Below are 72,089 nucleotides of genomic sequence, written 5' to 3'. Positions count from 1 at the left end.
GCTGCCCAGCAAATGGGTTCCTCAGTACCATCTTAGAAAGATCTTAATTTCTTGATAATGCTTGTCACCTGTTTCAGATTCTTTGCTTTTTCTCTTTTTCATCTCAGTATACTGATCTTTCTCTTTCTTCCCAGTTTACTAAACTTGACCACTACGTGTTTCCAGAATCATGTTGCTAGCTTCCAACTTAAATTGGATCTGGTTTGTTACAGGTTTTTTTGTTTGTTTGTTTGTTTTTTGTGGAGTAGGGGCACGCCCCTTTATTATTTCTCGGATATAGCAAGCATTTCTAACTCAACATATATTTCTGATTCAGCTTTTTTAAATATCATTATAATTCAGGATTACTATTGTTGGTTTCCTTTTCAAAAGACATTTCCTGAAATTCTATAACAATACTATTTTCTTCTGCCATTTCCTGAGTATAGGCAAATATACTGAAATCACAAATAGATCGACAGGTCCTGGCAGACCTCTTATGACAAAAGCATTAAAGAGTGTTGAAAATGATATAATACAGATTTGATCAGTTTCTCATTTTTGAGGAAAAGGAATGTTACTAAACTCCGGTAAGCTTCACTTCTCCTCAGAGGGGTTAATAATACCTGCTCTGCCCACCTCACAGGGCCATTATGAGGCTCAAAGGAGATTTAAATAGATGGAATTACTTGGAAACTCACCTCAACATATAAGTGTAAGATAACTTAGTGGTGGTGGTTATTATTTGCCGCTCCCTTATTATTCATCCCTAAGAACGTGGGTCAGGGATTTTCCTGGCAATCCAGTGGTTAAGAATCCGCCTTGCGATGCAAGGGACATGGGTTCAATCCCTGGTCAGAGAACTAAGATCCCACATGCTGAGGAGCAGCTAAGCCCACGTGCCATAACTAGAGACCCCACATGACCCAACAAAGATTCCACCCACTGCAACTAAGACCCAAGGCAGTCAAATTAATCAATTAACTTTTTTAAACGTTAAAAAACAGACAAACAAACAGAAGGTGGACCAGTGGAGCACACCAGTGTATGAAGTGTCTATCTGCCCCCAAACAAAGGAGAGCCCTTTCTGATCCTCCTCCCTTCCTCCCTTAGTTTTTCTGACTGGCAGTGAGAAGATTTTACGTGACGAAACCCTGTATGCTCATTTTGGAGTGACTGAAGGCATTTAGACCTTTTCATTGCTAGATGTTGTGTTTGCAGAGTTATTTACACCACCTAGCAACCTGGCCCAAGACAAACAGTACCTGTTAGCTGCATGATGACTTGCTATCCCTGTCATTGCTCTGTTAATATAACAGCAAACATTTACTGTACCCAGAAGATGGTGTTCCCCTCCCCCTCCTTTCCTGTTGAATTAATTTCATTCTCTGGTTGTCTTATGGTCTCTAGAACTAATTTGTAAAATGACAGACTCTTCTAATTGAGAGACATAAGAGAGGTCATTTGGTTCAATCCTGTACCAAAGCAGGAATATCATAATTTCTCTGATACATTCAGCATTTCCAGTGATGGGAAGAGTGAATCAGTTTTGAGATAAAGCTTTTCCATTGTTGGATTGTTCTGAGTCCTTGTATTCACAGAATACTTTTTCAGTTGCTCAAAGGGACCTTAGAGACCATTCTAGTCCAATTTCTTCAGTTTGCAGATAAGGAAATTGAGGCCTAGATAAGCTAGGTGACTTGCCCATGGCCAGACAACTAATTTAAGACACAGCTGGGACTCCTGACTCCTGGTAACTTCTTTCCAAATCATTAAACTGCAAAATTACCGAAGTCATAAGTGCTGAATAGCATTAAATGCTATTATGCAGTGTATAAATGCTTTAGACACAGCATATTTTAGCATAGCAAATGTTCATATTCTACTATAGGTAAACTTATTTTGATTTTGGTGGAGAATCTTGTCTTAAAGCTTCATGAGAAATTCCCTGCTTTAAATAGGACTTTTTTTTTTTTTTTCTTTCCTTTTTAGAGGAGGGAAAACGAAGTCATCAGTCTGGTTCTTATATCTAAGAAGTCATGTGACCAAAAAGATACAAAAACGCATTTTTCTGCCTGACATGAGGGCTGTGGAGTGGACTGGAGCCAGGGGCTCTTTTATATTCCTGTCAGGCTTTGGTCCCAGGCCTGTCAGTGGCAATGTGGATGAGATGGGAGTAGAGCCTGCCCATATGCCAGGGGACTTTGAAAGATTGCCTGGCCTCTCCCTGCCTTCTGGAAGGACTGCACTTAAAGGGAATCTACAGTCTTTTGTTCTGTGAAAATGTATGCCTTATGTGGGAAAAGGGGGTGGTAATGAAGAGGAGGACTGAACACCGATAGGCTATGATGGGAGAAGCTGATAGATTCCAAGAGGGTTTTGAAGTACAAGGTGGACAGACTGGAAGACAAGGAGCGTTGGAAATGGTGTGATGTAAAGCCTTGACCACCAATGCCATCTATTCCAAAAAATAACCAGCAGCCTTAGAAACAGGGTCTGGCAGCAGCCTTGGGCCTGTGATCCCATGGGCTATTCTTAATATCTTTCCAGGTGTGGATTCAAAAATATTTCTTGAAGGCTTTTCAGATACATCAGTGAGAAGACATCTTTCTAGTTTTCAAACTTTTGGTCTCATAGCCTTATAAAGATAGATGACCAGACTCTTGTTCCTCAAAAGCAGATTAATTTATTATCTTGCAGTACTTTATACCTCTATTTTAGGCGTGTATCATGGCCTGCTTTCATATGTGTTTATGGCTATCTCCCCTATCTGACTTGAGTTCTGAAAAGAAGAGACCATCTTACCATGAAATATGTAAGGCAAGCCAAAAGATAAAGAGGATGCCCTCTTTAGACCTTTATATCCACATGTGGCTCCTAAGAAGCACAGTACAGCACCCGGCATGCACCTGGCACTCAGGAAAGTTTTGTAGAATTGTAGTAACTTCCTTATATTGTGCAGTCATCATTTCTGTTTCTTCCAGATTATGTGGAATCAGTATCATTTTCTCTGGGCGCCTATGTTTTCCAGGTCAAGGCAAAATATACTGTGATACTCATGAAAATAGTAGCTTCTCTAAAAAGCCTTGAAACAGTGTTGCCCACATTAGGCAGCCCTAATTTTTGATGATGATTAAAATTCAGAAGTCGTGTTCTATTCAAATGACTTTAAGTTTAAATAAATGAATGAAACAATAACTGTATAAATAGCTAATGAGGAAATGGATTTAGCCGTAAATAAAACAAGTAGCTTGTTATCTGTGTTCACTGTTACATCCTTTAGCCACCACTGATCTTTTGAGGAGGTCTCAAAAGTGGCTCACGGAAGACAGAGGGTTTTGAAGAAAGGAACATGCTTAGGTTGAGGGACAGACGGCAGGAGATTATTCATGTGTGTATGGGTGTGTGGTGTGGGGGAAGGTAAGGAGCTAGGCGGTAGATTCAAGATGAACGTGAAAGAGACAAACAACAATGATGAAATAACCCTGGAGAAAGAGCTAATACTCGTCAAAGGGCTAAGGATGAAGTTGAGCCCATGAACTGTATAACTCTCCTGAGCTGACTATAATAATTCTATGAAACTTTCCTATCATATTTGTCTCTCCAACAATATTTGTAGCCCTTTGTCCCAGTTTCAGTTTAGCCACTTCCTTCTTTCTTTTCCAACTGCCTTGCCCAGAAGAGTCTGTAAAATATAAACCCTAGCTCGTTCCCTCCTCACTGCAGGTCCCTGACTGGCACTTTTCTACCTGATAGTGACAGAATCTAGTCTGCCCCACTGGAAAACCCTTTCCCCATCACATCCAGCAGTCACTATATCCTATCAATTCTGCCTTCTAAATATCTCTCAGATGCTTTCCATCCTCCCTACAGCAGTTTTATCCCATCCTCCGTCCTTCCCTCTTCACCCTTAAACAGAATCATCTTTCACATCTAATCATGTCACTTCCCTTCACTTCTCCTACTTCTTTGCCCATAGGGGGAAAACAAATTCTCTAATCTATTTTTTCCAGCCCTATCTTCTACATCCCTCATCACTTCCCACCAACCTGGCTGACATTTCTCCCTCTCCCTAAATAATAGCCTGATTTCTTTCATGCCTCCGTATCTGTACGCATGCCTGTTCCTCTGACTCACACAGCTCTTCTTTATTCTTCCTGGACAGCAGTTTTCCCTTCTTTGTATTTCAAAAATTTGTATCCATCTCCTTCGGAGAACTTCTCATATTATATATTAATCATTTATTCCTATGTTTTTCCTCTGTTAAACTGTTAAGTTCCTCCAGAGCAGGAATCTAGTGTGTAGTTCATCATTTTAGTAAAAAAAAATAACATTTTTCTTCCATTTACTTATTTTTTTATTTTTATTTTTGGCTGTACTGGGTCTTTGCTGCTGCTTAGGCTTTTTCTCTAGTTGAAGGGTTAGGGGGGACCTACTCTCTAGTTGCCAGGCATGGGCTTCTCACTGCAGTGGCTTCTCTTATTGTGGAGCATGGGGCTCTAGGCACGTTGGCTTAGCAGTTGTGGCGCTCGATTTCAGTTGCTGGTGGGATCTTCCCAGACCAGGGATAGAACCTTTGTCTTCTACGCTGGCAGGCAGATTCTTTACCACTGAACCACCAGGGAAGCCCCCAGTTCATCTTGTGTTGTCCTTACTGCTTAACACAGACCCAGCACCCGGAGTGATTAAAGCATTTGTTGACTCAGTGAAGGAGCTGAGTAGAAAATATCTAAGTGACCTCTTCCTTACAGATATGGGAGTTTGGGGGTTTAGTTTTGTGATTTTGGTGGCAAATCTAATGAGTGCCTTTCTCAGATCTGTGTGGTGAGAACTGATGTAGGAATATCTATAAAAGTCCTTGAATATCTTAGCAGATGTGACAGGTCTAAGCTTTAGGTGTTCAAGCACCTTACCAAAAAACCCAGTGGCTTTAGCACTTGTAACTTGAATTCAGTAAGGATGAGCTCAGGAGTCCTTTAAGGCTTAATGTAAGGCCTCAGAAAGCATCCTAACTGTACATTTTTCTTTCAACTTGTAATTTTCTGATTATTTTTATAAACGACTTTCTACACTGTTTTCCTTCTTGTTAGGATCATTCCTGACTTCCGTCTTCTTTTCACCTGCTTATATCATCTTTGAAATGATTGGGAGGAAATCGTCCAAAGCAGCTAAGCCCTTAGTTTGCAGTACAAGGCAGAAGAGACTCCTCAGTCACCAGGGCGCCAGGCTTGGGGGCCGTGCGAGTCTATACAGGCACATGCTTGCACAGTCCCGTAGCTGCTTCTTGCTGGGTTAGTATCTCAGTTTTCATTCTGTGGTAAATAGTGTCACCTCTTTCTTTTGGAGACTTATTTGTAAGTTCATTAAAAATAGATGAAGCAGCTCTGAACATCTCGTTTGTTCTGTCTCACTTGAAGACATTTTCCCCCTGAGCGTCTTGAATCCTAAATTCCCCCTCTAATTGCCAGTGTTTAAAGTGTGAGAAATTTCTGTATAATTTTCTTATTTCGGAAATTTGGTTTGAGGGTGGGGGTGTTTAAGGGTTGCCTTTGAAAATCTGACTGTGCTGTATCCTTCTGCCGTAGCCCTTGTCTGGGCTGGAAGCCGCGCTGTCCTTCAGCCCCTCGTCTGGATGGCCATGCTGATAGATAGCTTCTCCTAGGGGAGCTTCACAGATCAGCCCTCTGTCCATTACCGTGCAGCAGGCTTATAATTTATAGCCCCAGATGGTGACTCGCAACCCCACCACTCCCCACTTACTTCAGTAAAGCAGACGAGGTATTAACTATTAAATTGCTTCCCTCTTTATTTAAAATAATTGATACTATTTGCTAAGGGTTCTATGTAAAAAAGTTATTAAAAATATTGCAAAAAGTACAAGTTCATCAGAATGGGAAGAACATTGTGCATTATAATAAAAAATAAATCACCACATGGTCAGGTTTATTTTTCTTGGCCCACCTCCATGTGGAAATGAGGTTTTGAGGCACAATTCTGACCAGATTCCTGAATTTTCTCCTCCTTGGTGGATTCTTAAAGCTTATGGGTTTACACCTCACGTGAAAACTCAGAATGTTCTCGTTCCAGGTTCTTGCCAAAAAATAGAACCTGTAGTTCTTAGCTGTTCAGTGTTTTGAGAAGTTCATGATCAGTAGTGATCAGGGGAAGATTTCCTGAAGGAGTTGGAGTCAATCCTCTTCTCCATTAAATCAGAATTTCAGCTGTTTCCTTGGAATCTCTTAATGTAAGTATTGCTTTTCTGGAATTCTTAGGAATCTTACCTTGAATGGAGAGGTGCTCTAAAAATTGTCTAAGAAATGCTGCTGTAGTTACTTTGAAGATGTTGAGACTGTTCATTGTTTTGTACAAATCTGTGGAAGGAAAACTTCCACAGGTCTTAGTAGTGTAATAACTGCTTATCCTAAACAATTGGTGTGTTTTTCTTTTATAAATATCGTGTCTCTCCTTACTTTGATCCACAGAAAGCTCTTGTCCAAATTTGTGAACCATCTTTACAGTTGTTAAATTATTTTTGCCTACTATTTTTCACCTTGGTGGGGTTTCCTTTTTGACATTGTATTACTGTTTTTCCTTCACCTGTTTACCTATTGTAGTGCGTGCATTTTTGTCAATAGCCTATTTTAACAAAATATTTTGACAATAGCCTATTTTGTCAAATAGTCCTTTTTAGAACAAAATCCATGTGTCTGTTTCCTAATATGTATTTAAGTCTATTTAAGAAGTCAAGCTTACTGTATTATCTCAAATGATATTGTAATATATTATCAATTTTTATAATATCACCATAATATCACTTTTGAATTTTAAGATGTAGCTGTATATATTTTTGAACTCTTACACTCTTTCACAGCTCCACAGTGTGTGAGCCATGGACAGCATTTATTAGACAGGTTGTAGAGGCCAGATGATGCCTGGAAGTCTTACTGTGTAATTTAATCCTGGGTGCTGTGTTGTTTGGCTTCACTAGACTCCGAATGTGCATATGTAATTATGTGCGCATGTGTAAAAAGCCCAGCCCTGATAAGAAAGAGAGGGAGGAACATCATTAGCAGAGATTAGATTTGTCTCTCCAGCTGGGCAATGTGCCTCTGAATTCCAAGGGCTTTCCCCAGTGTAAATTATTAGACTGACTCAGCTGCTGTTCAATTCCCCTCTGGCTGAACTGCTTTTGCTAATGCTGTTAAGCTGTGGCTCAGGAGGCAGAATGTCCTGAGGTACTAAATAGATGTTCTGCATGTAAAAAGAAAGACCTTCCTTCTCATATGTACCAGATGAAGGTATATGGTCTCCTCAAATCAAAGATAAAAAGGCAAAAAGGGAGAAAAAGATAAACCATGTCCCAAACTTCAGCTCCATATACAGAGCTTTTGAAATTGTTAGTAGACTGAAATAATTCCAATTGAGCTAAAGCAAATAGGAATAATCTAATCCAAAGAGTTTATTTCAAATCAGTTCAGAGTATCTGACTTTACGTCTGCTGCAGTTGTAAAATTGGTGAAGTCTAAACAAATTAACCCCACTCAGACAGTACTGAACCAAATTCAGGTTCAGAGCCACAGGAGGGTCTTGTCTGAAACTCTATGAAAACCATGCACAAAACACAGGCTCAGCATAATATACATGTCAACCTGTTGAGAAGAATTCACAGCTACAGTAAATGATCTGTTTCAATTTTTCCTATTGACAGCGAAGTCTTGTGTTTGTACGAATGCAATTAAAAAAAAATGCTGTCTTCTCTGATTTTATTGACTAAGATAACTGATTTATTGATTATAGATAAACCTAATGGTCAATTTATCCATTGAATGTCAGGGACAATAAGCAAAATGCACAGATAATATGGGAGCTGTAATTAAGTGATTGTTTTAAATCCTTGTGTTTTGTCATTAACAATGTTTTCTTTCCAGCCCTATTGACAAGTAGCAAAATTGTCTGACCTGGGTGATTTTTGCCCCTTCCTCCCTTTGTTTTTTCTTTGGGGAGGTGTTAATACGCTGATGAATAGGAGTAAAATTTAAAAAAACAAGGAAATCAGATAGCAACAGGATCATCCACTGATTAATTTTCAGGACTTAAAGTGCCCAGCACCATACACACGCAGTCAACCACATCATCAGTATTGGCAGCAGCAGTGGCAGCTACACTTAATACTCTGCGTAAATAGTAGCCTAAACAATACATCAATTCAGTGCTAGATGTGGTTGAGAAGTTACTACCTCACCTCCTTTATGGTAGAAGACTTTATGAAGAAGGTAAATTTTCAGCATAAAAGATTATGAAGAGAAAGCCTGAGTTTTCAGTGAGCAGAACAGCATTATAAAACCAGATGAAGAAGTTAGCACATCTATGAGAAGAGCTCTCTTGTAGCCACCATTGCTAGGGAAGGTGGAGAGGAAAGCAGATTGGTGGGGATGGGATAAATTCTGGGTGGTAAATTGGTGCTGAAAGTTCACACTTGAATATGAGAGCTGTTATACACATATCAGGCTGTGGAAACTAATTGGATTATCATATTGGATTATCATTAAAAGTTAGAATTGGCAGTCAGGCCAGCTTCATGGGGCACTTGGCCTGGTCCTTGCTTTTGGTTTTATGCTCTACTGTCTCTATCTTGAAATTCTTACTAGTTCTTGAACAGAGGTCTTCCGTTTTCATTTTGCACTAGCTCTGAAAATTTTGTAGCTGGTTTTATTATAAATAGCAATATATGAAATCATCATAAGCCCTTAGATGATGTTCTCAGTACATTTCAGTACGTTGATTTCCTGTGGTATGCCCCTTTTTGCTAAAAGGCCAGGATGTTTATTTCTTTCTATCTACTGTCAGATTTCTGGAAGTGGCTCTGAAAAATGTGTTTGTGCCAGTGAATGACTTAAGGAAAACTCTGCCTCAATTTTATTCCCCCAAAGAATGTTCTTTTGCTAATAAGATATATCAGTTCAGTCGCTCAGTTGTGTCCGACTCTTTGTGACCCCATGAATCACAGCACGCCAGGCCTCCCTGTCCATCACCAACTCCCGGAATTCACCCAAACTCATGTCCATCAAGTCAGTGATGCCATCCAGCCATCTCATCCTCTGTTGTCCCCTTCTCCTCCTGCCCCCAATCCCTCCCAGCATCAGGGTCTTTCCCAATGAGTCAGCTCTTCACATGAGGTGACCAAAGTATTGGAGTTTCAGCTTTAGCATCAGTCCTTCCAAAGAACACCCAGGACTGATCTCCTTTAGAATGGACTGGTTGGATCTCCTTGCAGTCCAAGGGACTCTCAAGAGTCTTCTCCAGCACCACAGTTCAAAAGCATCAATTCTTCGGTGCTCAGCTTTCTTCACAGTCCGACTCATATCCATCCGTGACCACTGGAAAAACCATAGCCTTGACTAGACAGACCCTTGTTGGCAAAGTAATGTCTCTGCTTTTGAATATACTATCTAGGTTGGTCATAACTTTCCTTCCAAGGAGTAAGCATCTTTTAATTTCATGGCTGCAGTCACCATCTGCAGTGATTTTGGAGCCCCAAACAATAAAGTCTGCCACTCTTTCCACTGTTTCCCCATCTATTTCCCATGAAGTGATGGGACTGGATGCCATGATCTTCGTTTTCTGAATGTTGAGCTTTAAGCCAACTTTTTCACTCTCCTCTTTCACTTTCATCAAGAGGCTTTTTGGTTCCTCTTCACTTTCTGCCATAAGGGTGGTGTCATCTGCATATCTGAGGTTATTGAGATTTCTCCCGGCAGTCTTGATTCCAGCTTGTGCTTCTTCCAGCCCCGCATTTCTCATGATGTACTCTGCATATACGTTAAATAAGTAGGGTGACAATATACAGCCTTGCCGTACTCCTTTTCCTATTTGGAACCAGTCTGTTGTTCCATGTCCAGTTCTAACTGTTGCTTCCTGACCTGCATATCAGTTTATCAAGAGACAGGTCAGGTGGTCTGGTATTCCCATCTTTTTCAGAATTTTCCACAGTTTATTGTGATCCACACAGTCAAAGGCTTTGGCATAGTCAATCAAGCAGAAATAGATGTTTTTCTGGAACTCTCTTGCTTTTTCGATGATCCAGCGGATGTTGCCAATTTGATCTCTGGTTCCTCTGCCTTTTCTAAGACCAGCTTGAACATCTGGAAGTTCACGGTTCACGTATTGCTGAAGCCCAGCTTGGAGAATTTTGAGCATTACTTTACTAGTGTGTGAGATGAGTGCAATTGTGCGGTAGTTTGAGCATTCTTTGGCATTGGAATGAAAATTGACCTTTTCCAGGCCTGTGGCCACTGCTGAGTTTTCCAAATTTGCTGACATATTGAGTGTAGCACTTTCACAGCATCAACTTCCAGGATTTGAAATAGCTCAACTGGAATTCTATCACCTCCACTAGCTTTGTTCGTAGTAATACTTTCTAAGGCCCACTTGACTTCTACACATTATTTAATGTGATAGCATAATTTCAAAAGCTATATATTTTTCTCATTTTAATTCTCATGGTTTTTGCATAGGAAGTTTTCTTACCATTGACAAGTAATTAGTAATTTTTTAAGAAGCCAAATTATTCTGATGAGAGAAAGGAGACTTGTTAGTCCAGCATTCAAAACCTTTCATGGTTTGACACCACTCTATGGTTATAGCTATATTAAAAGCAAAGACATGACTTTGCTGACAAAGTTCCTTATAATCAAAGCTATGGTTTTTCCAGTAGTCATGTACCCATGTGAGAGTTGGACCATGAAGAAAGCTGAGTACCGAAGAACTGATGCTTTCAAACTGTGTTGCTGGAGAAGACTCTTGAGAGTCCCCTGGACTACAAGCAGATCAAACCTGTCAATCCTAAAGGCAATCAACCCTGAGTTTTCACTGGAAGGACTACTGCTAAAGCTCTAATACTTCGGCCACCTGATGTGAAGAGCTGACTCATTGGAAAAGACCCTGATGCTGGAAAAGATTAAAGGCAAAGGCAGAAGGAGATGGCAGAGCATAAGATGGTTAGATAGCATCACCCACTCAGTGGACATAAATTTGAGCCAACTCCAGGAGATAGTGGAGGACAGAGGAGCCTGGCGTGTTACAGTCTGTGGGGTCGTGAAGAATCAGACACAACTTAGAGACTGAACAACAACCTTGTTATAGCTGTGCTGATTACTGCCCTCCATGTACCTTTTGCTCCAATTACTCCAAACTGCTTACTATTCCTGGAAAATGTCATTTATATTCTTACCTTCCATTATTCTCTTTATGAAATTCTCTTTGATAAGGCTGTATGCCTTCTTCCAAGTGGCACTTCTGCCTCCCTCATCCCCCGCCCTTTTCCCACTGGTATGACTCTTGCTCTTCTTTCAAGATTGCACTTTGTTGGATGAGTGTCTCTCCTCTGATATTCTCCATCAGAGTCAGCTATTGCACCCACTGTTGTGTCATAGCTCACACTGCTCTTAACCCCTTTCTGAATTCTGCCTCACTTTCTAGTTACTTGTTTACTTGCCTGTCTGACACATTAGGTTGTATATTCCGTGAAGGCAGGACTTTCTAAATTGTCTCTATTCCATCATCCATGGCATGGTAACACAGTGTCTGGAACACGCTCAGTGTATGTTTCCTGAGTGAGTGTCTTAATCTTTACCAGCTGCTGTAACAAAATGCTACAGACTGGGTGCCTTTTAACAACAGAAATTTATTTCTCACAATTCGGGAGTCTGGGGATCTGAGATCAGGTGCCAGCGTGGTTGGATGAAGGCCCTCTTCTGAGTGGCAGACTTCTCATTTTATTCTCATATGGTGGAAGGGGCTAAGGAGCTCTCTGGAGCCTCTATTTTAAGGGCACTGATCTCATTCATGAGGACTCCAACTGCATGAACTGAGCACCTCCCAGAGGCTCCACTTACTAATAGCATCACCTTTGGGGGTTAGGATTTCAGCATATGAATTTGAGGGGGGACATATTTAGACCATAGCAATGACTTAATTGGAAGGATAACTCTAGTTCCTTAACAATATTATCTCATATGTTTAAAGCACTTGGTGGTAATTCCCTAAAGTGAAATAATCCATTGACCTTGATAAGAATAGTTTCTACTTTGAGAATCATTTGTGAGAAGAAAGAAATAATAAAAACAGGGCTGTCATTGGGAATTTAGCCCCTTACAACTGTATGATGTAGCTACCGTAGGTGGAAAAGTAGTGAGAGTCCAATAGTGGAAAAGTTAAAAGAGACTAGAGGGCCCCACAGTAGTCAGGAAAAATTACCTAAAACATTTTGAAGTCAGAAAAACAGGAAGCCTAGGGTACCACTTGGCTCTCAATTTAGCCATCCCTAGCCTGCAATTTAGTTTTCAACTTTACTTTTTGTAGCGCCTTCCCTTAATTAAATTATACTGCCATGTTGAGAAAAGACTTTAAATAAAGCCAGTAAAGTGGCAGGCCTATTTAGGAGTATGCTAAATACATTTTTTGAAGCCCAAATAAAGCAGTGATCATATTTATTTTAATTGAAACATGTACAAAATAATAAAGACAATCTGAGCTGATGTAGGATGATTTTTCAGGATATATTCTTTTTAAATTTATTTTGTATTGCTGTACAGTTGATTCACAACACTGTGTTAGTTTCAGGTGTGCATCAAAGTGATTCAGTTTTGTTTTTTTTTCAGAAACTTTTCCATTATAGACTATTATAAGATATTGAGTATAGTTCCCTGTGCTATATAGTAAATCCTTATTATTTATCTATTTTATATATATTGGTATATATCTGTTAATCCTGTAGTCCTAATTTATCCTTCCTCTCCCCAAATACATTTTTATTCTACTCTTTGACTCTCAGACCAAATCCTAGCAATTGTGAAATTTGAGTCTTTTCTCTTGATTCTGCCTAGGTTCTAAGTAAGGAGAGAGAGAAAAAGAGAATAAATCAGAATCAGAACCTGAATCTACTGGGGTTAAAAAATAATCAGACACTTTGAGTTTCCCTGTGACCACAGCCAATCATGCCTTTAGTTTTGTACCATGGGATGAAACGTGTAGGCTAACAGAATGTATCATTAATCCAAAATCTGGATTGTCCAAGGCGTTGTAAATGGGTTAATTTCCAAGGTACTGATATAGTTGGTGGACCATCCTCACTCTACTGTCATTTCAGTGGTTATGAGAAGAAGGCTGTTTTGTTCACTAGGCAAAAGAACTGATTTCTCATAGGTATTTATTTTCATATTTTAAATTTTGGTGCTCAGTTTATTTCAGTCTAGTGAGGTTGAATTCATGCCCCGTTGCAAAATCCATTCTTGCTAAAGAAACTGCTTGTTTTTTTTGGACGCTGTGGAAAAATTCTTCAAATGAAAGTCAAACTATAGAGTGGAGTGGGATCTTCCCTGAGGAGATGTGGGGTGTATTCCCACAAAATTTTGATCCAGTAAAATAATGTTTAAAAATGAATATTGATCGCATGCCTAGAAAGGAAAGAAAATAAAAAAAGGACAATAGAAACCCTAAAGATTTAATGGGAAGGGCACTTTGATTTGCCTCAGTAAGTGAGGGAAAGGATACATGAGTTTATTATGTGTCTGTGAACCCTTAGGATATAACTAACGTCTCCTTCCTCAACCGTTTTCTGCCACCTGACCCTAGATCTTTACCTCTGCCTTCAATCAGCACTGATTCTGGGGCTTTGGAAAAACTCTAGGAATGGCTTTTAGATTCCAAAGACATGTAACTTTGACTGTGTTAAACTCTTAACTTATTTAATTCTATGGACTGATGCTTATTAACTTTCATTTGGGAACACCCAGAGGTATCTCTATCTTAAAGATTGTTAGAGGATTCTGAATATAAAATTAATCCTAATATATGCTTAATTGGAAAGCTGTAACTCTAAAGCCGTGTGATTGCATCTTAACAAAGCTTGCCACATCTTACACAACTAGCTGGGCTTTGTCTTTGTCCGAGGCCTTCTAGCAAAAGTGTCAGGAAAAGTGTCTGTGTCCTTAGAACACTGATAGTCGCCAAGGAGCCTGTTGGAAGGTTATTGATGTGTTCTGGTAATTCTGCTGTTATTCATGACATCTTGGATCTTTGCCTTTAGGAATGCTTTATGCAGATCTCAGTCCTGGAATTAAGGGGAAGAAAAGCCCAACTATGACCCCTCTCCCCTATCCCTTCCCTGTTGGCCATTTTTCTGTTTTCTTTATGGTTATGTCTTTTCTATAAATGGATTTCATATAAATGGACCCATATACAACTTTTAGGAACACATGATTGAAAATGCACACTTGTAATGAGTTATTGAATTATCATTTCTGAAGGGAAGCAACTAAATATGTCTTTAAATTCCATCCTGTGATATTAATCTTTGTATTGAGGTACTACATACTGACTGTTCACTATCACAAGTAGTCATCATTCTGCGTTTATTTTTCTTTCCATTAGAACTGTGTATTTAATATTTATTGATATCCTTCCTTGTCATCCCCATCTTGGACAGATGAGACTTACCAAGGATCCTTTAGTAGTTTGCAAATTTCAGCTATATATTGGAGGTAGAAGTGGAAACTACACCAATGAATAATTAAATGATGGATTTGGATTACTCTCTAGCACATTAAATTCACATTCCGAAACAGTGATGTGAGACAGGTGAAAAATGATTGTTCTTTGCCAATTTCAAATGTATATTCCTGGTAAAGCTCAAAATGTCCTATTACATATTTTCTAGAGTATCATCTTGATTGAATCATTACTTTAAAGAATTAAAACTCGACACTTTTTTTTACCAGTTCATTTACTAGGTCATCAGAAATTTGCTTTTAGAAATTTTATTTTCAATTGATACAACTGAAATCAGTGTCATTCACTCTTGGTAAATGCAATATCTCAAATAATTTTAATTTTGAAAATCATTAGAAAAATTCAGTCCTTGCTAGGAGTATTGAGAATCTGGTGGGCTACAACAACACTGAGATACACTTATGAAAAATTATTTATTATATCTAAAAGCTGATGAGTCTGTGGTACAACTTTTTCTAAGAAGATTTAGCTTTTCATACAAATTGCTTTTGTATCACTCTGAGTTTAATTAAAATGTAAATTGATGCAATGTCATTTTCATGTTTCCTCTGACATCTCTGTAACATATCAATCACACAGGAAACTTTAAGTGGCTTCATGATTTGTGTATAGTTCAATATGTCTGTCTATATGTTTTATCACTATCTTCGACTACCATAAAACCTTAAAATTATCTTTCTTACTAGGTACTTTATATAAAACTTCATATGCAAATAATGTTCTTCTTTGTCAATGTGAAATCTGAATTTAATTCCATTTCTAATCTTGTGGATATCTTCTTTGGATTGTTGTAAGAGCTCTCAAAATTTCAGTACTTTAAAATTTCACCTAAAATTCTTCAAAGAATTCTAATAAATCCCTGTTAGGCTTAAAAAAAAATAAAGCTCAGGACTGACTGTTTCTGTGAGCAAAAACAGTAATAAGGAGAAATTAAATTTCATATCTCAGTTGGTAAAGAATCCGCCTGCAATGCTGGAGACCCTGGTTCAATTCCTGAGTCAGGAAGATCCCCTGGAGAAGGGACAGGCTACCCACTCCAGTATTCTTGGGCTTCCCTTGTGGCTCAGCTGGTAAAGAATCCACCTGCAATGCGGGAGACCTGGGTTTGATCCCTGGGTTGGGAGGCTACCGACTCCAGTATTCTGGCCTGGAGAATTCCATGGACTGTATAGTCCATGGGGTCACAAAGAGTTGGGCACAACTGATTGATTTTCATTTTGAAGTGACTAAAGGAGTACGATCTTTCACTAGTACAGTTTTGATTACTTTGGTATTAAAATTGAACATTGGATCCAGAGTCTGGAGTTCCTTGCTCCCTCTGGAATCTTTATCCTGGTTATCTATACAGTCTTCTCTGAGAAGTGGTGAGAGTTGTTGGTGATTCAGTGGAAACTTCTGATCCTGTGCAGCCTGCCCTCCATTAGCCCTCCCTATAGTTTTCTGCCTTCACCTACAGTAGTCCTGTGATTAGGAACTTTAAGGAACGGTGATTATGAGAATAATAGCAATAATCGTAATTTCAGTTTTAAAATTCTTCACAAATGACTGTTTAAACTATTTAAGTATTTAAAAATTAATCATTTGGCTCTTCTGAAGATTTTAGACAAATGACTATGGTCCTTTGGAAAGTTGTTTTTAAATACTCTCTTTAATTTGATCCTGACAAACCATGATTAGAATGAGTTGTACTTAAATCATTTCATTCACAGGCATTACTAAAATTTGGTAGCACACATGTTATTTTAAAGGAGGTAATAGAATTCTCTGCATTTAGCAAATTCCCATGTACAAAAGGAAACCGTAATCTTTATTAATTCTCACAACAAACAAATCTGTTAATGTGAATGAATCATATGGAGAACTGCTGTCCAACTGAACATTCTGTGGCGATGGAAATGTTCTGTTTTGTACTATCCAATATGGTTGTAAATAGTCACATGTGGCTACCAACCACTTGAAATGGATTAATGTACCTGAGGAGTGGAATTTTTTATTTCATTTAATTTTAATTAATTGTTCATTAAATAGCCTCAAATGCCTAGAAGCTACTGTTTGGATGGTGCAAGTATAGAAGTTTAGCAAATTAAAACAGAATGGAGGAAATTCTATAGAGAGTGGACATATTTTAGAATTTTCCACTTGTCTTTACTTGTTGCTAGAAATTTTTACCTTTTATCATAAATGTAGAACTTAACCTCGAGGTAAGATGTGAGTCTAATCCATATTTTTTAAGGCCTTTCTTAATTAAATATAAGCCCATTATAATATTGACAGTGGAGTGTTGAGACTAAACAAGCATGGGTTTGGACTCAGCTCAGATTTAGGCCCAGGCTCAGGCTCAGGCTCTGGAATTGAAATAGAACTGGGTTCAACTACTGTCTTTACCACTTAGCAGCTGTTGGTGAGTTCTTTAAGCCCTCTGTGTCCCAATTCCTTTGTCAGCTATAGGAGTGATAATAGTACCTTTCACAAGGGTTGATGTAAGGATTAGAGAAGTTAATATAGGAAAAGTGTTTTGAGCAGTGTTTGACAGTAATCTCAGTGTCGTGGTCCGGGCATGAGTTGGAAAAGAATTTCCGGACACGAGACAGAATGAGAGGGAAATAAAGTTTATTAGAGTGGAAGATGCTGTTAGAACAGTGGGCCAGCTCAAGGGAGAACCGATGTTAAACAGGGTCCTTAGTCCACTTTCATACCCAGGGTACAAGGAGTGGGATAGGGGTCTTGCAGGTCATTTGCTGATTGCGTGAGGCTAGTGTGCTGGGTGGGGGAAGAGGAAGGCAAATACCTTCTCCCTGTGTGGGATAGGAGGAGAAACAAGTTATACTGCTCAGGAGGACCTGAAATCTGTTAATAGTTACAACATGGGAGAGGGAAGGACGATAAGGGTCTGGTTTTTCTGTTCCTGTATTCCAAGACCCCCCTTGGTTTTATCTGCTCTTTGGTCCTTGGGTCACCACACTCAGTAAATATTAGCTGTTGTTATTAATGCATTGTTTATCAAGTTACTCAGTGTGTGTGTTTGTGTGTGTGTATGTGTGCATGTGAAGTTCTCTTCTCCAAAAAGTAAACTGCATCATCTTATATCAGGTCCTATGCTAGGTGTAAGGCTAGATAGGGAGCAAATGAAGAGGGACAAGGTACAGAGATAAATAATACTTGGATTCTACCCCCACCAAATTTACAAACTAATTAGGATGAATTATTTCTCTTTAAAAATAGAAGTCATCACCCACTGACTGCTACCTCCAATTCTAACAATCTATAATTCTACCATCCCTAAGTAAGACTTAAAAAAGCAATACAAAGATGGCAAAAGGACCTTTGACAACTTCTTGCCTGCCAGTTGCAATCAAGACTTGCCCAGAAACCATTTGTAGGATCTACAGCCTTACTGGAAATTCCATATACATCATTGGAAGTCTTACTGAAGCTCTTTAATAACTCTATTATACTAAGCTGGCGATGAATAATTTCATTTTCATGTTATGTAGTATAAGCATAGGGACCACCAGAGAAATCTCTATTAAATATGTTTTTATTCTCAGCATCAAATTAATAACTTGTGCTACTTGTACTTTCTCCTAGTTAGGTGATTATTAATCTTTCAATATCTATAATTATTAAAATTACATCCAGAAGATTTTCTTTTTGCAAACTAGACAAAGCATGGAGAATTTTGAGAGTGGGTCAAAGTGGTCTTCAGACCTGGAGTCTATAAATAGTGATGTCAAATCATACAGGCTGGGCCATTTCTTATTTCTGGGCTAAGCTGCTCTATTTATATCCTTGGAAATGAATGATTATTTGCATAAAAAAATAGCCATCCTTTGGGATAACTTTAAGTTTCTCATTTTCTATGATTATCCCTAGAATGACCAAGGACAAAACCGTTGTAAAAGATAATGTGCTCATTTGATCGTTAACCATGTGGTCCATATAGTCAAAGCTATGGTTTTTCCAGTAGTCATATACTGATGTGAGAGTTGGACCATAAAGAAGGCTGAATGCCAAAGAATTGATGCTTTTAAACTGTGGTGCTAGAGAAGACTCTTGAGAGTCCCTTGGACAGCAAGGAGATCAAATCAGTCAATCCTGAAGGAAATCAACCCTGAATATTCGCTGGAAGGACTGATGCTAAAGCTGAAGCGCCAATACTTTGGCCACCTGATGCAAAGACTCATTTGAAAAGACCCTGACGCTGGGAAAGATTGAAGGCAAAAGGAGAAGAGGACGACAGAGGATGAGATGGCTGGATGGCATCACTGATTCAATGGATATGAGTTTGAGCAAGCTCCCGGAGATAGTGAAGGACAGGGAAGCCTAGTGTGCTGTGGTTCATGGGGTTGCAAAGAGTCAGACACAACTTAGTGACTGAAAACAACAATATTATTATTAATAATGATATATTCTCTTATTTTAGAATAATGTTTATTAATTTAACATAAAGCAAGTATTATTTCATTTAGCCCTCATTACCACCCTGTGAGGTTGGTACTCTTATTATCCAAGTTTTTGACTGTAGAAGCTGAGACACACAAAGGTAAGGAACCTCCCCATGGACAGAGTCAGGATTCAAACCAGGCAGATTGAATCTAGAGCATACATTTTTACTACAATATTGATTATCACATAAAGATTATTTTTTATGATTTTTCTACATTTGTGGGAAGCTGCTATTGTACAAAGTTCTATAGGCCTAGAGCTATAAAAAACTTTTTTATATTTTGCCCTAAGAATGGGGCCTTCATGAAGAAAGTAAAGGCGAGCTGCCTGAAGACAGTACATTTCCAGAAAGATGGGTGAAACAAGAGTAGAATTAGGCATTCCCTAAGAGAGAGAATGTCTTCATAGGTCCACAATATGACATAGAAGCATGTCGATCGCTAGGGAAGAAAATTCTATAATCTCCCTTGGGAACACAGTTCTGTCATGGTTCTCCTATGTTGTAATTGCTGTTCTGTTTAAAACATAAGCAGCCTTTCTCTAGAGATATTTTCTTGAATCTATCTCTGAATTTAATATAGTAATGTTAAAATAATGGGAGTTGTGTACTTTTTTCCCAAATATTAGAACTACATAGTATTAATATTCTCCCAATTATTATAGCTACATAGAACCTTCTCATTTTCCTTCAACCTAATTAAAACCTGGAGTGTAAAAAATAGCTGCTGTAATTAAAGACAAAGGAAACTAAATATGAAAAAAAGTTGCATATGTTTGGGATTTTCCTCTTCTGTTTTCCAGCTTACTTTTGCCCTTTTAACCCACGTTTGTTTTTGGGTTCTTCGTGCTTTCATTTATAATTTCAAATGAATGTGCCTCAATTTCTATGTAAATTGAGCTATCCTTTCCTTATCTCCCCTTTTGTCATTTTTTCACTTAAGAAAGCGTTCTTGTCTTCCTTTTGTCCTTCTTTTCACGTGCCTTGATCTCACATATGTATTGAGCATATTGACATATATCTTTTCTTTCTAGTTTTTCTAGTTACAGGTTTGAATCACTAAGAAGTCTTGAGGATTCACTGTGTGCTGGATAAATGTATTATATATGCATTATCTCATATAGCCATCTAATACATTCTATGAGATGAATTCTGTTGTTATTGCCATTTAAAACGAAATTTGAGGCTTAAAGAGAGAGTGAGGTCAAGCTAATGATTAATATTTGAATCTAGGTCTATCTTCCTCCAGTGCTTTCCCTCTTAACCCTTCACAATATTGTTCTCTATATGATAAAGTACATTAAGAGTTCTGAATTGGTTGATTGGGAGAATATTACTATGAGAATATTAATGCAATGAGGAAACAAAAGTTGATGACTCCTATTTTGTTTTTACCTTTTCTACTAGTAAAAATCATATCAAGCTGGAAAAAGCAGAATAATCTAGGTAAGAGAACTGAAACTTAAGACAGATAAAGAGACAAAGGCATACTTAATTAAATCTTGATGATTTCCAAGTTCTAAGGTCAGATGGCTTACATACTAATGCACTAAAACTCTTGCATTTTAGAAAAAAAAAAAAAAACTCTTGCATTTAGGATCACAAAGACAACCTTCCATAAGGAATTATCATTAGAAATTGTGAGCAAGATATTCAAGGACAAGTAGAATATAGAGGGACTTCTCTGGTGGCTTCCATTGCAGAGGGCATGGGTTCAAGCCCTCGTCAGGGAACTAGGAACCCAGAAGTTGCGTGGCTCGGCCAATAAATAAGCAGAAAACATTTTTAAAAAGCAAAGATTTGGATTGAAAACTTCTGAATAAGCAATTCTTGCTAAGACTAGAAATTTAGGAAAACATAGAAAAAATTTAAAAAACAGCAGTGAAAGCCACTGTTAATCTTTTAAACCTGCTTTCCTACTTTCTTGAAATGCTTATATAATTATTTTTATATTCGTTAGTATTAAATATTTAAGGGCATATGTATCTATATCTTATTTTTAAGATAAGTGGATTTATTTTGTTATTAATTTTCTTCTTCATACGGAAAGTCAGATTTAAGTCAGAAAATGTTGATTCTATTCTGGAATAGTAACACTTAGTATATATTATTTATCATAGATTTATGGAGGTTGTAGAGAAATCTTTCCTTTGGTCAAGAAATTTGTATAGCCTTTGATTTTAGGTGTATTTTAGGTGTATTTGCTGGTTTTTAAATTAAGATTATAGTTTGTAACTATGTAAAAAGCATCTTTTAAAAAATTTATGATTCATTTATTTATTTATTCATTTTTGCCAGTACTGAGTCTTCGTTGCTGCTTGGGTTCTTCTCTAGTTGTGACGAGCCAGGGCTACTCTCCAGCTGTGGTGCGCAGACTTTTCGCTGTGGCAGCTTCTCTTGTTGCAGAGCACGAGTTGGAGGGCTTCAGTAGTTGCTCCCAGGTTCTAGAGCACAGGGTCAGGAGTTGTGGCATGCGGGCTTAGTTGCTCTGTGGCCTGTGGGATCTTCCTGGACCAGGGATCGAACCTCTGTCACCTGCACTGGCAGGCGGATTATTACTGAACCATCAGGGAAGCCCTATAATGAAGCATGTTTATTCATTTTAAAACTTACATTATAAGCTTATTTTAACTTGAATCCTGGTTGTGTTTATAGGTGAAGGTGAAAGTGAAAGTTGCTCAGTTGTGTCTGACTCTTTGCGACCCTATGGACTAGGCAGTCCCTGAAATCCTCCAGGCCAGAATACTGGAGTGGGTAGCCTTTCCCTTCTCCAGGGGATCTTCCTAACCCAGGGAATTGAACTCAGGTCTCCCGCATTGCAGGTGGATTCTTTACCAGCTGAGCCACAAGGGAAGCCCAAGAATACTGGAGTGGGTAGCCTATCCCTTCTCCAGTGGATCTTTCAACCCAGAAATTGAACCAAGGTCTCCTGCATTGCAGGCAGATTCTTTACCACTGAGCTATCAGGGAAGGCCATATTCATTAAGTAATCTGTCAACATGGAGGTTGCCTTTTTGTAATTTTTATTTTTTGCTGGCTCCAGCATTGTTTAATATTATTAAACATTCATGATTTTTACCAAAAATATAGGTATATGATACTGAATCAATATTTTTGAATGCATGATTATTGGATGAAATGTTATAAAGAAGATGGGACAAGGTAGGTCAGTGGATTTGGTCAATGTGAGGTTATTATTGTCCTTTCAAATAGGGATTTCAGTAGACGGCTCACAGTTAAGAGAGCAAGTTAGGGGTGAAGCCACAATTGTAGGTCACTCTTCTGATCTGATTTTTAGATAATCATATACTTAAAATTTTGCAGTTCCATTAGAAAAAGCAATCTAATTTTTTTTAAGTTCAAAACACGATCTCCATGATAAACAACTGTCCCAGAAAGATTTTTTTTTTAATTATTACTATGAGCAAGTAACTTAATCCCAATTTTTTAAATGGGAATGATTGCCTTAATAGCATAAACTTCACTTATGCTCTAAATACAGCTATGTGAAGTAACCATTTTTGAAAAGTAACCAGAAAGTTGGGATAGCAGTATTGTGTTCATTTTAAGGTAAAACAATGCCAACTGAAGAGAAGACAGCTTGGGAAGAGCTCAATCAAAAAATCTTAGCAATCATGCCTACTTTCAAATTTTATTCGATTTTAGTCAATTCATTGAATTCAGTTGAATTTTATTCATTTGTGGGAGAAATTTTCCAAAATCTTTGATTTGCTCATATTTATGCTATAAAGCTCAAAATTGGATCTATTATAAAATTATCCTCTTTAGCAACATGGAGACAATTGTATCATATAATAAAAACACAAGAACTCAAGGACCATTTGGCCACCTGACCTCTTCCTTTCCTCTTTTTCTTGGTGCCAAATTCATCTTGGCATGAAGTCAAGGTAATTTCCAGAAACTGGCAGTGCCCTGGCAAATGCACAGCTGCCCCTTTTACCAACCCTTGCCTACTAATTTTTACACAAACCACTTCGTCCTTTTGAGGCTGAGAAGCCTACAGGGCAAGGAAGTGTGCCTGAAGTGCAGAGGGAGGCGCTGCCTTGTACTCCTGCAGATTCAGGAGCCCTTGTATAAGGGCAGAGGCAGCACCACCTCCCCCTACAGCCTTGTCCATAGATCTTTGTACTGATAAGGGCACAGGCTGACCTTGCCCTCTGGCACCTCTGCTCTTCCTTATCTTTTTCCATTTGACTCTCAGTGTTTAAAATTCTTGCCTCGTTTTGCGTCTATCCCCTTCTAATAAATTCTAGCTTCGATTTCTCATGAACTAAAAGATCCAGTCAGTTCCCAAGAGAGTACGCGAGCCCAGACTGGACAGAGAGAGGAACTGAGAGGACAAAGAGAGAGGAAGAGATGGTGGAGCGGCGTCTGCTCCCCTAGGTCCCACTTACCAGCTCCTTCACTGTGCAGTGGCAGTGTGTGGGTGTGCGTACAAACACAGGTAAAATTTAGATAGTGTATCCTCCTACACTCTTACATGTAGAGTCAGCTCTGATCGCATTTGAATATAGTCATGGTGATGATTTCTTTCCTTTTGTTCTGTGCTCCTCCGTTTCTCTGCCTTTGTTGGTTGCGATTGGACTCGGTTTCTTGGTGAGCAGAGGAAAGCCTCTCTGACTGCACATCTTTATACACATCTTGAGGTTTCCATCACCTCTGCCTGCTCCCAGAGCAGCTGGATCACCAAAAGCTGGGTGCCCTTCACTGCTGTGTCGACACATGCAGGGTCACCCCTCTAAATGGATGTTTGTGCTTTTTCAGATGTAGCTTTAGTGCATCTAGAATAACATTGCGTTATCATCTGTTTTGTCATCAGTGATCAGGCTATCGTGACTACTTGTTTCTCTTTGTCTGAATAAATAACCAGACTAGGGGAAGACCAGAGGATAAGGAAAGAGGACTCATTCTAGCTCTGCCACTAATTAGTTGTATTGAGCAAGTCAGCAGTCTCTCTGGGATTTTATTTCGTATGTGAGACAGGTAGGTTGGACTATATTCCTTGAAGGTCATGTTATTCTTGATCTCCTAAATATCAAACTGAATGTGATGACCATGGTAAAGTTCTCTTCTTTAGACTCATTCCTAGTGCCTATGTGAGCAGGTCCACTTCACGTGCACTACTGACTTCTTAGAAATCAGCAGAGATGGGAGTTCTCTGGTGGTCTAGTGGTTGGGATTTGACACTTCCAGTGCTGTGGCCCAGGTTCGGTCCTGGTTAGAGAATTGAGATCCCACAAGGTGCAAGGTGTGGCCAAAAAAAAAAAAAAGAAGAAATGAGAAGAGGTTACAATTCAAAACAAACTCATGTCTTTCTAACTTTTTGTATATGAACTGATTTCAGTGTGATGTCATCAAGGAGAAGAAACTCAGAATAGAAGTGGACAAAATGGAAATTTACCAGGAGTTAATATAAAATCCTGCAGTTGAGTTCGATTCAGAACACTTTGCACAAATAGGTGTTTGGCTGAAATTCACATATACATTTGGGTATTTGCATTATCAACTGATGTGAGCCAACACCATAATGTATGCCCTGTGCTGTAAAGGATAACCACGAATCCCAATGGCAAAGACGGATTGGAAGCAACTGCTCAGACAGTGGCCAGGTCAGATAGCATGAAGTCAGAGATCCTGAAAGATATTAAGCAGAGCAAGATCAGAGAGGCCAAAGGCAAAGGACAGCTTAAGGTCATGGCAGAAGATCAGCAAGAAAGCAAAATGAAGGCATCAGTAATGTCAAAGCCTAGAGATGAACACAAAAGGAAGGAAATGGGGAGGATGGGGCTGGGGGTCAACTCAGCAAACAGCTGTTTCTATAATGAAGGGCTCCAGCTTTTCTTTTTCTCTGTTTCTTTTCCCCAACCTTATATTCCCAGCTAGCTTCCCAGCCCTTAAATTTCTCCACATCCTGGAATTTGTCTCACTTAACCCAAGGCAATGGCACCCCACTCCAGTACTCTTGCCTGGAAAATCCCATGGATGGAGGAGCCTGGTGGGCTGCAGTCCATGGGGTCGCACAGAGTCGGACAAGACTGAGCGACTTCACTTTCACTTTTCACTTTCATGCATTGGAGAAGGAAATGGCAACCCACTCCAGTGTTCTTGCCTGGAGAATCCCAGGGACGGGGGAGCCTGGTGGGCTGCCATCTATGGGGTCGGACACGACTGAAGCGACTTAGCAGCAGTAGCAGCAGCAACCTAACTTTGTCCTGTTAAAGTTCTCTCTCTGATTTCTTTAAAGGGAAGAATTATCTGTATTGTTTCATCAGCTTTCAGAGCCTGTATGTGAAGGAGTTACTTTTATTTCACACTGCTGTCCAACATCAGCTGGCTTTTTCATTATTTCTGGCTGACCAGATCTCCCACACATGCCCTGGTCACTTTTTCTCTGCCCATGCTCACACTCTTATTCTTTCTTAACTTCCTTTCCTCTGTCAGTGTCAAACATATCTTCCTTACCTTCCCATGTCCCCATTCTTATTCCCTGTAGACCAGAATGTGGCATGAATGTCATGGAGGTGAAAGTAGGCAGGAGGTTAATTCCCTTGATGTAATTATTAACTCCTTAAGTAGCATTAGTCGCTTAGCTGTGTCCAACTTTTTGTGATTCCATGAGCTGTATACAGCCCACCAGGCTCCTCTACCCATGGAATTCTCCAGGCAAGAATGCTGGAGTCGGTAGCCATTCCCTTCTCCAGGGGATCTTCCTGACACAGGGATCAAACCCAGGTCTCCTGCATTGCAAGCAGATTCTTTACCACCTGAGCCACCAGGAAAGCCATCTTACCAGGTGGTGCTAGTGGTAAAGAACCTGCCTGCCAGTGCAGGGGGCTTAAGAGATGTGGGTTTGATCCCTGGGTCAGAAGATCCCTTGCAGGAGGGCATGGCAACCCACTCCAGCGTTCTTGCCTGGAGACTCCCATGGACAGAGGAGCCTTGGAGTCTACAGTCCATGGGGTCGCAAAGAGTCAGATATGACTGAAGCGACTTAGCACACATGCATGACTCAGTAGGATTTAAGTTAACTGTGTTGGGGCTTCCCTAGTGGCTCAGATGCTAAAATATTTGCCTGCAATGCAGGAGACCCAGATTCAATCCTTGGGTAGGGAAGGGAATGGCAACCCACTTCAGTATTCTTGCCTGGAGAATTCCATGGACAGAAGAGCCTGGTGGGCTACAGTCCATGTAGCCTGTAGACAGGCTCTTCTGTCCGTGAGGTCACAAAGAGTCAGACATGACTGAGCGACTAATGCTTTGAACTTTTGAACTTAAGTAGTGTATGAGCTTTGAAAGAAAAAAACTATGTCTTACAGAGACCACATGGTACAGTAGAGAGTTTGGGATTAGGTCCTGGCTCTGTGACCTTTAGCATATACCTCTCTCTAGGCCTCAGTGTTCTTCTGGGAAAGACAGGAATGACAATTCCGTGCTCTGGCTTTCTTACACAGGCAATCAAGTGTTTAGGTCAAGGTCACAGGAAACAGCATTTTTTAACCTGTAAAGTACTCTAACAGAATGAAGGGTTATCATAACAGGTGCCTTGTTATAAAGAATTCAAGGAAATTTGAGAATCTGAATTCTTAGTTAGGTTGTAATTCTTGCTCCACCACTTTCTCAGTATGTAGCCTTAGAAGTTCCTTACTTCTCTAAAATGAAAATGACACTACCACAAAGATAATGTTGCATTTAGTAACTGCAGGCAGGTTGTTAAGCTATTGTTACGAGCCTTAAACCTGACTTGGTGGGAGTATTTATACCAGGGAAATTAGCAAATACTACTTACTGGATTACTGGTTTTTTATTCTGGAGAGTAGATGGGTCAGACAACAAACATTTACTTCTGACAGTTTTTGGGGGGCTGAGACAACCAAGATTGAGGCACTTGCACATTCAGTAGTCTGGTGAGGGCCTGCTTCCTGCTTCATAGACAGCCGTCCTCTCACTATGTTCTCACGTGGCAGCAGAAGCAAAGGAGTTCTCTAGGGTCTTTTTCATAAGGCAGTAACCCCATTCATGAAGGCTCCACTGTCAAGACCTAATCACCTCCCAAAGGCCCCCCTGCCAAGTAACGTCAGAAATGATTTTCACCATGTAAGTGGAGTGAGGGGAACACAGACATTCACTCTATAGAAGTGTATTGATACAGAATGCTTAGAATATCTTGAAAAACACAACATAAATCCCTCCCAAATCTAACCACCTAGAATTAACAGCTATTAATTCTTTGGATGTGTCCTTCTAGTCTTTTTTTCTTATACATGTGTTTGTGTATCTTTTTAAATAATAAAAATTTTAAATGGCTTATGTTGTATATATTGTTCTAACCTATTTTTTGTATTAATACGTCATGAACATTTTCTCATGTTAGTAAGTACTCTTCTACAACATGATTTTTTAACTGCTGCACAGTATTCCATTACGTGGATCAACACCACTGTTTAACCCATCCCCATTGCTTCAGCATTTTTATTGTTATAATCAGAAGTGTAGTAGTGTAACTGACTAAAGACAGGGTGATCTCACGTCCTCTTCCTGTTTTCCCCAGGTTCTGAAGCCCCCTCTTACGTCGGAACTCTTCTGTAACGATCCTCTGAGTGTCACCTCAGGACCTCAGGCACACTCATGGCACGATGGCCAACCCTCAGGAGCACCTGAGCTGCTCCTCTTCTCCACATTTACCTTTGAGTGAAAACAAAGCCTTCAATGGACTACAGGATGACCTCGCACCTATGGGGAGCCACGCTTCCCTCAAGCTTCTTAAGGACCAGCAGGAAAAGGGCATGGTGCAAACTGAGCTAGCTGAGGGCACGAACAGCCCCATCACCACAACAGTGTCGACAAGCATAAGTGAGGATTCCAGGGACCAGTTTGAGAACAGCGTTCTGCAGCTAAGGGAACAAGATGAATCGGAGATGACCATGTCTCATGGGAACAGCAGCACTGTGGGCGGAGAGGGCACAAGCGGAACTGAAGACATCAAGATTCAGTTCAGCAGGTCAGGCAGTGGCAGTGGTGGGTTTCTTGAAGGACTATTTGGATGCTTAAGGCCTGTATGGAATATCATTGGGAAGGCATATTCCACTGATTACAAATTGCAGCAGCAAGGTAAGCAAGATACTTCCTGTGTAAACATGCCACCAGCATTAACTGGGTAACCTTTGATAAACTAAAGACCTAGGGGCAGAAGAATACACTAGGTCAGTCTCCTATAGGCCTTCCGAATGGAGCAGAGTGACATAGCGTCGGTCTTTTTCGGTTGAAGCCCATCCTTTGTGGTTATCCAGTGATGTCCGGAGTAGAGTGTATAGAAGACAATCCATGACATTGTGAGGAAGAAAATGTTAGAGCTCCTGTTCCTTTTAACTCAGCGTTTTAAGTTTCTGTTCTCATGCATGTTTTCACATGTATATTTAGTATTTTAATAAAGTTGTACAGATATATAATTTGTAAATAAATCACATAGTAGGTGCATATTCCAAATTTTTTATTAACAGTGTTTTACAGTCAAAAAGTTTGATGGTCACGGGACTAATTCAAAACCAGACAGAAGTGGCATGGTACTGCCTCCAAAGATTACAAGACTGCCTTAGTTAATAGCAAAAAGGAATATTTTAAATTTTATAGTCAAGCTCAGAAAACTCATGTTTTGAGAAAAGAACAAAATATCTAACCATCCTTGAGAAACATTATTATTTCTAGATCCTGCAGCTTTTTAAAAAGTAAAATTTTAACTCCCATCATTGTATAACATGTATATTCATATATTCCAATTCAAGCCTTACTCTTTTTGAAGTAAAGAGAACACATGGCCCTAGTGTTCTTTATAACTTTATTTATATTCTTAAAACAGTTTTTCCTGAGAATAAAAGTAAGATATATAGAGAAAATTTTGAACCTGCAAGTAAGTTCCCCCAAAAAAGTTAAAAGAATCTATGCTTCCCCAATCTGAAAATAACCAATGTTAGTGTTTTGGTACATATATTATGTTAGCCTATATATCTGTGCATATGTATGCTTTAAAAAAGTCATACTGTTCTGTAACTCCTTTTTATTTCATATTGTGAACCCTTCCCATACCATGAAATATACTTTTCAGCATCATTTTTAGTAGCTGCATAATATTAAATTGTGTGAAGATGTACAATTTAGTACTTATAATTAAGTAATCCTCTGTTTTTTCCCCTTTGGATGAGAACTCAGGGTTTACTCTTTTAACAACATTCAAATATAACATAAGCATTGTTAATTATATTTATCAAGTTGAACATTACATACCCTTGATCTTATTTTTTTTTTTTAATTTACCCTTGATCTTGTAACTGGAAGTTTGAACCTTTTGACTGCCTTCATCCAGTTCCCCCTCTCCCACTCTCCACCTTTGGTAACCACAAAACTAATCTCTCTTTCTGTGAGTTTGTTTCTTTTTGAAGTATAACTGACCTACAGCACTATATTAGTTCCTGGTACACATCATGGTGATTTGACAGATGGCAACCCACTTCAGTATTCTTGCCTGGAAAATTCCACGTACAGAGGCATCTGGCTAGCTATAGTCCATGGGGCCCCAAGAGTCAGACATAACTGAGCACACGTGCACTGTGTGTTTCAGAATGATCACCATGACAAGTCAGGCTACTGTCTGCCACCACACAGAGATATTGTATAATTATTGGCTGTGTTCCCCACACTGTACATTTCACACCTGTGACTCATTTATTTTGCCCTAAAAGTTTGTACCTCTTAATCTCCCTCACCTATCGCTCCCCTCCCCTTCTTCCTTCCCTGTGACAACCACCTGTTTGTTCTCTGTATCCATGACTCTGTTTCTATTTTGCTGTGTTTGTTCATTTGTTTCGCTTTTTAGATTACGCATTTAAGTGAAATCATATAGTATTTGTCTTTCTCCATCTGACTTATTTCACTTGACATAGGGCCCTGTAGGTCTATCCAGGTTGTCACAAATGGCAAGATTTCATTCTTCTTTATGGCTGAGTAATATTTGCTTACTCCTTGGAAGGAAAGTTATGACCAACCTAGATAGCATATTGAAAAGCAGAGACATTACTTTGCCAACAAACGTCCGTCTAGTCAAGGCGATGGTTTTTCCAGTGGTCATGTATGGATGCGAGAGTTGGACTGTGAAGAAAGCTGAGTGCTGAAGAATTGATGCTTTTGAATTGTAGTGTTGGAGAAGACTCTTGAGAGTCCCTTGGACTGCAAGGAGATCCAACCAGTCCATTCTGAAGGAGATCAGCCCTGGGATTTCTTTGGAAGGAATGATGCTAACGCTGAAACTCCAGTACTTCGGCCACCTCATGCGAAGAGTTGACTCATTGGAAAAGACTGATGCTGGGAGGGATTGGGGACAGGAGGAAAAGGGGACAACAGAGGATGAGATGGCTGGATGGCATCACTGACTCGATGGACATGAGTCTGAGTGAACTCCAGGAGATGGTGATGGACAGGGAGGCCTGGCATGCTGCGATTCTTGGGGTCGCAAAGAGTTGGACACGACTGAGCAACTGAACTGAACTGAACTAAATATTCTGTTATGTGTGTGTGTATGTTTACATATATATATATATACACACCACATCTTTTTTTATCTGTTCATCTACTCATGACACTTTGATTGCTTCCAAATCTTGGATATTGTAAATAATGTTGCAATTAATGTAAGGGTGCATGTATCTTTTCTAAAGAGTGGGGTATTTGAGGGATTTGTTTTTTAATTTTTAATGCAATTTTTAAAGGATGCTTTCCATTTACAGTTATTGCAGAATATTGGTCATATTCACCATATTGTAAATTACGTCCTTGAGCCTATCTTTTACCCAGAAGTTTGTACCTCCTATTCTTGCACCCCTATAGTGCCCCTCCCACTCTCTCCACTGGTAGCCCCTGGTTTGTTCACTATATCTGTGAGTCTGCTTCTTTTTAGTTATATTCATTTGTTTTTTTGTATTTTTTGAAGTCCAAAATATATATGATACCATATAGTATTTGTCTTACCCTATCTGACATATTTCACTTTAGCATAACATCCTCCATGTCCATCCATATTGCTGCATATGGCATAATTTTGTTCTTTTTATGGCTGAGTAGTATTCCATTGTGTCATATATGTATGTGTGTGTGTGTATGTATATATATGTCAAGTTGTATGGACTATTTGTATATGATGGATGTTAATATTTGCAAGTATTTTCTCCCATTCAGTAGGTTGTCTTTTTGTTTTGTCAATGGTTTGGCTTTGCTCTGTGAAAGCTTTTAAGTTTAATTAGGTCCCACTTGTTTATTTTTGCTTTTATTTCCTTTACTTTAGGCTCCAAAAAAAAAAACATATTGCTGCAGTTTATGCCAAAGAGTGTTCTGCGTGGGATTGCATTCCTCTAGGAATTTTATAGTCTCTGGTCTTACATTTAGGTCTCTAAGGAGTGTTTTTGTTTTCTTTAGATAAATATCCACGAGTGGAGTTGTTGGGTCATATGGTAATTCTATATATAGTTCTATTTTTAGTTTTTTGAGGTATCTCCATACTGTTTTCCATAATGGCTGCACCAATTTGCATTCCCATCGACAGTACACAAAGGCTCCCTTTTCTCTACTCCTGGCCAACCCTTGATGATTAGTGATGTTGAGCATCTTTTCATGTGCCTGTTGGCCGTTTATATGTCTTCTTTGGATAAATATCTATTCAGCTATCTATTTATCCTCTGCCTATTTTTTAATCAGGTTTTCTTTTTTATGTTGTTTTGAGTTCTTTGTACATTTTGGATATTAACCCCTTATCAGAATAGTGTTTACAAATATGATCTCCCATTCAGTAGGCTGCCATTTCATTTTATTGTTTCCCTTCACTGTGTAAAAGCTTTTTAGTCTGATATAGTCCCATTTGCTTATTTTTGCTTTTGTTGCTCTTGCCTGAGAAGACATATTCAAAAAAATATTACTAAGATTGATGTGAAAGAACATACTGCCAATGTTTTCTTCCAGAACTTTTATGGTTTCATAGATCTTACATTTAGGTCTTTCATCCATGTAGCTGTCTAATTTTCCAAACACCATTTATTGAAGAAGCTATCTTTTCCCCATTGTATACTCTTGCCTCCTTTCTTGTACACTAATTGCCCATACAAGTATGGTTTCATTTCTGGGCTCTCTGTGCTGTTCCATTGATATCTGTGCCAGTATTATACTGCTTTGATTACTATAGCTTTGTCTTACAGTCAGAAATCAGGGAGCAGGATACCTCCAGCTTTGTTCTTCTTTCTCAAGATAGTTTTGGATATTGGGTATATTTTGTGTTTCCATACAAATTTTAAGATTATTTGTTCTAGTTCTATGAAGAATCCATATATATTTTGACACGAATTGCACTGAATCTCTAGACTTCCATGGGAAGTATGGTCATTTTAACATTATTAATTCTTCCAATTCATGAGCATGATATATCTTTCCATCTATGTGTGTTGTCTTCAGTTACTTTCATCAGTGTCTCATCATTTTCAGAGTACATGTCTTTTACCTCCTCAGATGTATTCCTAATATTTTATTTGTTTTGATGCAATTGTAACTGCATCACATTGTTTTCTTTATTTCCTTTTCTGATTGTTGATTGTTAGTGTATAGAAATGTAACATTTCTGTATATTAATTTTGTATCCTGAAACTTTTCCAAATTCATTGGTAACTTCTATTGCAATCTTCTCATTTGACAGTTTGTTTACTATTTTCAGTGGTTATAAGCCATGCTGCAGTGAATATAGCATTAAAACATATACATTACCATATGTAAAATTAGATAGCCAGTTGAAATTTACTGTATGATGCAGGGAGTTCAAATCTGGTGCTCTGTGACAACGTAAATGGGTGAGATGAGGTGGGAGATGGGAGGGAGACCCAGGAGGGAGGGGATATATGTATACTTGTGGCTGATTCATGCTGATATATGGCAGAAACCAACACAGTATTATAAAGCAATTGTCCTCCAATTAAAAATGAAAAAAAAATGAAGTCTACAAAACAAACGCTAGAGAGGGTGTGGGGAAAAGGGAACTCTCCTACACAGTTGGTGGGAATATAAATTGGTACAGCCACTGTGGAGAACAGTATTGAGATTCCTCAAGAAACTAAAAATAGAATTACCGTTCAGTTCAGTTCAGTCGCTCAGTTGTGTCCGACTCTTTGCAACCCCATGAATCACAGCACGCCAGGCCTCCCTGTCCAGCAACTCCCGGAGTTCACTCAGATTCACGTTCATCGAGTCAGTGATGCCATCCAGCTATCTCATCCTCTGTTGTCCCCTTCTCCTCCTGCCCCCAATCCCTCCCAGCATCAGGGTCTTTTCCAATGAGTCAACCCTTCGCATGAGGTGGCCAAAGTACTGGAGTTTCAGCTTTAGCATCAGTCCTTCCAAAGAACACCCAGGACTGATCTCCTTTAGAATGGACTGGTTGGATCTCCTTGCAGTCCAAGGGACTCTCAAGAGTCTTCTCCAACACCACAGTTCAAAAGCATCAATTCTTCAGCGCTCAGCTTTCTTCACAGTCCAACTCTCGCATCCATACATGACTACTGGAAAAACCATAGCCTTGACTAGACGGACCTTAGTCGGCAAAGTAATGTATCTGCTTTTGAATATGCTATCTGGGTTGGTCATAACTTTTCTTCCAAGAAGTAAGCGTCTTTTAATTTCATGGCTGCAGTCACCATCTGCAGTGATTTTGGAGCCCCAAAAAATAAAGTCTGACACTGTTTCCACTGCTTCCCCATCTATTTCCCATGAAGTGATGGGACCGGATGCCATGATCTTCATTTTCTGAATGTTGAGCTTTAAGCCAAGTTTTTCACTCTCCTCTTTCACTTTCATCAAGAGGCTTTTTAGTTCCTCTTCACTTTCTGCCATAAGGGTATAACCCAGCAATTCTACTCCTGGGCAAAACTATAATTGGAAAACATACATGCACCCCTGTGTTCATAGCAGTGCTATTCACAATAGCCAAGACATGGAAACAACCTAAGTGCCCATCAGCAGAATAACGGGTAAAGACGTGGCACATATATACCGCAGAATACTACTCACTCATTTGAAAAATGACATAATGCCAATGCAGTATTACTCAATCATAAAAAAGAACAAAACGCCATTTGCAGCAGCATGGATGCAAGTAGAGATTATCATGCTGAGTGAAGTAAGTTAGAAAGAGAAAGACAAATACCGTAAGATAATCACCTTCGTGTGGAATCTAAAATATGGCATAAATGGACCTATCTGCAAAACAGAAACAGACTCACAGACACAGAAAACAGACTAGTGGTTGCCAAGGAGGGGGTTGTAGGGAGGGATGAACTGGAAATTTGGGGGTAGTAGATGTAATCTATCACATATATCAATAGAATGGATAGCAACAAGGTTCTACTGTATAGCGCAGGGAACTGTGTTCCATTTCCTGGGATAAACTATAATGGGAAAGAATATGAAAAAGATTGTGTATATATGTATAGGGTTAGGGTCCCATATATATGTATATAAAATCCCATATATATATACACACACATACGCATATAAATTTGAATCATTTTGCTATACAGCAGGAATTAACACAACATTATAAATCAACTCTACATTTTTAAAAAATTGACTCTGAAATGCTTTCTCTTAAACTGATACCAGCCTCTTCATCTGTACCCCTTCTCCATAGGTATATCGGGGTTTACCTGTAAATCTGTCAATTCCTGATATGTGTTCCAGGATTTGTCAACCATAGCATTCTTTCTCAGTCCGTAGATGGTGTCTGTCTTTCTCTCTCTTTCATACATACTCCTTGCCTTGCACGTTCCACCCTCTTGTTACCTCTATGATCTTAAGGTTACAAGGAAATTAAAAAGCTGTTCCTTGTCACATGGAGATTGGGGACTCCTATGTAAAACAGTATTATTGTTTTAAAAATTGGGAATAATGCAAATACATACAAGTATTAGTTGCTCAGTCGTATCCGACTCTGTGTGACCCCATGGACTGTAGCCCACCAGGCTCCTCTATCCATGGAATTATCCAGGCATGAATACTGGAGTGTGTTGCCAAAACTGGGAATAAAGACAAACCCAAAGAGGAAAATAAAAGTCACTTGTCATCCCACAGCCCAGAGATAACCACCCTTAATTTATTATTTTTCAGAAGTTCCTTCTTCTCTGCTTAGACACAAAACCTACTAATATCTGCTTATATAATAAACTCATTTAGTTTTTAGGGTCATAACTTGTCCAGTCTAATAATTATTTTGGTGGAAATGTGAAGATCTCAGGATCCAAATGCAACATTGAGGTTCAGACTCATAAAGAAGGCTAAGAGACACATCCTATGTCTGTTAAAGGAGCCTTTAAAATTTTTTTATTGTTATATAACCTTGTAGGGAGAAGGAAATGGCAACCCACTCCAGTGTCCTTGCCTGGAAAATCCCATAGATGGAGGAGCCTGGTAGGCTACAGTCCATGGGGTCGCAAAGAGTCTGACATGTCATGCATTGGAGAAGGAAATGGCAGCCCACTCTAGTGTTCTTGCCTGGAGAATCCCAGGGATGGAGGAGCCTGGTCGGCTGCCATCTATGGGGTCACACAGACTCGGACACGACTGAAGCAACTTAGCAGCAGCAGCAGCAGCATATAACCTTGTATTTCATTTTTCTTCTAATTGATTGTGTGACCTTCAGAAAGGCTTATTTCAGGAACAAATAAGAAACATGCTTGGTCAGTTTAAACTTATAAGGTTACAGCAGCTGCCCAGATCTTCAGTAAATGACAGGATATCCTACTGTGAGCGGGTGTTGCTGTGGGTTGTACAACAGATTCACCAGCCTAAGTGTATTTTTTTTCGTATCAGCTCCAGGATCAGGGAGCTAATCTTTAATCCTGGATTACAGTCAACCAAAGGCTAGTAGTACATAGAACAGATGTGTCCCTGCATTTGGTATTATGAGGAAATTTCACTCGATTAAAAAAGTTTTAATGATATCTTCATCTCCCGTTTAGTATATTGGTGGTTAAGTGCAAATAAGGTAGTATGGCGAAGTGAAATTTTTTAATGCCAGATTTTTCCCAGTCTCAGAGCAAGTATTGTTATAGACTTGTCTAGATAAACAAAGGAGAACTTATATGTTAAAGTGAGTGGGCTTGTGGCTTTTTCTTAGCCCTAGGGATCATGATGGGTATTGGAATTAAGATTGTAGTCATAGTGATGAATCAGAATGAAGATAAAAGCTGGGGAAGAGTACCAATGGGACAGATATAAAAGCAGTGGAAAGTGTGGGACCAGCCCTGGAGGAAGCCCAGCCGGTTTCCAGCATAATGAGGTTAGTTATCTTGCTTCGCAGTGATGCAGACCCCCAGCTTGTGCAGTCTTGTTGCTGACATTCTTTTTGCTGCCATTTTCCTGTTCCTTGGCTCCCTACTAGGTATTGATCAGGACATTGGAATGGGACAGAGAGAACAAAATGCTGTGAATCAGTTTACCTTCTGGGAATCAGCTCTAGTAGAAACAATTGACAGAAAGGTGGTTGAAGTATTACTTTACACTCTGTGTTCCTGAATTACCAGTACTGTCCCCTTTATTTTTCCGTGGATAATTAAGATTTGGTTGAGCATAGATGAATTAACACAGGTATGAGCTACTGTTGGTCAAGAAAATTTTTATTATTTATTATAAATTCAACCTTTGATATTTGAGTGCCAAATATTTTTATCATTTGTATTTCTTTTATTTTATAATTGAAGTATCATCAATTTACAATATTATATTAGTTTCAGGTGTACAACATAGTAATTCAGTATTTTTATATATTTATTCTATTTAAAGTTGTTATAAAATATTGTCTATATTCCTTGTGCTGTACAATATATCCTTGTAGCTTATTTGCTTTATACATAGTAGTTTGTGCCACTTAATCCCCTACCCATATCCTGCTCCTCCCTCTTATCATTTGTATTTTAATAATTCATTTTTTTCTTATTTTATAAAAATACCAAATAATAGGATTATTTATAAAATATAGTAAGTTACAATATAAACATTATAAAATGATGTGAAAAGAAAGGATTATTTAACAAATTTTTTAAAATCACTAAATAACAATATGAAAAAATTAGTTTGCATTACATCCTGCAACAAATTAAGCTTCAGATGCAAAGGTTAAGCTTAAAAAATCAACTATAGGTCACTCTTAGAAGATAGATTAGACAGTGGAAGAAATCACAAAGCAAATTACAGGCAACTATAGAAGTATTTTGTTTAAAACATGAAATTAAAAGAAAAATGCTTTGTAAGAAGTCTCTTCATATGTATCAGATAGAAAGCTCCTTCAAGTTTATGAGAACTGCAAACCCAAGTAAATAAATGGACAAGGGGTAAATTTGATAATTCATACAAAGAAGATGTATTAAACAAATGTGGAAAAAACATTCTACATCACTTGCAATTAAAATAATACACACTTATAAAACACTGTTTTTTACCTAATTAAATTAGCACCAAAAAATAATTGGCAATAGTCATTGCTGGCAAAGTTGTAGTAAAAGAGACTCATGCTTTACTAATGTCAGCAAAAACTAGCAGAATTCTTTTGGATAGCAATTTGGAATGTATACCAAGAACCAGGAAGTTATACTCTTTAAGGATTGAATTTGAGGAATAATATAAAGAGAGAAAGAAGTATCAAATTTAAATTAGCAAACAAAAAAATAGAGACACTTAAGTACTGTGAAAGGTAAGAGGATACAGTAAACAGCTGTTAATCTTATAAATAAAAACTGTAAATATATGGGGAATACATAATACATGAAAAAATTGTACATCACATACACTCTTACATAGCTATATGCATATAAACAAAGACAAATAAAATGAGAACAGAATATGGGTTGGGATTTCAGATAAAATATATGCTTTTCTGTTTCTTTCTAGAATTTTCTAATGTTTTCTAGTACTTAACAGTAAATAAAGATTAAGTAGAGAAAAACAGCTAAAGATTGTCTAATTTTAGTAATTATGTATTAAAAATTAGAGTAACCTGAATTTTTATAGACTTATTTGGAAAAATATATCCCAGTTATGCTCTTGCTCAAAATCCAGTGCTAGTACTTAGCCCCGAGAATGGTCAAAATGACACTGTGTTCAGTTCTTTACTGGACCACTAATGAGTAACTCTTTCAGTATACATGGGTCCCATGTGTACCACACGAATAAGCCTGTGAGGATGAAAACTCTTAGATGCCATAAAGATAACTTAAAGCAGTCAAGACTGTAACTTACTGTTTCCACCCAAATTTTACTTGGTATTGTTTGTTCCTTTGGTGATTTCATATTTGTGAGCTATTTGTGTTTTAGAGAGGTTTGTTTTTGCAGAGCATCTATTCAGTTTCAGTAGAGCAGAAACCTTTAATGCTGGTCATACCAGAAGCATGGGCCAAATGCCCATGCTATTAATCTCCCTCACTGTAATTTTTTCTGCACTATGTAGTATTATATTTGAAAGGTCATGTTTTAACCATTGTAACAAGAAAACACATCTTATTAAGAATCTATGGAATTTCTTTTCTCTCGAAATAGAGAAAACTAGAAGAGAGAAATGTAGTTCCCTTCCACTCTCTGCTTTTGCTTCATCAACATAGTAGTGAGTTGATTTGCTTTCAAGACCAGAATATCTTCAAAGCTGATTCAACACTACTTGGTTCAGTGTTCTGCAAACTGTAGCCTTTAAGTGACTGGTGATCTGGCAAGAATCTCTCATAACCTTTAACATTGTCATCATCTTCTCCTCACTTCACAGGGCTCCTAGCTCTTTGATGTTCATTTCTGTCCATTGTAACGATAATGCACTGGCAGAAAGGATAATCAGTGGATTATAGTCCTCTTTTCAAGTTTCATGAAATTAAAACACATATTGATTGAATTTTTGATCTATTTTAAATAGTATTTTATTCACTATAAAAGTAATATATGCTGAAAGTTGCAGTATTGTAAATCAACTATACTTCAATAAAATAAAAGTAATATACGCTTATAGTTTACATTTTTTAATACAGAAAAGGATAAATGATATAACATGAATCATCAATAATGCCACCACTTAGAAATGACCCCTGTTACATTTTTGGTGCAAACAGAAATTAAACTTTAAGAGAAACTGGCAAATACTGCATCTATATGTATAAATTTATCAAAACTAATAAATGACCCTCTCTTTCAATTACTTCATGGGAGGGAACGTGGTATAGCAGAAAAAACATTGTCCCTGGACTCAAGCCAGTTCCAAGGTCCTTGGCCCTGTTTTGCCACTTACCAGTTTTGACTTTCAGTTGTTTAAGGCCTGGTTACCATTTGCCTTAGTTTTCTCATATTTAAGTAACTGTAATATGGCCAGACTTGTAGGATTGTTGTAAAAATTAAACATATGACAGACCTAAAACACTCTGCTAGTGTCTGGCATATAGTAAGTACTAAATAAAAGGTAAATACTAATTTAATTGTTATACATCGTTAGGTCCTCAGGAGAGTATCACTGAAAATGCATTCAACAAGGATTAATTGGGCACCTGCACTAGAATTCAGAGAGGAATAAAGCAACATTTGTAATGGGTAATAAGGTAGGGATAATGACGTAGAGACAGAAGGGTGAACTGACTGAACAAGCAAGCTTCAAGGGAGGAGGTGGGGCTGTGGGAGTGGCAGGATATGTTTTGTCCGGAGGCAATTATATTGGAGATTTCCCATCTGCAGGATTTCACTGGTTAAAATCTATACAAACTAATACATATGAATATCTCTATGATATCAAGACCCATAGATAAATTCCATCTTTTAGCAAGTTACCAGGTGAGAGACAAAAGTTGAGGTCATTCTGGGTGATGGTGAAATTGGTCCCTGCAGAGTGGCCTTGTAGGATGGCCCCTGAGCAGATTCCAGGATCTCCTTATGCTTGTTTCTCACTTGTGTGCCTAGATACTTGGGAAGTGCCATTTGAGGAGATCTCAGAGCTGCAGTGGCTGGGTAGTGGAGCCCAGGGAGCTGTCTTCTTGGGCAAGTTCCGAGCGGAGGAGGTGGCCATCAAGAAAGTGAGAGAACAGAATGAGACGGATATCAAGCATTTGAGGAAGTTGAAGCACCCTAACATCATCGCTTTCAAGTAGGTCAAGACTTTTTTTTTTTTTTTTTAAAGTAATAGATTTTCTTTCCCTCAGTACATACATGTAAGTTCCTGACTTAAAAGACGTGTTAAGAATACTCTACAGACTTAGCAATGTGCTAGGTGCTTTGGGAGGATACCAAGGAACTATTATATTAGAATCATGTTTTTGAGAATTTGATAGTCTAATAGCTCTTTTTGCCAGAGCACACAGTGCTTGGAAGGGAGGGAGATACATGGGACAGAGAGGGAGAAGGTGAACTCCTGCCATGCGGTCAGGTCTGCTGAATCAATGTAATTTATCAATAGCACATAACAGAGGCTATTATGTTAAGTTCAATTAAGAAAACAAAGCTAGCATCTGAAGTGATCAGAGGATAATTAGTTCCTTGTAAATAGAGGTGTATTTTCTTATTAGTTTCCATTAGTGTCTCCTCTGAAATATTAACTTGTAGTAACAGGCACCTTCAGAATATTTCTCCCTGCCTCAGCTTTTGCCAGATTCCTTTTCAAGGAATGCCAAAACTGGCTTTCTAAATCTAATAATAGAATTCGTGGTTATAGTAAGTCAAATGATACATTTCTTTCACAAAGTGGTTGTTTTCAAAGAGAGTGTGAACATACCTTTCTAGTTTAGACCCTCGTTTTCCTAGGTTGACTGGGATCCTCAGAGGCAAATTTGTGGAAGGCACCGGACTTGGTCGTGCCAAGAGAATATGTGCTTTATGGGCTTCCCCTGTGGCTCAGCTGGTAAAGAATTCGTCTGCAATGCAGGAGACCTGGGTTCAATCCCTGGGGTGGGAGGATCCCCCGGAGGAGGGAAAGGCTGCCCACTCCATATTCTGGCCTGAAGAATCCCATGGACTGTATAGCCCATGGGGTCGCAAAGAGTCGGACACGCCTGAGCAACTTTCACTTCACTTCAGTTCCCTTTCAAGAGGACATGTGTACGCTCTTCTGCCTGTACCTTTCCCTTGAGCTCCTTCTCTTACCAGCGTTGAAAATTCCTAGGCTTGAACAAATGAATGATGTGTGGCTTAAGAGGAAGAAAGGTGAAGAAGGGGAAAGAAAACCTTTAGGAAGGATGAAAGATTAGAAATTGGAGCCTTTTGGTATATTTTTATATATTGAGTTTATATATAGGCAAATAATAGGACCAATGAGGCTATAGCTAAAAAGTGGACTAACTTACAAATTCCCCTTCCCTAACCTGGGAGGGACTTCTTCCAGCCCCCCAGGAGGGATCCTTTCCTTAAGAAAACTCTCCTTATAAAGTTAAGCATGTCATGCAACAATTTCTAATTGGAATCGTATCCCCAAACCAAGGAATAAATCTTGGGTACAGGTTTTGTAAAATGGATTTAGATGTGTGTTAAGGTTGAATTTTGATTCCCAAACAACACCCCTTATGGAAAGGGAAAGAAGTGTGAAAAGAAAAGAAGCTATGTCAACTGGGATACTAAATGGAGTCTTTGGATTCATTTCCTTGTGGAAGGAACATCCCTCCAGAGGACATGGAGAGAACTTCAGTTGCTATAGTGATTCTATTATTGGTTGCCCTAGGAGGGCCAGGAGGATGTGAGAGTAAAACAAAGTACTATGGAGACCAATCATAATCCTTCCCAAGATGATAAGTTTCACAAGACAATGGGTGGAGAAACTCCTTTCTTTCCTTCATTTTACTTCACTGAGAGGATCATCATTATAGCATGGTATACCCTCATAAGTGGAAGGAAGAGCCTTTTACTTAACTAAATTTTAAGCTTAAATCACAGGGTTTGAGACACAGACTATTCTATGGATGAGCATGGCTTTTTGGCCTCCTGAAGTGAACTAGGCTGTGAGTCTCAGGCCTGAGGGCTTTCTAGCAGGATGTCGTGGACAACTGAAAGTAGAAATGAGTCCTCAGAAGGGGAGTGTGAGAAGCTGGATTTTTTCCTCTTTTCTTTTGTTTCTTCCTTTTTACTCAGGGTCTTTTCCCCACCTTACCCTCTGACCCTCCCACCGGCATGTGCAGTTTTCAGCATTGTGGATAAGGATTGCTTTATTGGTGTCCAACTCTTTAGGCTGAAGATGCTTGAAGGTCTTTACCTCTACATGGGAAACAATAGTGAGACTGTGTCCCTGGCCCATTACACCAGGCTCTTGAGGCATTGTGCAGTGTTGTGTTTGCAGCCGTCTGTGCCATTGTGTTGCCTGGCCAGTGAATCACTCAGGAGTGTCTGGAAGATATCAAAGCGTGATTAGATGTTAGTACGTCTCTCTGGATACTGATTTCTGTACTTCCAGCTTCTTTTGAAGTTAGCAGAAACCATGCACAGAAGGGAAGTGCAAGTAAATAATGTGATATTCTCTTTTTCTTCTAATTTTTTAAGCAATGTTTTAAGAAAACCCAACCTGCCTGTTTCTAATGGAATTGGGTGCCAAAGGGAAGAAAAGGTGGCAATTAGAAGTGATTATAAAGCTGTTATTTATAGCTACTAAGAAGCCTTGTCATAGTACAGGGCTGATGGAATGATTGCTTCTCATTTGTCAGTCAAGAAAGATGAAAAGTATATAGAATATCACTGTTTGACGATGTTTGTCTGACAAGCTAAACATAATTGAATAGGATGCTGAGTAGTTTCAAACAAATATTTGCTTTGTTGTTCTTAAGCACATTACATTATGTCTGCCCTTACTCATCATTTCTCTGTAGTAAAAACTCAATTGTCTATTTGTAGTTGCCGTATACTTGTGCTCCACTGAGGTTTCCTGAAAGTCAAGTAACAGAAACTTGAAAAAAATTTTTTCTTTAAAAATCAAGACGAGCATCTTCTTTGGTGGGCCAGTGGTTAAGAATCCGACTGCTAATGCAGGGAACACGGGTTCAATCTCTGGTCAGGGAAGATCCCACATGTCATGGGGCAGCTAAGCCTGTGCACCACAACTTCTGAGCCTGCGCTCTCTGCAACAAGAGAAGCCACACTGCAAGGACGCCCCCGCTCACAGCAGCTAGAGAGAGCCCAAATGCAGCAACGAAGATCAAGTGCAGCCAAAAATGATAATTCTTTTAATCAAGATAAGAATTCTGGGGGGCTTAGAAAATGATAGGAAAGTAATAGAAATAGCTTTGTGGCATTTGACAGGCACATCAAGGCAGGGAAAATGAAAACTAATTATACTTCTTCATAACCTGCCATTGTTTTAAGACTTTTACAAGCCACTGCTTGTGGCTTTCACAAGCCACTGCTTCTAAATTCTTTTACCACTTATGGCAGCCTAAGAGATAGGACATGAATTGGTAGCTGGTTGAGGACTTTAGCTGGGAGTCTGGTAGGTAGAATAATGATATTCTTTTGGAGGAGGGCATACATATCATTAAGAGATAAGACACAGAGAATTGCTCATGGTAATTTTTTTTAATCTTATTTTCAGAACAAAACTGTGAAGTAAAGTTAATATGATTTTCCCACTTTTATAAGATAACAGTATTAATATAAGAATCCCCAGTATGCTTGTCTATACAGACTTTAACGAACTTTAAGAAAGGAGGCCGTGTAGTGTAGTGAGTGGAAAGCACATGGCCTTTGAAGTTAGACAGACTGGACTGAAATCCGAACTCTGTCATGTTTAGCTGTATGATCTAGTCAGTTTTCCTCTCTAAGCCTTAGCCTGTAGAAACGGAAAAGGTAGTATCTATCGCACAGTGATTTGGGGCAGATTAAATAAGGCAGTTAACTAACACGTTAGCATACCTGACACACAGAAGATGTTCTTTTGTGTTGTTATGCTTCCTCCTACCCCTTGCTTCTGCACCTGTTTGTGCAAAGTCTTTATCAGCAAAGAACGTTCAGGTAAAGTTAAGAAATTTTTGTCAAGAACTTGCTGTGAACTTCCAAGCCATGTGGTAGGAAGAAAAGAACTTGAAGACTTTTTCCTTCTAGGAGCTGATAATCTGTAGAGGGAGAGAAAAATAGTATATAAAAAATTAATTGTAGCATAGGAAATTAGAGAAGAGAAAGATTTTTTAGACTGGAATAATCAGGAAAGTCTTCATAGAAGATGTAGGAATTAATGAAAATAGAGGCTGCATAGGTATATAATAGAATGTGTGACATTATTTTTATTCTAAACAGAAGTGTTTTTCAGATACTTATAATGCAGAAAATTGATTCTTTTGGTATTCAGTCTAATTATCTTGAATTTGAGTATTTTAAAATTCAACAAATTTAATGGTAAAAATAGAAATATTTTACTTGAATTCTCTCTGTACATTATGTATAAAACTTCCATTTAATTTTTAAGGGAAGATACTTAAATTATTCTTAATCTAAAAGAACAGTGTCCAGCCTACACAAGTCTCAGAGAAAGATGCTCTTTGTTTTAGAATGACAAGGTCCCACAGAAAAAGCACCGATACGGCACAGCATATAGATACCTGAGGGCTTCCCAGGTGGCACAGCAGCAGAGAATCCACCTGCAGTGCAGGAGACACAGGTTCAGTCCCTGAATCAGGAATATCCCTTGGAGAAGGAAGTGGCAACACTCCAGTGTCCTTGCCTGGGAAATCCCATGGACAGAGGAGCCTGGCAGGCTTCAACCCATGGGGTCGCAAAAGAGTTGGACACAACTTAGCGACTAAACAACAATAGATATCTGAAGTGAACAAAACAAACTAAAATTGTCTATGTGCTAACAAAGAAACATGTAGACTACAGGGATTTAAATGGTAATTTAAGAATCGGGATATATATGCATTTTATAAATAATTTGGATAGAAAACCTGTCTTTATTAAATTTATTAAATATTTTTAAAGTATAAATATGTATACATGTATGTTTATGTGATCTGTGTGTTCATGTATATGTCTGTGTTTTCTTGAAAGGGGTGTTTGTACTCAGGCCCCATGTTACTGTATCATCATGGAATACTGTGCCCATGGACAACTCTATGAGGTTTTGCGAGCTGGCAGGAAAATCACACCTCGATTGCTAGTAGACTGGTCCACGGGAATTGCAAGTGGAATGAATTATTTGCACCTTCATAAAATTATTCATCGTGATCTCAAATCACCTAAGTGAGTTCTGGAGCTAACTTTTCAGTCATTCTCTTTTATTGTTTTGAAATATGGAATTTTATCAATCATAATGAAGCTTTTAGACTGTTTTCAGTTCAGTTTAAATAAGCAGAGTGGATATCTCTATTTGCGTATTTTGAAGAGTGTTATTAACCTCCTTACTTACCTATATGGCAGATATGTCCAGGCACCTGTGTGGTTTTCCCTTTTTGTTGCTTTGCAATTGTACAACTATGAAACAAATTACATTATTAACCAAAGAATTCACTTTCCATCATCTCAGATAATGAATGCCAGACTTTCCCACTGGAAGACTTGTTTTCCTAGTGTGTTTCCCCCAGAAAACCAATTTTCCAAAACTGAGTTTCAGAAATATATACAACAGAATAAAAATGGATTAGAAAATAAACCAGAGGCAAAGAGAAAGTGAAAACATTAACTAAAGCTTGTCCACAAAATGTATGCCATAAGTTTCTGTACAGTCAGTACAAGTGGATTACGAATTTGGCTTTGAGCTTCCTAGAATCTAAGCAAAGAAGTAAACAAGTTCCACAGTGTCCATTAAACAATATAAATTGGTTGTTTAAGAGAAGCAGAGCTGTTTCTAGTAATCTTTGTTTTCAGAATGATTCTTTGGTTCTCAATAACCCACTTTAAGAGGAATGCTTATTCAAGTTTCCCAAAGTGCATGAAAAAAGGAAAGAAACTGATTAAATAGTACATTTCAATGTGGCTCCTATTTTTATACATTATTTTCATTATTTTCCATCACATTTTTGTTTAGAGAAGCAGAAAAGAATCTTTTCCCAAAACATTTTTTGCATAGTGCTTTCATGATTTACAACATTTAAAAATACTTAATCATATCTGCTTTAATTTTGGCAAAAGAATGTATGGAAGAGATGTAATAAGTATCATTATTCTTATTTTATGTAAGATAATCTAGAGCTCAGAGCCCAAAGTCATGGAGGTAGTGCTTGAACCCAGAACTTAGATCCTTCCTTGTCCTGATAAGATGAGGGATCCACAGTGAGTCCTGCCTCTCCTCCACGGGAGATACAAAATCTGTCCTTGATTATCAATTGTAAAGCAGCTCTAGTTTATCACTGTTAATCTCAACAATGTTTATTACAGTCCTTAGCTCACTAAAAACCTCCTTGCTTTCCTTACACAAAAACGTTATTATAGTATTCATTCCTTCTGTTCACATTTTTAACACAATCTGTTTCTGTCATCCACTGCATACATAGAAAGCACACAAGATACCTTGCCGAAGACCTGTTTGAATGGCCTCCTTCTTAATCAGCTTGTTCTCCTTAAGAATTACTCCCTCTTATATTAGGGGATTCTCTGGCTCTTCAGTGGTTAGGACTCAGCACTTTCACTGCTGTGGCCCAGGTTCAAACTGTGTGGATTGCCCCCGACCCCAAAGCAAAAGACTTACTGTTCAGATTATTTCTCTATATCATTAAGCCTCTGAAACCCTAACTCCTTAACACTTTAATGTTCTAAACAGGCTATTTCAAGTGAATTCAGGCAGTGTCTGAGGGTGCTAGCACTCTGGACTTGACTGGCACTGGATTATACTCTGAGGCTAGCGAAAGCAGTTTGCCCCAGGCCACATTCCAGATCACTATTATAACAAGTAAAATGTGTAACAAATTATATAAGTAAGAAATTATAACAAGTAAAATATTCTACACATGACTTATGTAGAATCTGTGCTTAAATTTATTCCTGCTTTTCCTTAGCAACATTAGCAGAATCCCAGCATACTTACTTGCCTTTTATATTAATGAATCCTGTGTGTCATGGTTCCACGCATGATTTTAGTTGGCCATTATTTAAACAGTGTTTTAGAAGAAGTGTTTTTCCCATTGGATTGTCTGAGACTGGCAAGGATGAGAATCAATGTTTATTGAGATGGGTGCTTTACATTGCTTATCTCATTTAATTCAAATGAAAATTTTATGATATCATTAATTACAGACTCGTAATGCCTTATCCAAAACTCCTGAAGTCAGATGATTTCAGAAGGTAGCATAGGGCATTACATTACACCCCCAGCAAAGTCTGGGGCAACACCCTATAATCATACACATGCATAAATCCATGGCAAAGCCTTTGATAGTCACACAAAATGGGATAAGTAAATTGAGTTTGTTTTATACATATGAGAAAATATTTATAAACCATTTCCAGAGATGTTTGAATTGTGAATAAGATACTGTGACCTGAATTGTCTCCATCTTACAGATGAGAAAACTGGCTTAGGAGAATTAAGTAATTGGCAAAGGTCACACAGTTAGCAAGTGGTTGAGGAAGGATAAAACCAGGTGTAGCAAGCCCAGTATGCTGTGCTGCTCACAAGCGTAAATGATGCTGCTCCTGGTGGGTACCTAAGGCCGCAGCAGTACTGAAACTGGAGAGCTGAGTTCTGCAACGTAGGAGGCAGCAAACAAAATCTTCAGTGGCCAGTTAGTCATGATTTTCATTAGTACTAATGCTCTGAATCCTTTCTTTGTTTCTTTTTAAAGTGTTTTAGTGACTCACACAGATGCAGTAAAAATTTCAGATTTTGGTACATCTAAGGAACTCAGTGATAAGAGTACCAAGATGTCCTTCGCTGGCACTGTCGCCTGGATGGCACCAGAAGTGATACGGAATGAACCTGTCTCTGAAAAGGTCGATATATGGTGAGTGGTGCCATCTTTCCCAATCAAAAAGCCTGTTCCCACTTTCACCCTATTAGCGCTTCCTCTTTCAACACTTCTTCTCACCCAAAATACTCTTTAGTATTACTCAGTTCTAGTTGATCTCAGTCTCATGTAACCCAAGGTACTACCCAGTGTGATGACACTTGGTAAGAAGGATTGGGAGAGGAGGAACTGGGGTGAGTATCCACTCAGTGAACCATCAGCTTTGGGGGTTCATCAAGAGAAAATGCTGAACTTTCTGGAAAACTAACCAATACAGTATTGTAAAGCAAAATAAAGTAAAAATAAAAATTAAAAAAAATTCAAATAAATAAAAATAAAACCAGCTTGAACATCAATAAATAAATAAATAAATAAATAAAAGTTTACTTCAAATAGCCATTTAGTATAAAAGTCTTTCTGAAATATATTACATAATTCTTTGCTTCTTGAATAAAACATGGTAAACGAAGTTTACTTATTCTCAGACCATCATCAGGTGTATTAGTGATGTACTTTGCTGCGATACAGTTACATGCTTTGAGGTATACAGGACTATTTGCCCTTTTATTAAACAGTCCTGTTAGACTATGCTTTTTGCAGGGAGGGAACAGGGAGAGGTATTCATCTTTATTTTCTTTTCCTCTGAAGTTCCAAATCTCTGCTATTAACAGTATATTTTCCTGTAGTTGCTTTTCTTCCATTCTTAAAATTGGCGACTAGTAACTTTTAGACTTAAAACCAAAATAATAGCCTATATTAAAACTGGCTATAATTTTAAAGTAAATAAGATAAAGTAGAAATGTGAGATCATTTGTAATTTGGGTAATTATTACCAAAGTGTCCTCATTAGGGATTTCATCAATTTATGTTCCCAACAGAAATGTATAAGAGTTTTTTCAGGCTCACCAACAAAATGTGTTCCACTTTGGGATCTTCTGCCAACCATATAGGTAAAAAAAAAAATGGTGTCCTAGGTGCAGTTTTAATTTGCACATCTCTTCTTATAATTAAGGTTGTACTTTTTTCATATATTTACACACCCATTTGTAATTTCTTATTTACACACTAATCCTTTACTAAGTTTTCTGATATTTTATTCTTATCAACTTATAGGAGTATTTTATATATTAAGGAAATTATCCTTCTGTGTATATGAACTACAGATACTTTTCACTTTTGTTGTTTTGCTTATGTTAGAGGGTTTCTCCATGTCAAGATTTTCTTTTAAGCAGTTTATCAGTCTCTCCTGTTATGACTTCTAGATTTCTTAATTAGAAAAACTTTCACTACTCTTAAGATTTTTTTTTCCATATGTTCTTTGAGAATTTTTAGGATTTCATTTCTCACATTTAAATCTTTGATGCATTTGGAATTTATCTTAGTGTAAGATAAAGTATAATTTTTTCCCCAGTTGTCCCAATAGTATTTATTGAATAACCAATTTTTCCCTACTGGTTTAAGATGTAACTTCCATCATATACTCAATTCCTATATGTATTTGGTCTAGATGTATTTCTAGACTTCTATTCCTTTCCATTAGCCTAGCTGATTATTCATCACCACTGTTAATTTCTGAAGCTTTGTAGTATGTTTTAATATCTGATAATATTTGTTACCGTTCATTAATTTTCTTTTTCAGAGTTTTCCTGGCTGTTTCTATTTTTTCTACAGCAATATTAGAGTTTATGTGTTTGATTGAAAATTACTAAATGACTAAAATACAAATCAGTCTTTCTGAAATATCTTCTGTGCTTGTTCCCGGGGCTGCTATAGGTCTTTTGGAGTGGTGCTTTGGGAGCTGCTAACAGGGGAGATTCCGTACAAAGATGTAGACTCTTCAGCCATTATTTGGGGGGTTGGAAGCAATAGCCTACACCTTCCAGTTCCTTCCACTTGCCCTGATGGATTCAAAATCCTTATGAAGCAGACATGGTAAGAAATATGTTTCTCCCAATATTCTCTTCTACCTTCTTCCTCAAAACCATATTTAAAACTTCTCTAAACCATATTTAAAACAGCAGGGACGTCTCCAACGTGTATTTGGAATGAATAACCTTACTTTGTGTAAAGTCTAGGAGCCTTGGAATTTGAGAACTTTGGATTCACATACTAGTTCTGCCCTTTTCTATCTGTGTAATTTGAGGCATGTCATCCAAGTGGCAGTTTTCTCACTTGTGAAATGGGGGTAGTATGATTAATTAAAAATTATAAATAAAGAATTTGGTCTGATATCTTGAAGCAGTAGGCCTTAGTAAATGATAGCTATCACCACTTTGCCAGTTCTCAGGGATCATTATTATCAAACAGATTCTAGAGATTTCTAGTTCATCATTAGAGGCGTCTCATAATTACATTTTCCTTTTGTTCTTCAGTACATCAAAACTACCTGAGATATAGCCACACATGGAGTCAGAAATGTTTTTGTTTTTGTTTTTGTTTTTTTGTAAAGTAGAATAAAATCTTTATCCTCCTGGATACAACTTCTGAAATGCACAAGCTTTTTTTTTCTTTTTTTTTTAACTTTTAGGCAGAGTAAACCTCGCAACCGACCTTCTTTTCGGCAGACACTCATGCATTTGGACATCGCGTCTGCAGATGTACTTGCCACCCCACAAGAAACTTACTTCAAGTCTCAGGTAAGTCTGGAAACTCTTCCAGGTCCTGCCAAACACACAGGGAACTCTCAATGGAAAGAAGTCGCTCCTAGAAGAGGGCATTCTGATTCTTAGAACAATTACGTAGCTCGATTCATTGTGAAACAGTAATGATGACTATTATAAACGTCACACATACAACTTTGGCGGTTTTTTAACACTTTGGAGTTTTGGAGGGTTTTTAAGCACTTAACATATATGAATTCTCTTATTTGAAAATACCTTGTAGTAAAATATCATCTTCATAGTGGGTTCTGGTGAAATTGTTGGAGAAAAAAGAGGAAAAGAAGATATGAAAACTGTAGTGTACCTACATTTGAATTAAAACTATTGCTAACCTTCATGAAAGTATTGCTTTCCTAAAGTTAGAAAAGCTGAAGTAAAGAGGAGGAAAGTTGAAGCCCAGAGAGAGCCTGTGACAGAATTAGGCCGAAGAGAACCTTTTCTCTACCTTTTCACCTAGTAGCTCCAAATAAAATATAATTTAATGTATCTGTTAGCCTTTACTACAAAACATACAGCATGGTGTTTTAATATTCATAAATTCTACCACCTTTTTCTCCCAGTGTAAAAGTTTACCTCTCCATAAATAGTTAAAAATACCCTTCTAGTTCCTAGAATTTTTCAGTTATTTACAGGCTGATTTGCTTGAGTCTGAAATTCAGACCATCTCTGGCTAATGATAATAAAGTATTTGTGAACTAATGAGGGAGGTACTGGGAAAAGTAACGGATTTTGAGCATAAATCCCTGTCCTGTGGCCTTGGATAAGTCATTAAACTTCCATAAACCTCACCTAACTCATCTAAACAGTGAAGATGACCATGTTTTCCCTTCCTTGTGGAGTTTTGGTGAGGATCAGATAAGATAATGAACATGCAAGTGCACTGGAAGCTGTAGAGAGCTGTTTGATTGCAAGATGTTATTATTCATCTCCCGCAAAGCTATAAAGATTAAGCCTTCTTTGAGGTTGTATGTTCTGGGTACTTTTTCTGATGAACTCCTGAGATGGATAAGAATGGCAACTAGGGAGCTCCTATTAATTGTGTTTTGACAAATTATCCTCCCACAATGGGCAAGAACTAGTTTTTTAGCACATAGTTTTGCTTATTGATAGCCCTCTTGTACCTGAGGCCTTGCCTCCTGCCTGCTGCCAGAATTCTCTCCACAGCAGTCATCAACCAATAGTTGTTTAACTGCTGGTCGCCACCTTCCCCTCAAACTCTCAGTCAAGGGTGCTGCCAAGAACCCAGCTGATGTCTTCCTGAGAGAACATGCTTCATCTGTTTCTCATCAATAGCACTTGTATAAAGAAGCAGCATATACAGAACAGATGAACAAAGCAACCAATTTCAGTACAATATTAGATTCTGCCAAAGCTATTGCTTCATTCCTGGACAATAAACCATTTCTCCAAGCAGACAATTATTGCTCCTGGTGTTCAATTACGTTTGATAGAAGTCTTTAGAAAACATTTTAGCCTGGTCGCAGATCCCAGCTGCTAGGTGCATCTTGTGCCCTGCTTCTGAGCTCTTCTACAACCCTGTCTTTGCACCGTTTTGAGTGCCACCATTGTTGCTGCTGTTCAGTCACTAAGTCGTGTCCAACTCTTTGTGACCCCATGGACTGCAGCGCACCAGGCTTCCCTGTCCTTCACTGTCTCCCAGAGTTTGCTCAAATTTATGTCCAGTGATGCTATCTAACCATTTCATCCTCTGTCACCCTCTTCTTTGCCTTCTTTCCCAGCAGGGTCTTTTCTAATAGGTTGACTCTTCACATCAGGTGGCCAGAGTATTGGAGCTGCAGCATCAATCCTTCCAATAAATATTCAGGCTTGACTTTCTTTAGGCTTGAGTGGTTTGACCTCCTTGCTACCCAAGGGACTCTCAAGAGTCTTCACAGCTCCACAGTTCGAAGGCATCAATTCTTTGGCGCTCCACCTCCTTTATGATCCAACTCTCACATCCGTACATGACTACTGGAAAAACCATAGCTTTGACTATATGGACCTTTGTTGGCAAAGTGATATCTCTGCTTTTTAATATGCTGCCTAGGTTTGTCATAGTTTTTCTTCCAAGGAGCAAGTGTAATTTCGTGACTACCCAGTGCCACTGTGACCACCCAGAAACTCCAGGGCTGGGAGTTGCAGAGACAGATAGCTCATTAGAGGGATAGACTGTTCTGCCTTAAGAGTAATTTAATCATGAGCAAGTAAGTCCTAGAAACAAGCTTGTGCTCACCGGGGGAGGCAGTAAGGAGGACTCATGCACTAATCAAGAGTTAAGACCTTTCTGACTCAGAATCTAAGATTTCCTACTACTTATAGCCCCTCAACAGAGAAGGCAATGGCACCCCACTCCAGTACTCTTGCCTGGAAGATCCCATGGACAGAGGAGCCTGGTAGGCTGCAGTCCATGGGGTCGCCAAGAGTCAGACATGACTGAGTGACTTCACTTTCACTTTTCACTTTCATGCATTGGAGAAGGAAATGGCAACCCACTCCAGTGTTCTTGCCTGGAAAATCCCAGGGACGGGGGAGCCTGGTGGGAGGCCATCTATGGGGTTGCCCAGAGTTGGACACGACTGAAGTGACTTAGCAGCAGCAGCAGCATAGCCCCTCAACATCCTGCTTCTTCATTTCTCATAGCTAAGCTTCTTTTTTTCATTACTTTATAAAAATCATGGTAAAAGATATTATAAAATTTGCTATTTTAACAATTTTTAAATGTACAATTCAGTGGCAGAAATCACATTCAAGGGTTATAAAACTATCACCATTATCTATTTTCAAAATTTCTCATTACCTCATTAAGCACTAATTTCTCATTCTCTACTCCCCACAGAAATTTCTATTCTGCTTTCTCTCTCTATGAATTTGCCTACTCTAGATATTTCATTGAAGTAGGATCATACAATAGTTGTCTTTCTTTGTCTGGTTTGTTTCATTTAGCATGTCTTCAAGGCTCATCTATGTTGTTCAGTTCATTTCAGTCGCTCAGTCGTGTCCGACTCTTTGCAACCCCGTGAATCACAGCACGCCAGGCCTCCCTGTCCATCACCAACTCCCGGAGTTCACCCAGACTCATGTGCATCGAGTCGGTGATGCCATCCAGCCATCTCATCCTCGGTCGTCCCCTTTTCCTCCTGCCCCCAATCCCTCCCAGCATCAGGGTCTTTTCCAATGAGTCAGCTGTTCACATGAGGCAACCAAAGTATTGGAGTTTCAGCCTCAGCATCAGTCCTTCCAATGAACACCCAGGACTGATCTCCTTTAGAATGGACTGGTTGGATCTCCTTGCAGTCCAAGGGACTCTCAGGAGTCTTCTCCAGCACCACAGTTCAAAAGCATCAATTCTTTGGTGCTCAGCTTTCTTCATAGTCCAACTCTCACATCCATACATGACCACTGGAAAAACCATAGCCTTGACTAGATGGACCTTTGTTGGAAAAGTAATGTCTCTGCTTTTGAATATGCTGTCTAGGCTGCTCATAACTTTCCTTCCAAGGAGTTAAGCGTCTTTTAATTTCATGGCTGCAGTCACCATCTGCAGTGATATTGGAGTCCAGAAAAATAAAGTTGGACACTGTTTCCACTGTTTCCCCATCTATTTCCCATGAAGTGATGGGACCAGATGCCATGATCTTCATTTTCTGAATGTTGAGCTTTAATGTTGTAGCGTGTCACAAATTCATTCCTTTTATGACTGAATAGTATTCTATTGTATGGATATCATCTGTCTTATTCATCCATTCATATTTTAATTCAGCTTCATTTTGACACCTCTGTTATGAGAGAGAGGAGGAGCAAGGTATGGGTGCAAGGGCTTCAGTGAACTGGTTAAATATCTGAGAAGACAAAAACGTGCTAAATGTTACAGCCTTCCCCAGGCCTTACCTGGGCTGTGAAGAGGATTCCATTCACGATAATAACCCTGATTTCACTGTATTTTTCCCTTACCTGCTTACTGGACTTACGTACCTTGTGAAACACTCCCTGCTCCCTCCTCCACTCTACATGTAATTTGGGGGAATCCCCAGTGAAGAGTAGGGATCTCAGATAGCCTCATATTAATGTCTGCCTGCCTTTCCTTGTGGCCTCCCTGGTGGCTCAGACTGTAAAGAGTCTGCCTGCTATGCAGGAGACCTGGGTTCAACCCCTGGGTCGGGAAGATTCTCTGGAGGAAGACATGGAAACCCACTCCAGTATTCTTGCCTGGAGAATCCCATCGACAAAGGAGCCTGGTGGGCTACAGTCCATGGGATCACAAAGAGTCAGACACGACTGAGCGACTAACACACACGTACTTTCCACTGACTCTGGCTAGAACAGCAATCTTCCACCTAGCATCTGCTGAGTGTTACTTTATTGGTTAGTACTGTTTTCTGCTGAGAGACTGTAGTCCCCAGCTGGCATCTATGGGATGCTGCCTTATCCTTAAGGAACTGCCGTCACCCACCAGGAGCTGCTATTTTTTTGCAGTAACTAAAAAGCTGTGGGCTTCTCCAAATTCCAAACTTGCACATTGTGCTTATGCAATGAACTGGTCCTTTCCCTGTTGAGTTACATTTTGTTACAGGTCACATAATAGTGCTAGCTATGGCCCAAGGTTTTGTTGGTATTTTAGTGAAACAGTAGGAAATGCCTCTCCATCCTATTTTGAGGACTGTTATAGATCAGAGTCACACAGGACTCCTCCCCGCCTCATGTTTTCTCTCAGAGACTCCTTAATCTCCGTGCAAACTGACTTCAGCCTGCCCACCTCCATTTCTTAGATATGGCCAGACATCTCTAAATTGCAGATTCAGTGCAAATTGGAACTCCTGTTACATAAAGATTCTAAGTATATGTGATGGAACTCCAAAATTAACATCTACCTGTAACACAGTACCTTTGAGGAAAACACATTATTGTATTAATCGGTACTTAGTGTTTTCCCACAAAGGGAATTTCTTTTGAGGAAATCTACTTTAACAAGTTTCAGTCTTGAGAGGGTTGTCTTTTCAGTTTCACATTCCATGAGCCAGATGTCGGGAGGTTTATTTCCACTGCTGCTGCTGCTGCTAAGTTGCTCCAGTCGTGTCCGACTCTGTGCGACCCCATAGATGACAGCCCACCAGGCTCTGCCGTCCCTGGGATTCTCCAGGCAAGAACACTGGAGTGGGTTGCCATTTCCTTCTCCAATGCATGAAAAGTGAAAGTGAAGTCGCTCAGTTGTGTCTGACTCTTAGCAACCCCATGGACTGCAGCCTACCAGGCTCCTCTGTCCATGGGATTTTCCAGGCAAGAGTACTGGAGTGGGTTGCCATTGCCTTCTCCATTAGAATTTTAAAAATCTGATCTGCGATATCTGATCCCTCACCACTAGAGGGAGATATTCTTGGTCCCTGTTAAAGTGTCAGGATCCACTGACATGATCTTCACAAAAGAGGATGCTTTAAGACCCACCCTTGGCCCCCTCCCTTATCCGTTTTAGGTCCAGCCACCCTTGATCATCAGTCTTTGGCATCTTAAAACTCAAATACTCTTGCTCTTTGTGACTTTAATCTGATGGCTGAGAGAACAGCATTACCTGGACTCAACCAAACCTGTGTTTACTGCTTGGATACCGCCCCGACTTAGCAACCAAACCACCACCATCACCATTGTCAAAGACTGCTGCCAAACAATGGGCAGCACATTCTAGATCTTGGCTTTTTGATGACATTGCTTGGCAGATTTGATGCCAGAAAATCAACTGACAGAAATCGCTTCCCAATGGTCAGTCAATATGTGTGTGTGTGTATATATATATATATATATGTGAAGATCTAACATATTATAAACAGATAAGCAGAATGAACACTTTCTAAATCATTGTAATATAATTTCTTCTATAAAAATAAATGAGAAACAGCAAATCTGGGGAGAAAGCTTCTCTAATTTCACAGTTACTTAAGTATAACTTCTTCCAGGGTCTAGAGAGATCAATTTTATGAATCTTAAAAGGATAGAAGAGCTGTGGAAGACAATGCAGTTAGAAACATTTCGTTACATATTTAGCTCTCACTGGAAATTATTTTAGATTATCTCATTAGCTTCTCGGGATAGTAGTGCATACATAATGAGGAAGGTTCTCCTTTAGCTGTTTTTCTAGAAAGGGTCTATAGACTGTATTTCTGCAGAGATTTTCCTGCCTCCTACAATTTAGATGAAATTAGTCTGAAACACCATGCCTTATGGAAAAGTCCAGTGTCCTTTTTAATACTTTTGTGAACTTCTGGGAGATTTATAATTACATGGACACTTTGGCTCTGCTTTTTAGACCCCCATCCCTGCCATCTTTTGGTGGTTCCTTTATCTTTGTCCTGTCATTGACCCAAAGATGCAGTTCAATACCTTTCTTAATTTTTTTTTAAAAAAGCGAAACCAAATAAACATACTCATCCAAAGTCAAGGTGAATGTTAGAGGCTTTACTAAAGATTTAGGAAATTGGAAGAGGCTTATGTTTTGAACAACTAAAATCACATATTAGATACCCATCCCTCTCCTAAATTTGTTTCCAGAGTACTAAATTCTTTGACCATGCTCTTTCTCCTCCTCCTCCTTCCCTCTTTTTCTCACTCCCAAATTCCTAGATGCCTGCGTGCATGCTCAGTCACTTAAGTCGTGTCCAATTATTTGCAGCCCCATGGACTGTAGCCCTCCAGACTCCTCTGTCCGTGGGATTCTCCAGGCAAGAATACTGGAGTGAGTTGCCATGCCCTCCTCCAGGAGATTTTCCCAACCAAGGGATCGAACCCACATCTCTTAACATCTCCTACATTAGCAGGCAGGTTCTTTACCACTAGCGCCACCTGAGAAGCCCACAGATTCCTGTATAAGTCCCCATATTTTTATCCCCTTCTCCTGTTGTTCATGCCTCTTGGATCTTCTATACTAAATATTTTCTCAAGATATTTTTGTAAACAAAGCCCAGGAGGAATTCTGGTCCAGTGTAAAAATGGTCATATTCTGACTGACACATGCTTGTACCATATGGTTATCAGAGCTGTTCTTTCTAGCCAGGCTCTCTCCACCAGAATCTTGACTTAAAACTGAGCTGCTTTATTCTAGAGATGATGGCTAGCATGCCAGCTGTAATGTTTCTTGGGGTCAAGACTACAAGTATTAGAGTAAACACAGAAAATGGGGTGAAGAGTTGGGTAGGGTGTGCAGATGCATTAATGTGAGATATTTTACTACTGAACATCTATTCTATAACGCTCTTCAGTATAATCATATGGGGTGGGTGGGGGAAAGTCTTGTACAGGGTCCTATGGTTATATCAAGGATTAAAACTCCTGGAGTTAACAAAACCTAATTTGTCCTCACCTAGGCTGAATGGAGAGAAGAAGTGAAAAAGCACTTTGAGAAGATTAAGAGTGAAGGAACCTGTATCCACCGATTAGATGAAGAACTTATTCGAAGGCGCAGAGAAGAGCTCAGGTCAGCCGACCTCTCCTACTTCGCTTCTTCTTATTCCCAGGTCTTCAGATATTTAATAGGAACCCTTTCTGTGAATCATTTCATCTTCTACACACCTGTCACCTCTGCTGGTTATTGTTTTTTTCTTCAAAAGTTGCCCTGGAAGTCAATCCTCCTTTGTATCACTTTCTTACTGTCTGCACCTTTATCTTCCTTTGTCGTATCTCTGCAACAAAGATCCCTGGAGCAATGCTATTTGTTTATTCAGTTGCTGCCCTAGGTAACATGAAAGATCAGAAATTTATAAGAGGTAGTCCCTGACCCGAAGATGCTTATTATCTATTAAGGGATAGAACACAGATAACCACTAGATTCAGTTCAGTTCAGTCACTCAGTTGTGTCCGACTCTTTGCAACCCCATGAATCACAGCACACCAGGCCTCCCTGTCCATCACCAACTCCCGGAGTTCACTCAGACTCACATCCATCAAGTCGGTGATGCCATCCAGCCATCTCATCCTCTGTCGTTCCCTTCTCCTCCTGCCCCCAATCCCTCCCAGCATCAGAGTCTTTTCCAATGAGTCAACTCTTCACATGAGGTGGATTGTAGTTTCAGCTTCAGCATCAGTCCTTCCAATGAACACCCAGGACTGATCTCCTTTAAGATGGACTGGTTGGATCTCCTTGCAGTCCAAGGGACTCTCAAGAGTCTTCTCCAACAACACAGTTCAGAAGCATCAATTCTTCGGCGCTCAGCTTTCTTCATAGTCCAACTCTCACATCCATACATGACCACTGGAAAAACCATAGCCTTGACTAGACGGACGTTTGTTGGCAAAGTAATGTCTCTGCTTTTGAATATGCTATCTAGGTTGGTCATAACTTTCCTTCCAAGGAGTTAAGCGTCTTTTAATTTCATGGCTGCAGTCATCATCTGCAGTGATTTTGGAGCCCAAACAAGATCTATACCATGGATAAGTATAAATGAGGGATTATCGTGTTAGCTTTAACTGTGTATTTCCCTTAACATGTAGCATATTCTTATTAAGATATTGCCAAATAGTGTATGGACAAAGGCTATAAATTATACATAAATTGCACTCAGATTTTACCTCCTGGCTATTCTGTATGAGTGGATATGGCCCTTAACAATCAACAAAGTGGAAAACTTGGACTTCTCATCTCCCACTCCACGTTGTCTGAGTCACTACATCAGACAAGCGAGCCTTAAATTTAGAGGGCCCTTGGGCAAGTGCTTTTGAGAAATCGTCCTGTTCTTATTTCACTGGAGCTGACCCTGGCTCTCCCCCACATTCATCAGCTTCGCTGCTCCTGTGTCTTCTTTGATAGGCATGCTTTGGATATTCGTGAGCACTACGAGCGGAAACTTGAGCGGGCTAATAATTTGTACATGGAACTGAGTGCCATCATGCTGCAGCTAGAGATGCGGGAGAAGGAGCTCATCAAGTACGTACCCGGCCACTGTTTGTCCTGATTGATTTGGGTGTATCAGTCGGCCAAGATGTAACAGTCGTCCAGGTTACTGCTGCTCAAAACTGGTGGCTGTTTTATTCATCCACCCAACATTGCTTGGGGGATGTTCCAGGCACAGGTCCCTGCCCTGGTGGGGCTCACATTTGAGTGGACTCGCCACAGAGCTGGTTCTAGGGGGCCATGCACTTTGCAGTTTCAACCTGCCTAGTGGCTCAGGGAAGGAGGGTCTTCATTTCAGGAGGAGCTTGGTGTGGATGAGTGGGAGCTTACCGCCCCCTAGGGAAGCAAAGCAACTGCTGCAAGCAGTTCAGTGTTTTCCTGAGAATGGCAAGAAACTCTGGGGTCCTGACTAATAGCTGCTCCTGAAAACAAGTAGGACTTCAACCTTTGCTTGGTATCTCACGAGGCATGTCAGGGGAAGGGAAGATTGGCCTCCAAGTCCCATCTGCAAGCTGAAGGAAAAAAAATGAAGTCAGGTTAGTTTGAATTTAGTTTTGTTTTTTCTTCCTTTTTAACCTGAAGAGCAGCCTTGTTATTCAGATAGCCTATATCTGTTAAGTGTGGCCAGACTCTGTGGGTAGAGTAAATCTGTGAAAACATTCTGTCCACCTTTCTGTCTGGGGTGACAGGTGGTTTAGTCACCAAGTCGTGTCCAACTCTTGTGACCCCATGGACTGTAGCCTGCCAGGCTTCTCTGTCCATAGGATCCTCCAGGCAAGACTGAGACGTGGCCTTTTCTTTCATTCTTCAGACGTGAGCAGGCCGTGGAGAAGAAGTATCCTGGAACCTACAAACGACATCCTGTCCGTCCAATAATCCACCCCAATGCCATGGAGAAGCTCATGAAGAGGAAAGGCCTGCCTCACAGACCTGGGATGCAGGCCAAGCGGTGAGCATCTATACTGACACTACTCAGATAAGTGGGGAAATATGCCCCTACAATACATTATCAGATGATGGTGAGTGTGGCCACATGGTACTGCCTCTGGATACAGAGTAGGGAAGTGGGAGAGAGTGTGTCCTGGACTCTGGGAGTACAGTTATTACTGTCTAAGGCATCAATATTTATTATCTTAGCATAGAACAGTGAAGAGAAATGAAGTGGGGGCCGGACAGGCCTGGATTCAAATCCTATTAGAAGCTGTGTGATTTGGAATATGTCAGTTGATCTCTGTCAATGCCATGGGTGAAATGGTGTACTTTCTTTTTCTTTTCTTGACCCCCTAGTGAACAGAATTGAGTTCTCTATAATATGCATCATGGGTCTATGTATGTCCCACTTTTATTTACTCATTTAGTTAGTTCTTTTTAATAATATAATAAGTGCCTGTAAATCCACCACCAAAACAAAAGCAGGCACTTTGATAATTACCTGTATCTAATCATCTAGTTCCCCTCATCCCACTCCTGTGTGGAACTTTAGTGAGGTTTAAATAAAACGGCATGTGAAATCACCTAGGAAACCACAGTTGCTCAAAAAAAAAAAAAAAAGTTAAAAAAAATTTTTAAAGATGCCCTTTCCCCTAATTACAACACATTTTCCTTGCTAGTTTAATGTTAGAATGCTCTTCTAGTCAGGTTTTTCAATCAAACTCTCTGCTAGAGGAATTCTTCCCAATGAATGGAGTGTTGACCCAATCCTAAATTAATGCAAAAGAAAGAAATGTACCTTAATCTGGGCGTAAACCTATCAGTGAGATTGGGATAAATGCAGTAAGAATAAAGGTAGTGAGAAAATGCAAACCAAGCATGTATTTTAAGACTTTCAGAACAGTGACCATCCCAGCATAGCCTGACTAATATAAGTCTAAACGACTGAGGGATAACTGCATGGATTAATCCCAGCTTTGCTTTTACTTACCACGCTTCACCATCTTCTGGTCAAGCTCTAGAGAAATTGTTTTCAGTTGGCACCTGGCAAACCCCTCCAGGAATCCCACCACCTCCATTCTTTTGGTATATGAACTAGGGACAGCCTTCACCTCTGGCTCCTCTCTGCAGTCTGCCAACAGCTAAAACACCAAGTACTTTGGGAGAAAATAGTACTGTTTCATTTTTCACAGTATGAGCTCGTGTTTACTTTTATTTCACCTGTGAGAAACATGTTTGAAAGTTTGACAGCACCAGTAGATGCTTAGTCGATGAGCTGATCTTGTCTGGAAAGGCAACTCAGAGTGGGTACTAGAGCTGCAGAGAGTTCTATTGATTGCCTTTTGAAGGATTTATGTTTCAGATTATTTGGACAGTCCAGTGATTATCAAGTCAGCTGGCCAGTGCCCTCTGAGGCGATCAGAGAGGAGAAACCATCCACTATTTTTCAGCCTCAGTTTTGTGTTTAGTCAGGGACAGAAAAAGATGAACCATGATGGATCCACCAAGCCCATCACAATTGAGTATAGTCTAATAAGACAGTATAAATGCCTTATAACATGGAGAAGCTTGGAATGGGGGAGAACTGTTCCTTGGTGTCCAAAGACTTAGCTTCAGGCTGTGAGTTCTGCCATTTCCTAGCTTTGTGATGGACACAATCCAGCTAACCTCTCTGATCCCTCAGTGCTCTCATCTGTAAAATGGGTATTGTAATAGTAGGAAGGTGGTGTTTTGTCTATTGTGAAGTGCTTTGTAAACTTGGGTGTGCTTTTATCAGTGTTATTCTGTGATTTTGCACTGCCAGGTTGAGCAGCCTTCACCTATCTTAGGACACTTTCACCTAAGTTCTCTTTTAGACCCTGCCATAGCCAGTTAACTGCGTTAATATTGATAGATGCCCTCACTGGGCCTTGGAGGGCTCTCTTTCCTCAGTAGAGAGCCCCAGGACCTCCCCAGATGCTGTCTGTGGCACAGGTTGGCCAACTGACCACAGTGCTGTGAATCTGAGACAGGAAGATGTTGATAATCCCACAGTACCCTATCCACTTCATCATGTACCAGTGATACCTGGAACTTCTATACTAAGACAAGTCTTTAACTGAAATTCTCCTGGAAAAGAAGAAAAAAACCATCTCCTGCTGCCTGATGCCTACTGATTTGCTATGAGGCCTGGATTTTCAGAATGTGGTCCTCAGTTGAGATCATCTGAAAGCATGTTAGAAAGTCAGGCTCTGAGATCTGCATCCCAGACCTGTGCAGTCATTTTAACAAGCTCCCAGGTGATCTGTACATACCTTCAGGCTGTACTCTGACTGTCCAACAAGCCAGACTGGCAATTAAGAGAGACTGTTCACCTAGATTCTACCAGTAATGAGCTGTGAGACCAGAAGCCAATATGGTCGGGATTTTGGGTTCCTCATCACATAGGATGAAGGCAGGACTGCACCTGCAGTTTCCATGCAAGGTCTGGAACCCCCTGGGGCCTGAATAGAAGTGTCTTTGAGACCACTGTGAGGGGAGAGAGAATGAGGAGCCAGCGCCTTGTTGGGGGTGGCAGGGGCTTCTGCTTTCCTACCTCTCTTCAGCTGTTCTGGGTGAAATACCATTATATTAATTTCAGGTGTATGGTATAATGATTCAACATATGTGTATATTGCAAAGTGATCACCACAATAAGTTCAGTTAACATCTGTCACCATACTTAGTTACAAATTTTTTTCTTGTGATGAGAACTTTTAAGATTTACTCTCCTGTGCATGCATGCATGCATGCTAAATTGCTTCAGTTGTATCCAATTCTTTGTAACCCTGTGGACTGTAGCCCATCAGTAGATCCTCTGTCCATGGGATTCTTCAGGCAAGAATACTGCAGTGGGTTGCCATGCCTTCCTCCAGGGCATTTTCCCTACCCAGGAATCAAACCCACATCTCGTGCATGGCAAGCAGGTTCTTTACCACTAGCACCACCTGGGAAGCCCCATTTACTCTCTTAGCAACTTTCAAATACACAATAGAGTATTGTTAACTCCAGTTACCACGCTGTTACATCCCATGACTTATTTGTATCATAATTGGAAGCTGGTACTTTTTGATCCCCTTCACCCATATTGCCCACCCCCTAGTCCCATCACCCCACCTCTGGCAACCACCAGACCTGGGATACATTTCCTCAAACTTGAATGAGTTTTCATATGTTTAAAACCAAACCTGTTCTTTCCTTGCAGGCCAGATCTGTTGAGATCTGAAGGCATCCCCAGTGTGGAAGTGGCTCCCATGGCATCCCCTTTATCCGGAAGTCCCAAACTGTCCTCCTCCAGCAGCAAGAGCCGATATCGAAGCAAACCACGCCACCGACGTGGGAACAGCCGAGGCAGCCACAGTGACTTTGCGGCCATCTTGAAAAACCAGCCCGCCCAAGAGGATTCACCCCATCCCACTTCCCTCTACCAAGCTGAACCCCAGTACCCATCTCCCCAGCACCATAATCCTCTGCAGCAGCAATACCAGCAACCCCCACCTGCCGTGTCGCAGAGTCACCATCCCAGACTCAATATGCACGGACAGGACATTGCCACCTGCGCCAACAACCTGAGGTACTTTGGTCCTGCAGCAGCCCTGCGGAGCCCACTCAGCAACCACTCTCAAAGACAGATGCCTGGCTCTAGCCCTGACCTCATCTCCACGGCCATGGCGGCAGATTGTTGGAGAAGTTCTGAGCCTGACAAGGGCCAGGCTGGCCCCTGGGGCTGTTGTCAGGCTGACCCCTATGACCCCTGCCTCCAGTGCAGGCCAGAACAGCATGGCTCCCTAGACGTCCCCTCGGCCAAGCAGGTGGGGAGGAGCCCCAACGTTTTCAAGCCACCAGCACACAATCCCCTCTTGGAAAATGCCCAGGGTTCTGAGAAAATGGAAGAAAATGAATTCAGCGGTTGTCGGTCTGCGTCATCCCTTGGCGCCTCTCATCACGTCACTCCCCCAGTGCTACCTCGCAAAACAAGGCCACTCCAGAAGGTAAGGTGTGAAGACAACAGCAGTGTGTCACTGCCTTTGAGGAATGTCGAACCTATCATATGCTGTGCGTTATAGAATATATAGAGAAAGTATGCATTTTGTAAAAGGATGAGATAACAAAAGCACAAATAGCAGTATTTTTGCTTTTAATACTTTCCACACTGCTTAGGTGATAGACTAAAGAATACAACTCCTGAATCAGGGCACTGATTCAAGCATATATAATTCATAAGTAGGACATAGCTGTATGTTAGGGCTACGTAATCAAAAGAGGTTGGAATCCATATCCTAGCCTAGTCCTAAGGATGTTGCAAGAAGGAAGGACCCCATTATAAAACACATTTTGGAAACATTCCCTCTCGGAGATTCCTAAGTACACGTTTAACAAATCCTTGGCTTTGAGAAATCGTGCAGTAAGCTCCTTTAAGCCAGCTTTTCCCTCACCTATTTGACCATACTGCCTTTTAAAAATAACACTTGTTAATCCCCCATGGAACTCACTTTCTTCCCAGTATATTTTAGAAAAACGTCACCTTCATTATTAACCATCAAGACCCAGCCAGTTCTCAGTCACCAAAACCTATTCCTCTCCTCCTCACCCACTGGCTGCCTGTGGTTTATTAGCTGGGAGTCTGGCTAACTCTCCGACCTTATGTAAGAGCACAAGCTTGGTAGTCAGACAGACCTGAGTTCAAAGCCAGGCTCTTCTACTTAGTACCTTTCTGAGCATCAGTTTCTAATCTATAAAATGGGGCTAATAGTGGACCCTGCCTCACTGATTGATGTGAAGTTTAAATGAGTTAATCATAAAGAATTTAGAATAGAACCTGGCATACAGCAACATTCCAAAAATATGAGCTCATCTTGCTAATGAGTTAAAAATAACACTATATATGAAAAGTGTTTAGCACACAGAAAACACCCACTCAGTTCTAACCACCGTTTCACATCATCTTCACTCATCGGGAATTCCACTGAAGAAAGGAAAGTGTCTGAAACGCAAATGAGCGTGTTTTAGTCAACTAGACATTTCCTAGGAGAGACGCTGGAGCTGAGGGCCGCTGGCTCAGAGCTGTGCCTCCTCCTCCACATACAGTGCCGCTGCTTACTGAGCACTCCTGGGGATCCATCGTGTCTCAGCTAGTGCAGTGGATTTGGGCTGATTCATTCTCTGCGGCTCTGGCCCCTGTGGCTAGTAACATATGTTTTGGTCGCATCTTTATTGAGATATAATTCACTTACCATACAGTTCTCTTGTTTAAAGTGTACAGCTCAGTTCTTTCTGTTCAGAGTTGTGTAGCTATCAGCACAACTGATTTTAGAATCTTTTCATCACCCCCAGAAGAAACCCATCAGCCCACTCCCCAGTCCACTCCCAAGTAACATGTATCTTTGAACTATCCTGGTGCCATTTTGAGGCATCTGTGGGTCTGCAGGCCACGCAACACACCCCTCACACATTTGGCCTCCCTAGAACTACGCTCCCACAGGGCAGCTCAACATCTCTCTACTGGGATCCACTCCCAGGAGTGCTTTAGGGGCAAGTGCTTGTCTCCTCAGGCAGAATAGCTCCATCCCTGTCTTTCCTATTCAAAATGCATATCAGAAGACAAATGGGTAAAAGTGGTAGATTGTTAGAACTGACTTAAAAAATAAATTATCCTTCCAACTTCCCTGATGGTCCAGTGGTTAAGACTTAGCCTTCCAACACAGGCGGTGCAGGTTTTATCCCTGGTCGGGGAGTTATGATCCCGCATGCCTCGTGGCCAAAAAACTGAAACATAAACAACAGAAGCAATTGTGTAACAAATTATGCTCAATTTTTGGTACAGTTATTTGGACCCACTTTACTCACCTCCCAAGGGATTGTTGTAATCCTGTGCATCATGGGGCTTTGGTTAATGATGGTTGATCTTAAGTGGGGCTGTTCTTGTGCCCTTGAAAGGAAATGGAATCTTCCCTCAAGGGGACTGTGTACTCAGATGAGGTACTTACACACCTTTCCAGATCAACCGCAGAGCCCAAGCAGTGATGGGGCCTCAGATGTCCCAGCCAGAACTCTCTTACCCATGCCTAAGTGCTGATTCAGTCGTATGTTAGGCATCTACTTTGTATGCAGTGTTGTGTTAATGGTAGAGGAGGAATACAACGAAACAAGATGGGCTCTGACCTTAAATGATGTGTGTCTTAGCAGTAGAGAGGATATAAGCATGATAGCTATAATACTAGAGAGAAAGTGACTGATGCATAAAGAGGGGAAGTAGTTGTTGGGCTTTGAAGAACTGAAAGATCGCCTCTTGTTGAAGTCTCTGTGTCAGAGCCTAGAACCACTAGTGACAGTGGTTACAAGAGACCACCCCTAAATCTAAGACTTCGTCTCTGGTTTCCCCTCCTGATTACTCACCTGTGGACATGCTCATGGAGGCTTCACCTCCCTGAGCCCAAAGATGACCCAGCCTTACCCAGTTCTGTGCGTCCTCCAGCATCTAGCGCAAGGCCTAGATGGACACCCAGGGAAAGTTGCTATATGAATGAATGAAGAGGTATGCTTTGAAAAATTACACTCAGTAGGCTACCTCTCAGTGCCTCTGATGATAATTAAATCTTTTACAGGGTCTCTGTGCATATGTGTGTGCACATGTGTGTGTGTGTGAATGTAAGAAAGAGAAATAAGACTCTTTTCTCCTTGTTCTTCTCAGAGTGGAGATGACTCCTCTGAAGAGGAAGAAGGGGAAGTAGATAGTGAAGTTGAATTTCCACGAAGACAGAGGTAAAACCAATAACCCTATGTGATTGCTTTCAGTGTAGGCAGGGAGAATCCTGAGTTTGCCACACCTTCAGTTCCATCACAGGCCACTTTCTAACAGCCCTTTATAGGGAAGTTTGAACCCACTGTGTTCATGCTTTCCTGTTGGCCATTTTGGTAGCTGGCTATGCACTGCAGATCCTAGTTTATCCAAATTCACTAGATAAGAACTGAAAGATGGGGAAAAGAAATATGACTCAAGGTTATAATTGAGAATATAGTGGGCAGTTTGTGACAAATGGCTGTGCTGTTTTATGGGTAATTTTATTGGTTCCTAGTGTACCTCCTTGTATTAGTCTGCTCAGGCTGCTGTAACAAAATACCACAGACTAGGTGGCTTAAACAGAAGACATTTATTTCTCCCAGCTCTGGAGCTGGGAAGTCCAAGATTCCTGGTGAAGACTCTCTTCCTGGCTTGCAGACAGCAGCCTTCCTGCTATGTCCTCACATGGTAGGGGAGAGAGAAAGAGCATAAGAGATCTCATCTTCTTAAAAGGCCACAGACCTATCAGACTAGGGCCCCACCCGTATGACCTCATTTAACCTTAATGAAGTGGCTGAGCACATACACACACCTCCTAAAGACCCCATCTCCAAATTCAGTCACATTGTAGATAAGGCTTCAACATATAAATTTGGAAAGGATACAGTTCAATCCATAGCACTTCCCATGCCTTGGATTTTATACCTTACCAGGTTAAGTAGAGTTAAATTGGTTGATCCTCCTTCAGCCCATCCTTAGAAACAGCTTCCTGACTAGCCAGCAATAAGAACTTTGCTTGTAGGACCAAAGAAGGACCACACACCCCTACCCCTAGAATTAACAGCTGCTGTCATGTAGAAGTATGGAAGGGAGTTTTCCTCCCAGGAGGCCTTTTCTGCTGATAGGCATTCTGTTCCTGAAGAGGAAGACTGTAAGAATACCCCAGGAAGGTTTGTGTACCTGCCCAGAACCGGGAATTTCCTGAGACCAAGGGACTGCCCATACTTTGGTAGACTGTATTCTGGGCCCGTATGCCATGCACAAAACTGAAGTCTGTTCTCACCCCTGAGTTAATCCTGCCACACTGCCATTGCTACCTTGTTTCCTTGGACACTATGTTTTCTCCTCTGCAGTGAGACTGAGCCTGGATACCTGTCTTTTCACCCTCTGACCCCATTTTACAGGCGTCACAATTACTTCCAGCATTTGTTCCTATGGGCACCGTTAACTCAGCCTACCTGATGGCTTCCCACCTTTCTTTCTTGCTACGATACAAATTTTGTTTTAAACCTGATGGTTTTGCATTTTTAATTATAACATTCTTCCCCTTGTCTCCCTTCTGGGTTACCAGCCTTGGGAAGCTGTGTGAGTCCTACCTTAACTTCCCTTTCCCACCTGGGCTTCCTCCATCTGGACTCTTGATGCTATCACTCCAGCCCATCACCTGGCCTGGTCATCAGCCAACCTCAGATCACAGGCCATCGGCATCACTTTGTACTAAGAAATACAGGAAGGTCAGGCAATGACTGAGGGAGAGGCTGTCTTCATTTTTATTGTTTGTTTTGTTATTTTAAGACAATGTAAGCTAACAGCATTCTTATTTACTAGGCTCCTTTGTAAACAATGGGAGAGAAATGAGGAAGTTTTATAAATCCCCTCCCCGCTCCCCAGAAGCTTTGTCTCATCAGGGCTAAACCCTGACTTTACCTGGAATGAGCACCTACTGCTGGACAGTGCCCAGAGCTACAGAGTCAGCGTTGCTTCCAAGCTCATTTCTGTTAGGGGTCGATCCACACGGTGGTAACAGCACTCAGCCTTCTGAGGCCCCTGTACCCGGTGAGAAATGCAGTCACCGCCAAAGACCAGCGGTAGCCATCAGCTTTGGAGCGTTGTGTGGAGCCACATAAGCACAGAAAACCAAATGAAAAGGGAAACGCAGATTTCTCTCTCTGTTGCTTTAAATAGTTTCCTCCTTTCTGGATTTGGCTCTCCCTCCGGGGCAAGCAGATAACTAGATCACCTCCCACCAAGGCTGCGACCAACAGACAAGAAAAACAGCCGTTCCCAGGACTAAGTTCCTCTGGTTCTTTGTGGTTCTAGGCCCCATCGCTGTATCAGCAGCTGCCAGTCATATTCCACCTTTAGCTCTGAGAATTTCTCTGTGTCTGATGGCGAGGAAGGAAATACCAGTGACCACTCAAACAGCCCTGATGAGTTAGCAGATAAACTCGAAGATCACCTGGCAGAGAAGCTTGATGACCTGCTGTCCCAGACGCCAGAGATCCCCATTGAGATATCCTCACATTCGGATGGTCTCTCTGACAAGGAGTGTGCTGTGCGCCGCGTGAAAACACAGATGTCTCTGGGCAAGCTGTGTGCGGAGGAACGTGGCTATGAGGTGGGGTCTTCTCCTCTCTTCTCCTCTCATCACTGTCCCCTTTCCTGCAGATCTTTGTGTTAGGACATGCTCAAGTCCCTAGGGCCTTTACAATTATGGAGAAGGGCCTGGCAACCCACTCCAGTATTCTTGCCTGGAGAATCCCCTGGACAGAAGAGCCTGGTGGGCTACAGTCCATGGGGTCGCAAAGAGTCAGACACAACTGAGTGACTAATACACACACATATAGGATAAAATAACTTCCTCTATGAAGTAAGTAGAAGTATAGTAAGCCTCCTATATATGAACCTTTAAGTTGCCAACTTTCGTGTTTGCGTGTCCAGTCACTTCAGTCATTTCCTGAGTCTGGCGTACGTTGTCATGTGTGTGCATCCTTCTCCTAGCGGTTGTGCTTCTGTGTAATTTTACTGCACAGCACTATATAGAGTACAATAGTGCAGTATCAACATTTCAAGCCCAGGATGTCTGGAAGCAAGCATAGAAACGGCAGTGATGTAGCTGGTATTACTGTATTTTGCAGGGTACTGTACTATAAGATTTAAAATGTTTATTTGTGTGTTTTTTATGTATTATTTGTGTGAAAAGTATTATAAACCTATTACAGTACAGTACTGTATAGCTGATTGTTTTAGTTGGGTACTTAAGCTAACTTGGTTGGACTCAATGAACAAATTGGACTTACAAATGTGCTCTGAAAACAGAACTCATTCGTATGTAGGGGACTCACTACAGAGATAATAGAGCTTCCCAAAATGGGGTAGTTCTCCCAAATGAAGCACGAACATAAAACTGCTCAGGAACCCTTCACCCCGAGATGCAACTCAAGCATCACTTCTGACCCTATCTCCCAACCTAGTTGAGGGTATCCGCCTCCCTCCCCCAGGTCCGCACCAGCCCCTGTGTGCTGTCAGAACACACGTACCACTTCAGTTAACATACAGTACTGCCTTCTCAGAGGATGGGTCACATCATGGTTGGAAGTGTAGACCCTGGAGTCTGACTGCCCAGATGCCAACCTTAGCCTCCCCACTCACTCACTGCATGATGGGGGGCGAGCCACCTAACCTCTCTGTAGGTCAGCTCCCTTATCCCATATACAGGCATGATAACAGCCTCTATTTCACAGAGGATTAAATGGATTAATGGATGTTAAAGCACTCACAGCAGTGTCTGGAACGTAGTGAACAATATATGTGGGACTGTGGTACACTGTTTTCTCTGTCTTTTTCATCATTGTCATCATCATCTTTCTAAGTCTTCTTTCTCCGTAAGCCCCACAAGGACAGGGTCTGGTCTCATGTATGTTAGCCAGTAACCCAGCACAGGACCTGTCACATGGGAGGTGTTCAAAATACATTTACTGCGTTATTGGAGAAAGGAATTAAGGTCTTATGTTGTCTTGACTTTGCAGAATCCTATGCAGTTTGAAGAATCGGACTGTGACTCTTCAGATGGGGAATGTTCTGATGCCACAGTCAGGACCAATAAACACTACAGCTCTGCTACCTGGTAATGAAAGAACACCCACCCTGAAGATCTCATGACTATACTGGCATTTCAAATTCACCCTACCCCCAGACTCTTCCCACTCTCCCCCTGCTTTTTTGTCTGGGAGGAGAGCTGCCCCATCTTTCTTACCCCTAGAAATGAGCTGCAATAACAGGAACATGAGACTTCACAAATCTCTGGAGAAAAATATCCAAATGAAATTAAGTCTCACTGAACATTTCAATCAAGAATGGCAGGGATCTATTTTATTGAATATTCTAGCTACTGTAACATTGATATTTATTTTTGTTTGACATTTTAACACTTTGTACTGTAAAGAGTGAACTATATATGATAGAGAAAAAGACAATAATTTCTTGCAGAAAAAAAAGAGCAAAAGGAGGAAAGGAAAAAAAGTGAAATTTAGGAGCAACATCCTTGGGAGTTTGTGGGACCAGGAGGTATTATTGCTACTTGAACAGGGGACCAGTTCTTTTGGCTGTAAGTGACTGAAGAAGAGCCAAAGCAAGACATAATGAGCATTTTAGAAAACAAAGAGCAGCAGAAGAAAAGCAATCCCAGGGAACTTGTAAAAGACCACACTAAATTCAACCGGCTTGTCCAGATGGGAGATGCAAAGACCTAGAAAAGTTGGGTGACCAGCTACTGGTATCCAAGGTCTTTGAGGGCATGTATTCAAAACTGTGTATGTGGAAGCTGATCTCATTTTTAAAGTTTAAGCAGCATTTGGTAGTGAGACTTACAGGTAGTGTCCAACCTTGTCCTTGACAAATATTCCACTTTTTACTGCTGTCAGTGTCATGACCTTGGCAAGTGTGTTACCTTGACCAGTGTGTTGATTTTTCAGACTTGAGTGCCATTTTCCTGTATCCTACTTCCTTCCTACCTGTTGACTATGTCTTTTAGGGGAGAAAGGGGCAGGGGAGGGAGAGCCTGAGGAAGAGAGAAGGGTAAGACAACAGTGCTGGA

General features: G+C 40.1%; 1 protein-coding gene across 1 annotated transcript; it reads left to right on the top strand.

Moving 5' to 3' along the window:
- The first annotated feature begins 27,645 nt into the window (after positions 1-27,645).
- Positions 27,646-71,124, top strand: MAP3K13 (mitogen-activated protein kinase kinase kinase 13). Its single transcript, XM_052642940.1, has 13 exons — positions 27,646-28,120; positions 40,010-40,193; positions 45,062-45,253; positions 47,791-47,949; positions 49,726-49,884; positions 50,480-50,588; positions 57,962-58,071; positions 59,401-59,517; positions 60,296-60,433; positions 63,638-64,424; positions 67,124-67,194; positions 69,314-69,611; positions 71,023-71,124. The coding sequence occupies exons 1-13, from the start codon at positions 27,646-27,648 to the stop codon at positions 71,122-71,124; spliced, it is 2,901 nt and encodes a 966-aa protein (XP_052498900.1).
- Positions 71,125-72,089: the final 965 nt, after the last annotated feature.

This window comes from Budorcas taxicolor, chromosome 1 (assembly GCF_023091745.1).
Source record: "Budorcas taxicolor isolate Tak-1 chromosome 1, Takin1.1, whole genome shotgun sequence".
In the NCBI taxonomy this organism is placed as follows: domain Eukaryota; kingdom Metazoa; phylum Chordata; class Mammalia; order Artiodactyla; family Bovidae; genus Budorcas; species Budorcas taxicolor.
This window is presented reverse-complemented; position numbering and strand designations above follow the sequence as displayed.

Bases quoted from the DNA above. Each gene is read 5' to 3' on its own strand.
- MAP3K13 (XM_052642940.1), top strand. From the start codon at position 27,646: ATGGCCAACCCTCAGGAGCACCTGAGCTGCTCCTCTTCTCCACATTTA. The intron at 28,121-40,009 runs GTAAGCAAGATA...TTGTGTGCCTAG, and splicing joins TTACAAATTGCAGCAGCAAG to ATACTTGGGAAGTGCCATTT. The intron at 69,612-71,022 runs GTGGGGTCTTCT...TTGACTTTGCAG, and splicing joins CGGAGGAACGTGGCTATGAG to AATCCTATGCAGTTTGAAGA.